The sequence below is a fragment of the Rana temporaria genome, chromosome 10 (assembly GCF_905171775.1).
Source record: "Rana temporaria chromosome 10, aRanTem1.1, whole genome shotgun sequence".
NCBI classification, from domain to species: domain Eukaryota; kingdom Metazoa; phylum Chordata; class Amphibia; order Anura; family Ranidae; genus Rana; species Rana temporaria.
The window spans coordinates 9,025,635-9,097,723 of NC_053498.1; the positions used below are offsets into that span (position 1 = coordinate 9,025,635).

Genomic DNA, 72,089 nt, shown 5'->3' on the forward strand with positions numbered 1-72,089 from the left:
CCTAGGGTGACCACATTTCCAAACTGCCATTCAGGGACACCGCCCCCCCCCCCCCCCATTTTTTTGCAGATTTTTGGGGCTGGGGCGTATGAAATCAGCGGGCCCATGTGCGAGATCAAAAGTGGGCCCTAGGCATCAAGAAAAACAACTGAGTGGTCGGGGCACAGAGTAGTCAGAGGGGCAGTGAGATGGATAGAGGCACACCTCCCAACTTTCTGAGATGGGAATGAAGGACACCTATTAGCAAAAATATGTAGGAGAATTATAAACAAAGAAAAACTGGTTAAACCCACAGGTGCTTTTTTACCACTACTATTCTTTTATATTGGCTCCTTGAGGGACACACAAGGAGGAAAGAGGAACAGAGGGGCAGAGGGACAATGCTCTAAATGAGGGACAGTTCCTCCAAATCAGGAACAGCACAGGAGGGGGGGATGAAGAACAGCACAGGTGGGACCAGAGGACAGCACAGGAGGGGGGGACTGATGAACTGCAGGGGTGGGGGACTGAAGAACAGCACAGGTGGGGGACTGGGGAACAGCACAGGTGGGGGACTGGAGAACAGCACAGGTGGGGGACTGAAGAACAGCACAGGTGGGGGACTGGAGAACAGCACAGGTGGGGGACTGAAGAACAGCACAGGTGGGGGACTGAAGAACAGCACAGGTGGGGGACTGGAGAACAGCACAGGTGGGGGACTGGGGAACAGCACAGGTGGGGGACTGAAGAACAGCACAGGTGGGGGACTGGAGAACAGCACAGGTGGGGGACTGGAGAACAGCACAGGAGGGGGGACTGGAGAACAGCACAGGAGGGGGGACTGGAGAACAGCACAGGTGGGACCAGAGGACAGCACAGGAGGGGGGGACTGATGAACTGCACAGGGTGGGGGACTGGAGAACAGCACAGGTGGGGGACTGGAGAACAGCACCGGTGGGGGACTGGAGAACAGCACAGGAGGGGGACTGGAGAACAGCACAGGTGGGGGACTGGAGAACAGCACAGGTGGGGGACTGGAGAACAGCACAGGTGGGGGACTGGAGAACAGCACAGGTGGGGGACTGGAGAACAGCACAGGTGGGGGACTGGAGAACAGCACAGGTGGGGGACTGGAGAACAGCACAGGTGGGGGACTGGAGAACAGCACAGGTGGGGGACTGGAGGACAGCACAGGTGGGGGACTGGAGAACAGCACAGGTGGGGGACTGGAGAACAGCACAGGTGGGGGACTGGAGAACAGCACAGGTGGGGGACTGGAGAACAGCACAGGTGGGGGACTGGAGAACAGCACAGGTGGGGGACTGGAGAACAGCACAGGTGGGGGACTGGAGAACAGCACAGGTTGGACCAGAGGACAGCACAGGAGGGGGGACTGATGAACTGCACGGGGTGGGGGACTGGAGAACAGCACAGGGTGGGACTGAAGAACAGCACAGGGTGGGAGCAGAGGACAGCACAGGAGGGGGGACTGAAGAACAGCACAGGGTGGGAGCAGAGGACAGCACAGGAGGGGGGGACTGAAGAACAGCACAGGGTGGGAGCAGAGGACAGCACAGGAGGGGGGACTGAAGAACAGCACAGGGTGGGAGCAGAGGACAGCACAGGAGGGGGGGACTGAAGAACAGCACAGGGTGGGAGCAGAGGACAGCACAGGAGGGGGGGACTGAAGAACAGCACAGGGTGGGAGCAGAGGACAGCACAGGAGGGGGGACTGAAGAACAGCACAGGTGGGACCAGAGGACAGCACAGGAGGGGGGGGGACTGAAGAACAGCACAGGTTGGGACCAGAGCACAGCAGGGGGTTGGAGAATGGGGGGTGAGGTGGGAGAGAGCAGAGAAGTTACTGGGGAAGATCAGCCAGGAGAGTGTTGAGGGACCTGTGGGCAGCAGAAGGAAACTGGATAAGAGGGGCAGCATATAGAGAAACTGATGCCCCCCATGTTCTTCTTGCAGCCACTGAATGCCCGCTTTTCCTCCTTTACCTCCTGCAGGCATTCAGTGGCTGCAAGAAGAACATGGGGGGCATCAGTTCCTCTATATGCCGCCCCTCCTATCCAGGTTTAGAGGGAAGCTGCATGGACCATCCTGGAGTATGAGGCTGGGTTGCAATGGCGCCCCCTGTAGTTACACCGCTGCAGCGGAGTAACTAAAACATTTCTGGCAGTTTGAAGGAGCAATGAATGGAATGCTGGCAGGATTCTGAGGTTGTGATAGTCGCTGATGAGCCACTCCTGAGAGGATTGCTTGATATACAGAGGGGGTAACAAGACTAGTAGGTGAAGAGGTGGCAGAACATGAAAGACTGAGGGTGAAGGAGGAGAGGGGGGGCAGTGAGAGGCAAACAAGTAGTGGGAGAGAAGAGACATTGAGCAGCTGGACAGGACTGGGTGTGAGGAGATATCATGTGTGCAGGGATGCAGGAAACATCTTCAGCTCTGAGGAGTTCATGCTGGGACCTGTAGTTCTTCACTTTTGGGGGGGAGTCACATCCCCAAAAGTGAAGGATTACAAGTCCCAGCATGAACCCTGCCCTGATATCTAAGGATGTTTCCTCCTTCCATCCAGGGTGTGATGTGTAATCTGTCCTCTCCTGCCGACCCTTATCTGCCTTATCTTACTCAGCCTGGAGCAAGCCTCTGCGTGTCCTGTGCAGACACCCACTCCAGTGTCTTACTGAACTCTGACTGCTGGGGGAGAGCTGACAGGATTATTACACCGATGGATCTGCTGGTCAGTGCTTTGCAATGTTACTTGCCTTAGTTTCTACACTGCAGTCTGTCTCACAGTCCGATGTTTCTTCTGGCTGCCTCTGCCTGGCTGGACTCCAGAACATACACGAGGAGGTGGGTGGAGCTTAACAGAAGGCGCGGAGGAGGAAGTTAAACTCTCCTCCGCTGTGATAGGTCTCTGCATCTCTCCTGCTCTGACGTCACTGGTTGCTACACGCCAAGCGGGAGGCAGCCAGGTAGCAACCAGTTTGGGCACTGAGCCAGTGGTGAATAGGGGTCTCACTCTCTGTCAGCTAGGGGTCCACCACAGGCTGAGACAGAGAGGATGTATACAAAGGCTATTTTAGGGGGCATTAGATCTGCCCAGGCCAATTCCGGGACTCTGTATTGTCCCGTAATGAGTGTGTCCGGGACACGGGACACAAGCATTAATTAAGGGACAGTCCCGGGCAATCCGGGACACGTGGTCACCCTAGTTAGGCCACAAACCAGGCTATTGGGCCCGACAGCAGAGCTCTATCCAGCAGCATCCCCCTAGGCCTCAGCTCAAGGAAAGGGAGCGAGCGCATGGCCTGTCTAAAATATGTATACACTCCCCCAGCATGCACCAGTGGCATAATCCTCCTACTGGATTGGCTGGAGGAAATATAAACATTCATAACTTAGTTTTGTTTGTGAAATCTCATACTATGACCACTGTCACCAGTGACACCTACTGGTGACAGTGATAAATAACAAGCCAATTTAAGCTTAGGGAAAAAACTATTGAAAAACTATACAAATAGTCTGAGCTAACTACAGCCCAGCCAAGAACGAAACAGACATAGTAGCCCCTGTTTAGGACAAGGGGGGTTACAGGCAGAGATAAAAAACCTAATCCTTCCCCCAATCAAACAAAATTGGCAAAAAAGCGAGTGTGAACAAGCCCTTAGGGTGACGGTGAGAAGCCACAGGTCTCTAGGGTGCCCACATGTCCCGGATTGCCCGGGACTGTCCCGCAATTGACATGTCTGTCCTGGGTCCCGGGCACCTTCATTCTGGGACAATACAGTGTCCCGGAATGAAATAGAGGACACAGCCACCCCCTACTAACTACATTTCCAGAACTGGTTGCTAGGGCCAGCTCTGCCTGGCATCTTGCAACCAGTGACAATTTACTCTCAGACAGTGAGGCCGGGAGCGAGGCCTGCGCCTAGTGCAGCACTGCTGTCCCCACCCACCTCAGAACCTCCTCCTTCTCCGGCACCCAGCGGCAAGCAGCAGTGACTGGTGTGATCTTTACTCTCCAGATAGTGACTCCACTCCTTTCCTTCTATGAATGCGGCTCATGCAGAGGGAGTGACAGCAGCACTGCATCTGGTGGCAGGCTATGGGTGGCAAGCGGCACTGCACCTGGTAGCAAGTGGCACATTCACCTGACAAATAACCCGCCGCCAAATTCCCCATCAACCCCGAGATTACATTAACCCCCCGCCCCCCCATCTTTTTGGGGGGAAAGGTGAGAGAGGGGGTGTGTCCCTGAATGGCACTTTGGGATATGGTAGCACAGAAGTAGCAGGGCTTTGGAATGTGATATGTAAGCAAGATGGGGTCAGAGGGGACCTGTGGTGGGGTATGGCCCAGCCGATGAATCAAGAAGTTTGGAAAGCAATGCAGAAAGAATGGAAGGATTGGGGGGTGATCTAAGAAGATATAGTCACATAGAGGTCCAGAGGTTTGCAACTTGAGGCAGATAGGATGAAAGGATTGGGGGGTAGAGTTGCCACCTGTCCAGGATTCACCTGGACAGTTCGGGTTTGGAACCATGTGTCTGGGTTTAAGTATGCCTGAAACCTGGACACAGTATTCAGACAAAAATGTGGCTCAGATCAGGGCCGGATAGGAGGGTGAGGGGGGCACTATGCACGCCACATTACTATTCTCTTTGGAGTGCCCCAAGATGTTTCAGGTCTGTTACAATCCTATAGTGTATGCTAAAAAAAAAAAAATGTTTAGTTGTGCGCTTCTAAAGTGTTCGGGGTTGGCTTGAAGAAAAAGTGGCAACCCTATTGGGGGTGATCTAAGAAGATATAGTCACATAGAGGTCCAGAGGCAGGGAAGGGCTGGGCCAGGGGGCAGGGTGGCAATTGCCTCCCAGGCCGCCCTGACTTATGTTCAAAATGGCCGGCAGCCGCTGCCCGCTACCATTTTTTTTATTCTGGTCTAGGAAGTTGTGCCGGGGGCATGGCCACGGCGGCTGACCGCTAGCTGTTGCATTCCGGGAGTTGTAGTCCACGCTCAAGCTCCCGGTGGGTGGAAAACAGAGCAGCGCAGAGGAAACTACAACTCCCGGAGACTGGATTTTTGGAAGCAGGCAGAGTCAGGGTGTCCCAGGACGCAGGGCTGGGTGCTGGCTCCAACTTGACCCCGGGGCCAGGAGCATTACCCCCCAGGAGGCTGTGGCATGCAAGGACCTGCTGAGATCACTGGGGTGAGATCCTGAAACCCATAGCTGACCCCCCACCCCCCCCATACACCCCATGTAACCTGCCCCAGTGATCGATCAGGCTGCATTGATGGGCACTGGAGTTGGCTGCATTGAAAAACCAGATGGGCCATAGATGGTGAGCTGATTTGGCGGTTCAATGGCCACTTGACTGAACTTGCCCCCCAGGCCTAAGGCTGCCAGCCCTCCCCTGTCCAGATGTTTGGTAAGTGATGCAGATGTTGGGTGGACAAGGCCTGGGTAGCACCAGGCTGGGGCTGGACGTCCTGTAGGCAGGTCACAGGTTTGAGCAGTCGCTGGCAAGGTCACATTCATTGTCCCTGCAGAGGCTTCTGGCAGCAGTCTCTCTCGGAAAACTGTCTTCAAGCCTTCCTGAGCACAGCCGGTGACTGTGGACTGCAGTGCTCAGCAACCGCAGCGCCTGGGAATCAGACACAACCCTAAGCTCGTAGCCGGCATACGGCAATGCCAAGCCAGGGACAACAGCAAGTCCCAAGAACAATCCGCCTTGTTTCACGGGGCCGTGCAAAGGACGGGGATGACGTACAAAGAGCAACAACCCCGATCAGTACACGGACATTCTTTCTTTTTATTTCAGATTTTTTATTTATTTTTGTACCTTCCATGTAATCCAGAATTGGCCAAAACCCTGAAAGACGATACTTAGAAAATAACCGCAGATAGCCCTGAAAATAGATAGCGACAAGTATTTTCTGATTCTGCAAAGACAATTTGATAAGGATTGAGTAGCCAGCAGCAATGTGTAGACCCAGCATTATATAATGCGATATAATTATCATAGGCACAGTGCTGCAAATGTGAACCTTCCTGGTGTGTTAGCAGTGGATTCACGCCTTCCCGCATACACTTTCATGCATTTATTTAAATTTTTAAATAATCATGCATTTTTATGTGCTGCCTTATAGTTATTATTATACAGAATTTATATACCACAAACAGTTTGCACAGCACTTTACAATGTGAATCATCAGAAGGCTTTTATAACATGTTCTGCTGCATCAAAAAAGATGAGCAATACATCTCACAGATGTGAACGAGCTCTTTCTAAAACAATGGCCAACATATGCCTCTCTGCAATTTGGTGGGGAACGGGGGGATTTGGTGGTGGTGGGGATATAGAGGGATTGGTGGTGGTGGGGGATGGGGGGATTGGTGGCGGTGGTGGGGGATGGGGGGATTTGGTGGTGGTGGGGTATAGAGGGATTGGTGGTGGTGGGGGATGGGGGGATTGGTGGTGGTGGTGGTGGGGGATGGGGGGATTTGGTGATAGTGGTGGGGGATGGGGGACTTGGTGGTGGGGGACGGGGGATTGGTTGTGGTGGTAGGGGATGGGGGAGGATTTGGTGGTGGTGGGGTACAGAGGGATTGGTGATGGTGGGTGATGGGGGATTGGTGGTGGTGGGGAACGGGGGGATTGGCGGTGGTGGGGGACTTGGTGATAGTGGTGGGGGACTTGGTGGTGGGGGACAGGGGGATTGGTTGTGGTGGGGGATGGGGGGATTTGGTGGTGGGGTATAGAGGGATTGGTGGTGGTGGGGGATGGGGGGATTGGTGGTGGTGGTGGGGAACGGGGGGGATTTGGTGGTGGTGGGGTATAGAGGGATTGGTGGTGGGGGATGGGGGGATTGGTGGCGGTGGTGGGGGATGGGGGGATTTGGTGATAGTGGTAGGGGACGGGGGACTTGGTGGTGGGGGACGGGGGGATTGGTTGTGGTGGTAGGGGACGGGGGGAGGATTTGGTGGTGGTGGGGTACAGAGGGATTGGTGATGGGGGATTGGCGGCGGTGGTGGGGAACTGGGGGATTGGCGGTGGTGGGGACGGGGGGACTTGGTGATAGTGGTGGGGGACATGGTGGTGGGGGACGGGGGATTGGTTGTGGTGGTGGTGGGGGACGGGGAGATTTGGTGGTGGTGGGGTATAGAGGGATTGGTGGTGGTGGGGGATGGGGGGATTGGTGGTGGGGGACGGGGGAATTTGGTGGTGGTGGTGGGGTATAGAGGGATTGGTAATGGTGGGTGATGGGGGATTGGCGGCGGTGGTGGGGAACGGGGGGGATTGGCGGTGGTGGGGACGGGGGACTTGGTGATAGTAATGGGGGACTTGGTGGTGGGGGACGGGGGGATTGGTTGTGGTGGTGGTGGGGGACGGGGAGATTTGGTGGTGGTGGGGTATAGAGGGATTGGTGGTGGTGGGGGATGGGGGGATTGGTGGTGGGGGACGGGGGGATTTGGTGGTGGTGGTGGGGTATAGAGGGATTTGGTGTTGGTGGGGGATGAGGGGATTGGTGGTGGTGTTGGTGGGGGATGGGGGGATTTGGTGGTGGTGGTGAGGGATGAGGAGGATTTGGTATTGGTGGGGGATGAGGGGATTGGTGGTGGTGGTGGGGAACGGGGGGATTGGCGGTAGTGGGGGACGGAGGCACTTGGTGATAGTGGTGGGGGACGGGGGGGGACTTGGTGGTGGTGGGGTTTTGAGGACGTTATGTGAATGGTGGCGGGTGCTGCGGTCTTTAATATTTGAAGTCATTGTCCTTGAGCAAGTATGCAAATCCAGAAGAGAAGTCAGATGTCCTTATCTGGGTCCGTGGTCAGAAACTCAAAGAATTGGCATGATGGCCAGGCAAGCAGCATTTTCAGAAGGAGGCCAGGCAGTTACGCAGCCTCCTTAGTTCTCACATGACAGGTTTCCTGTAAAGGGCACTTTCAGGAAGGCACATTTCATCATGTGTGACAAGTGATCAGTCCCCGGGGGTCAGACAAGGAGGAAACCATTGATCTGTGCAATGATCTGACCGTTCTCCTCCATCTCTCCTCTCTGCAGTCAATGCGATAATATTATAACTGGAGACCACAGCCCACCGCCCCAGAGACATCAGTGCGCAGTGCTGGGACTTGTGGTTATAGCCTGCCAGCTTCCGGGACTGGCAGGCTATACACCTTAGCACAGAGGGCCTTTGCCCACTGATCCATCTGAAATGTTGTGGGGTCAAGGATCTGAAAGTAATACGATTGTACATGCAGATTGTAGCGTGTGTGGCCAACCTAAAGGACATCCTACATCGGAGGATCCGTATGTTAGAAGTTTAATGTGCAACAGTCAGCTAGCTATTGAATGACGGAGGATCAGTAAATATGATACAGGATGAGAATATGGGTCAGTGTGTGAGGAGCAAAGCAAGTATCAGTGAGTAAGTGATAGAGCTAGTTTGTGGATGTGGATCAGTGAGTAAGATACCACATGAGTATATGCAATGATAAATTACAGGATAATAATATTGACTGGAGAGTAAGAGAACAAGAACATAAATGACTTTATAAGAAAGAGAATGTGGCTTGGTAGTTAAGTGAGAATATGGACTACTATCTCATACACATTTTGCAGCTTAATTGTGCGATATGACATCATAATGTGGATCAGTGAAAAAGACAGAGGGTACATTTGGATCAGTGAGTACGTTAAAGGGCTAGTCTGAGGGTCGGAGAGTAATATACTAAATGTGACTGGGGATTAATAAACAGGATGCCAAGGGAGGACATGGATTTTTTTAAATACATGCTGGTAGCATGGCTTGGTGTGTAGGAGAACACGAATAGGGATCTTTTTGCAAGAGGCAAAAGTTAAGTGAAAATGTGAGCAATTGGATCTCTAAGACACATGTAACTTACCCTTAAGATATTGTATTGGAATGTGGGTCAGTGAAAAAGACAGAGGGAACATATGGATCAGTGAATACGTTATAAGGCCAGCCTGGGGATCAGTGAGTAAGACAATTAGGTAGATTCACGTAGGTTGGCCTAAAATTAGGACGGCCTAGCCTAGTCTTTTTAGGCTACACCGCCGTAAATTATTTAGGCTAGTAGTGATTCTCAAACCACTTACCTGCTAATTTTCGGCGGCGTAGCCTAAAACAAGCGGGCGTAAGCGCGCCTAATTCAAATGACTGGGAGGGGGGCGTGTTGTATGGAAATGAGGCTTGACCTCACGTTTTTTGACGTTTTTTGTCACTGCGCATGCGCCGGGTGACTACATTTCCCAGTGCGCATTGCGGCTAAGTAGGCCGTACGGGCCTATTGATTTCGAAGCGTACGTAAACGACGTAAATCCCGATTCGCAGATGACTTGCTCAAAAGACGTAAAAAATTCGAACCTCGCAGCGGGAACGGCGGCCATACTTAACATTGTTATTCCACCTCATAGGTGGAATAACTTTAGGCGGCCTAACGCGTACGGAAACAACGTTGATCGACTGCGGCGGGCTCGCGTTCGTTCGGGGATTGGCGTAAATTCATTTACATAATCTAGGCCGGCCGCAATGTAAGCGCCACCTAGCGGTAAGCCAAAACATTGCAATCTAAGATAGGACGGCGCAAGCCACCCTATCTTAGATATGTTTAAGTGTATCTCTGTTAGAGAATACACTTAAACATAGGTCGGTGCAGATTCAGTTAGGTCGGCTTATCTGTAGATAAGCCGGCCTAACTCTTTGTGAATCTACCTAAATAAGTCTGAATGTGGATCAGTGAATAAGATGCCAACAGAGGACATTTTTTTTTTAAATACAAGTTGATAGTATTGCCTGGGGGGGTAAGAGAACAAAACAGGCATCACTGTGCAGGAGACAGAATAACAATGTGGCTTAGTGGTTAAGTTAAAAATTAGCAATTGAATATCTAAGACACACTGTAGCTTAATTGTAACATATTGAATCGAAATGTGGGGCAGTGAAAAAGACAGATAGTACATATAGATCAGTGATTAAGTTATAATGCTAGCCAGGGGTTTGGTGAGTAATATTACTAAGTGTGAATCTTGATCAGTGATTCCAAAAGCAAAGGGGGGCATTGATTTTTAAAATACAATTTGACAGCGTGGTTTGGTGGGTAAAAAAAAAAAAAACATTAACAAAATTAGGACATTTATTTTATTTTTTAAAGATAAGCTGATAGTATTGCTTAAGGGGTAAGAGAACAAAAACAGGGATCGCTATGCAAGAGGCAGAATACCAATGTGACTTGGTGGTTAAGGTCAAATATGAGAAACTGGATTGTCTAAGACATACTGTAGCTTATTTGTAAGATATGGGATCAAAATGTGGGTCAGTGAAAAAAAAAACAGGGTACATATGGATCAGTGAGTAAGTCAAGATGGTGGCCAAGGGGTTAGTATGTAACATACTAAGCTAAATGTGGATCAGTGAATATGATTCCAAAAGAGGACATGAGTTTTTCAAATTCAAGGGGTCTTCAAAAAGATTCCGCAATTGTTTATATTTAATAAAAAAGTAAAAAAAAAAAGTGCAGACACTTTTTGAAGAACCCTCATACAAGTTGATATCATGGCCTGGTGGGAAAAAGAACAGGGATTGCTTAGTAACATACAGAATAGCAACATGGCATGTCTGAGAGTCCGTGAGTAGGAATAGGATACTAGGTGTAAATGTGGATCAATGAACAAAATGCCAAAAGGGAACATAGATGTTTTTGGAAAATACAAGTTGATGGTATTTCTTGGGGCGTGGGAGGGGGTTGTTAGGGATAGCCTAAGGACCAGTGAGTAAGATGGTAAGTTTGAATGTGGATCAGTGAATAAGATGCCAAAAGAGGACATTTATTTTATTTTTTAAATATAAGCTGATAGTATTGGGGGGGGGGGGGTAAAAGAACAAAAAACAGGGACCATTGTGCAGGAGGCAGAATACCAATGTGACTTAGTGGTTAAGGCTAAATATGAGCAATTGGATGTCTAAGACACGCTGTGGCTTAATTGTAAGATATGGGATCAAAATGAGGGTCAGTGAAAAAGAAAGATGGTACATAAGGATCAGTGAGTAAGTTAAGGAGCTAGCCAGGGGATTGGTAAGTAATATACAAAGCTGAATGTGGATCAGTGAATATGATTCCATAAGAGGACATGGGTTTTTCCAATACAGGGAGACTTCAAAAAGTGGTCACACTTTTTTATACTTAATAGAGTTAAAAAAGTGTGAACACTTTTCGAAGAACCCTGGTACAAGTTGATATTGTGGCCTGGTGGGTAAAAGAACATTAACATGGATTGCTTAGCAACAGACAGAATAGCAATCTGGTATGCCTGAGAGTCAGTGAGTAGGAATAGGATACTTGGTGTAAATGTGGATCAATAAATAAAATGCCAAAAGGGAATATAGATTTTGTTTGAAAATACAAGTTGGCTTGGGGGGGGGGGGGGGGTGGGAGGATTTGTTTGGGATAGCCTAAGGGCCAGTGAGTAAGATGGTAAGTTTGAATGCGGATCAGTGAATAAGATGCCAAAAGAGGACATTTATTTTATTTTTAAAATATAAGCTGATAGTATTGCTTGGGGACAAAGAGAACTTAAACAGGGACCACTGTGCAAGAGGCAACATACCAATGTGACTTAGTGGTTAAGGCAAAATATGAGCAACTAGGGGCCAGATTCACGTAGGAGGGCGTATCTTTGTGCGGGCGTAGTGTATCCTATTTACGCTACGCCGCTGCAACTTTGACAGCCATGTACCGTATTCACAAAGCACTTGCTCCATAAGTTGCGGCGGCGTACCGTAAATTGGCTGGTGTAAGCCCGCATAATTCAAAGTAGGCTGGTCTGGGGCGTGTTGTATTGAAATGAATCGTGACCCCACGTAAATGACGCGCCTAACGAACGGCGCATGCGCGCGCATGCTCAGTATCACGTCGAATTTTCTCCCTAAGATACGTCAGCTCAATGCTTAGTCGACGTGAACGTAACCTACGCCAATCCCCATTGAGGGACGACTTACGCAAACGACGTAAAATACGACGCTGTTTCCGACGTTTCCGACGTCCATACCTAACATGACTTACCCCTGCTTTATGAGGGGTAAAGTTACGCCGGACATACGCCTTACATAAACGGCGTAGCTAAATCCGACGGGCGCAAGTACGTTTCTGAATCGGCGTATCTACCTCATTTGCATATTTGACACGAAAATATACGGAAGCGCCCCTAGCGGGCAGCGTAAATATGCACCCAAGATACGACGGCGTATCTGATTCTTTGAATCAGGCGCCAAGATACGACGCCTCACATTCAGACTTACGACGGCGTATCTGGAGATACGCCGTCGTAAGTTGTTTGTGAATCCGGGCCCTGATGTCTAAGACAAGTTGTAGCTTAATTGTAAGATATAGGATTGAAATGCAGGTGCGTTTGAAAAAGAGACAGTAAATATGGATCAGTATGGGAACATAGATTTTTCTTTTTTATATACAAGTTAATAGCATGGCCTGGTGGGTAAGAGAAGAGCAACGCGGATTACTTTGCAAGAAACAGAATAACAATGTGACTTTGTGAATAATGCCTAGTACACACGATAGGATTTATCCGCGGATACGGTCCTCCGGACCGTTTCCGCGGATAAATCCTCTGAGGATTTTTATCCGATGGAGTGTACACACCATCGGATCGAAATCCGTGCCGAATTCCCATCGCGATGACGTGTCGCGCCGTCGCCGCGATGATGACGCGGCGACGTGCGCGACGCTGTCATATAAGGAATTCCACGCATGCGTCGAATCATTACGACGCATGCGAGGGATGGGTTCGGACGGATCGATCCGGTGAGTCTGTACAGACCACCGGATCGATCCGCTGGAGCCGATTCCAGCGGATAGATTTCTTAGCATGCTAAGAAATTTTTATTCGCTGGAAATCGGTCGGCCCAAAATATATCCGCGGATAAATATCCGCTGGATCGTACACACCACAGGATCTATCGATCCTCTCGTGTGTACGGGGCCTTAGATGGGTGATGATCTTTGGATGTCTTAGACACGGAATGTGGATCAGTGGGTTAGGCACAGGACAAGAGCTGATGAAAACATGGACTGGTGAGTAAGACACAGCAATTGAGTTCAAGAGAAGGACAGAGGATAATTGAGTGGATCATAACAGGAAACTGTGAGCTGCATATGTTAATTAATATTCCGGTTCATTATGGAAAAGATGATTAAGGTTTGTGTCATAATTATTTGAACTGTCCCCAGAGAGGGAGGGGGATGGGAGCGCGTTCATTATGGAGAAAGAAAAGTGTGCGCACAGTGAAATATAGAGGTGGAAATCATTTGGCTTTTAGAGAATTGTTTGGCTGCATTTGTGGCCGCGGCTTTTTTCATTTTCTCTGAGACATTTTACTTATTTTGTGTCTGGAAATGTAACCACCATCTGGCTGATGAGTAGCGGTCCTGTATATACCGCGGAAATAAGTTACAAAGTATCAAATCCGAGATTCTTCCGTTTTGATCATCACTAAGGATGAGCTTCAGATCTACGTTGAACATGAGTTGGTATTGAACCCAGTTTGTTTGCAGTTCGGCAAACATATGAACAAATTGGCCACGCCCCCGGCCAACCCCCCCTCACCCCCCACCGTCTGGTGTTTGTAGCACTATTGGGGTAAAATGACAAATCCACACTGGGGTTTGTTTGTAGACAAACTACCCTGGGTGACATGCTGGGTGATGTCCCTAAAAAAAATTGTCATAACCATATTTGGTCAATGACGTCACTCTGCTTTCCCAGCTGGCTACAGTTTCCGACTGAGGTTCCGGTAGCGACGGATAAAGATTTTCTGAATTAATGATTGTCATTGAATTTACATTGGAGATATTATTTTTATTTTTTTCTAAAAGAGAACTGTCTTCATGGTGTGGGTGAGCTTATTTATTTTATTTTTTATTTTTTGTGAATGAGTAGCAGGGGGTACGATGTACACATTCTGATCCAGGATGTAGGGGATGAGGCCTTTGCACCAATCAAAATTTGGACAAAGTGCCTTGTAGTATTTAATGCATGTGGCCTGGAATTTTTCAGGATGGGGGCCATGCCTGGATAATAATCTTTGGAATATTTAGGGGGATCCCATCCCATTTTTTTTATGTGGGGGATGAGGCCTTTGCACCAGTCAACATAATGATAAGATGCCTTGAGTGCCCTCCCAGTGTTGAGTGCATGTGGCCTGGTATTTTTCAGAATGGGGGGGCCACCCAAGCTACATGGCTAGTTAAGGGCCTTTGGAATATTTAGGGGGATCCCACCCCATGTTTTTTAATGTGGGGATAAGGCCTTTGCACAAATAAACATAGGGATTAGGTGCCTTTCCAGGATGGCCTCACAGTGTTGAATTCATGAGGCCTGGTATTTTTCAGGACGTGGGCCACCCAAGCTACATGTCTAGTTAAGGGCCTTTGGAAAATGTTATAGGGGATTCCGCCATATTTATTTTATGTGGGGGATGAGGCCTTTGCACCAGTCAACATAATGATAAGATGCATTGAGTGGTCTCCCACTGTTGAGTGCATGTGGCCTGGTAATTTTCAGGATGGGGGCCACCCAAGCTACATGCCTAGTTAGGGGCCATTGGAATATTTAGGGGGATTCCACCCCATATTTTATGTGGGGATAAGGCCTTTGCACAAATTAACATAGGGACTAGGTGCCTTGCCAGCCTCCCAGTGGCCAGGATGGCCTCACAGTGTTGAATGCATGTGGCCTGGTATTTTTTAAGGAAACCAATAGGACCGCGCGGCGTACTTTGACGCAATGCACACTGGGATATGTAGGCGGACGGCGCATGCGCCGTTCGTAAAATACGTCAATCACGTAAGGTCACCCCCCATTAGCATAAAACCCGCTTCCTCAGCCGAATTTGAATTATGCGCGCTTACGCCCGATTTATGCTACGCCGCCGTAACTTAGCAGGCAAGTACTTTGTGAATCATGTACTTGCCTCGCTAACTTACGTCGGCGTAGTGTAAATGCCATACGCTTACACCGCCGCAACTATGCGCCCGCCTACCTGAATCCACCTATTTGTTTATAAATAATAGACCCCTAAGTATTTGTGAATATAAAGCAGACCCTGCAATGGCCCTGTCTTTTATTATTTATTTATTTTTATTAAATAATCACCTTAAGTTAAGGGTGGAGCTTATACAAAAGGATAATATCGGTCAGGAAATGGTGATATCTAAATACGGCCCTGATAACATCCTCAGCTTCGAAGGGGTTAAGTAGCTGCAGCAGCTTCCGGGGCAAAAAGCCAGATATTGATAATTGTTAGAGAATTCACAAAAAAAGACGAGAGAGCGAATCGTGAAAATAAACAAAGCAGCCGAAGCAGGGAGCTCGCTTGGTAAAAATTATAATCAGGGTAGACGGCGGAACCTGCTGTGCGGAGATCAGACGGAGGGGGCGGATTAATGAAAAGCCCGGGGACCTGGAGGAGAGCGGATCGCCCGATAGTCCCGCGTAGGGCTGGAAGGGGACGCAGCTGAAAAGTGGCAATCCAAGGAAACCTCTCATTATCCCTGCGCTGGTCTCTAATTATCATGGGGCTGCAACAAAGGAAAAGCTTTTTCATCTGTAAAACATTTTTCTTCATATCAAGCAAAGTTAACCACTTAAGACCCGGACCTTTAGGCAGGTAAAGGACCCGGACATTTTTTTTTGCGATTCGGCACTGCGTCGCTTTAACTGACAATTGCGCGGTCGTGCGACGTGGCTCCCAAACAAAATTAGCGTCCTTTTTTTCCCACAAATAGAGCTTTCTTTTGGTGGTATTTGATCACCTCTGCGGTTTTTATTTTTTGCGCTATAAACAAAAATAGAGCGACAATTTTGAAAAAAGTGCAATATTTTTTACTTTTTGCTGTAATAAATATCCCCCAAAAACATAAACATTTTTTTTTCCTCAGTTTAGGCCGATACGTATTCTTCTACCTATTTTTGGTAAAAAAAAAATCGCAATAAGCGTTTATCGATTGTTTTGCGCACAATTTATAGCGTTTACAAAATAGGGGATAGTTTTATTGCATTTTTATTAATTATTTATTTTTTTTTACTACTAATGGCGGCGATTCTTTTCGTGACTGCGACATTATGGCGGACACGTCGGACAATTTTGACACATTTTTGGGACCATTGTCATTTTCACAGCAAAAAATGCATTGGGCCAGATTCAAGAAGCAATTGCGCCCGTGTAACCATAGGTTACACGGCGCAATTGCTTACTTGCTCCGGCGTAGCGAATGCTCCTGATTCAGGAACATCGCTACGCCGACTGCAGACTAAAATCTGCGCGGCATAAGGCTCTTATGCCACGCAGATTTTAGGCTGCATTCTAGCGAAAACCGCTAGGGGGCGCTCCCATTGTGATCTGTGTATAGTATGCAAATTGCATATTAACACTGATTCACAAACTTGCGCTGGCCCTGCGTACGCAAATTACGTAATTTGTGTACGTCGGGTTTCGCGCAACATTACACATCCTAATAGCAGGCGCAGCCAATGCTATAGGATGGCCACGTTCCCGCGTCGCGACGTTCAAATTTTACGTCGTTTGCGTAAGTGGATCGTGAATGGCGCTGGACGCCATTCACGTTCACTTTGAAGCAAATGATGTCCTTGCGACGTCATTTGCCGCAATGCACGTCGGGAAAGTTTCCCGACGGAGCATGCGCTCTACGCTTGGCGCGGGAGCGCGCCTAATTTAAATGATTCCCGCCCCCGGTCACTACCGTCAGTGTATGTAGGTCAGTGTATGTAGGTCAGGCAGGTCAATGTATGTAGGTCAGGTGGGTCAGTGTACGTAGGTCAGTGTACGTAGGTCAGTGTATGTAGGTCAGGTAGGTCAGTGTATTTAGGTCAGATAGGTCAGTGTACGTAGGTCAGTGTACGTAGGTCAGTGTATTTAGGTCAGATAGGTCAGTGTACGTAGGTCAGATAGGTCAGTGTACGTAGGTCAGATAGGTCAGTGTATGTAGGTCAGGTAGGTCAGTGTATGTAGGTCAGTGTACGTAGGTCAGTGTACGTAGGTCAGTGTATGTAGGTCAGTGTTTGTAGGTCAGTGTACGTAGGTCAGTGTATGTAGGTCAGTGTACGTAGGTCAGTGTATATAGGTCAGTGTATGTAGGTCAGTGTACGTAGGTCAGTGTATATAGGTCAGTGTATGTAGGTCAGTGTACGTAGGTCAGTGTATGTAGGTCAGTGTATGTAGATCAGTGTATGTAGGTCAGTGTACGTAGGTCAGTGTACGTAGGTCAGTGTACGTAGGTCAGTGTATGTAGGTCAGTGTACGTAGGTCAGTGTATATAGGTCAGTGTATGTAGGTCAGTGTATGTAGGTCAGTGTACGTAGGTCAGTGTACGTAGGTCAGTGTATGTAGGTCAGTGTATGTAGGTCAGTGTACGTAGGTCAGTGTACGTAGGTCAGTGTACGTAGGTCAGTGTATGTAGGTCAGTGTACGTAGGTCAGGTAGGTCAGTGTATTTAGGTCTGATAGGTCAGTGTATATAGGTCAGGCAGGTCAGTGTATATAGGTCAGGCAGGTCAGTGTATATAGGTCAGTGTATGTAGGTCAGTGTACGTAGGTCAGTGTATGTAGGTCAGTGTACGTAGGTCAGTGTATGTAGGTCAGTGTACGTAGGTCAGCGTATGTAGGTCAGTGTACGTAGGTCAGTGTACGTAGGTCAGTGTATGTAGGTCAGTGTATTTAGGTCTGATAGGTCAGTGTATATAGGTCAGGCAGGTCAGTGTATATAGGTCAGGCAGGTCAGTGTATGTATGTCAGGCAGGTGAGTTTCTTGGTCAGCATTGATGGGCACTGGTAAGCCACACAACCCCACCGCCCAGACAAGAAAAAAGCCTGCACCACATACACCACCTACCCCACCCCCCAGACGCTCTCCATCCAATCTGACAAATGTCCCTCTCTAGGGCCCAGATTCACAAAGATTTACGACGGCGTATCTCTAGATACGCCGTCGTAAGTCCGAATGGCTGCCGTCGTATCTATGCGCTTGATTCATAGAATCAGTTACGCATAGATTTGGCCAAGATACGAGCGGCGTAAGTCTCCTACGCCGTCGTATCTTGGGTTGCAATAATTGCGCTGGCCGCTAGGTGGCGCTTCCTTGATTTCCGCGTCGAATATGTAAATGAGCAAGTTACGCCGATTCACGAACGTACGTACGCCCGTCGCAATTAGTTACGCCGTTTACATAAGACATACCCCGACGTAAAGATAAAGCATGTCTCCAGGTGGCGAAGCATGGACGTCGGAACAAGCGTATCTTTTTACGTCGTTTGTGTAAGTTGTACGCGAATAGGGCTACGTGTAAATTACGTTCACTTCACAGGCATTGAGCCGACGTATCTTTGGGTGTAAATACGACGTGATACTGAGCATGCGCCGTTCGTTCGGCCATGCATCTACACGGGGTCAAGCCTTAATTTAAATACAACACGCCCCCTACCAGCCTACTTTGAATTACGCGCGCGTACGCCGGCCCATTTACGCTACGCCGCCGTAACTTAGGACGCAAGTGCTTTGTGAATACAGCACTTGCCTCTCTAAGTTGCGGCGGCATAGCGTAAATACGATACGCTACGCCCGCACAACGTAGAGCGGCCGTACGTAAAATCTAGGGGCCACATTCACAAAGAGATACGACAGTGTATTATCTCCAGATACACCATCGTATCTCTGACTTACACTGGTCCTATCTATGCGCCTGATTCATAGAATCAGTTACGCATAGATAGGGCTAGATCCGACAGTGTTACACTGTCGGATCTTTTTTTAAATTTAAAAATGGCGCCGGGGGCGTTCCCGCTGATTTACGATACATAATATTTAAATCAGCGCGATACGCAAATTCACGAAGGTACGCGGACCCGTCGCAGTGTTCTTACGTCTTTCTGTAGCGGTTTTCCGTCGTATACTTACCCCTTCTTTTATCAGGCGCAGCCAATGTTAAGTATAGCCGGCGTTCCCGCACCGAATTTGAATTTTCCTACGTCGTTTGCGTACGCCGATTCACGAACACGTGCGTCGCAAGTCCCGCTCACGTCGCAACCACTGACGTCCTAGTGACGTCAGTGGGAGCAATGCACGCCGGGAAATTCTACGGACGACGCATGCGCATTTAAATCAGCGCGGGAACGCGCCTGATTTAAATATGACACTCCCCTAGCCGCGGAATTTGAATTCCGCTGGGGGATTTAGGATCCGCCGTCGCAAGTTTGGAGGTAAGTGGTTTGTGAATTAGCCACTTGCCTCCTAAACTTGCGGGAGCGGATCTTAATTCACGTAGATCGAGCGGATCTATAGATCCGCTGAGCTACGTGAATCTGGCCCTAGGCCTAGATGTGCAGAGCTGGGACATCCCCAAAAAGACTTGCAGATGTAATTGCAGGGAACGGCGGTTCTACAAAGTTTTGACTCAGGGGGGGGCGCCATACAAATGTACCCCCCACACTTTTCACATATTTATTTGTAAAAATATTTAAAAACCATTTATAATTTTCCTTCCAATTCCACAGTACGAATACTTTTTGAAGGCTATGTACTTCGAGGGGCACTGCATGGTGGATAGAGGAGAACAGGCTGCAGTGCCTTGAGTTCTGTCCTTTCACATGGATACACTTCTTGTTTACTACTCCTTTAAACTTCCTTCCGTTACCAGTGAATATCTTGTTTGTTGTTTCTAATTATACCCGCCCGCGGCGGCAATGTGGTCTGGCTAGCAGAATTTTTAGTGATAGAGCTGGACTCTGTGGGCAGAAGGACATTCTGACATAACATCCATACCACACGTGGGCAAATGTGTCTCCGGAATGCCATAAATCCCCGGTGACAGAATGACGTCGCAAGTTGAACTTGCCTCCAAGCTGTCCCCCTTCCCGCAGAGCCCCCGTCTTAGCCACCCTCTCGTATTTTGCGCTAATTAAAATGTGTTTTCTGATTTTTTCTTACAGAGCTCCACTTCTTCCTGACGGACCAACTCCCCCCGCCCTGCCCCTCGAGGACCTGAATGATATACCCTCCACCTTCCGAAGAAGAGCTTTGGGCAGGGCGAGCGGGGGGCGCCTTCCAACTAAATCTAAAATTAGCCCCCCTGCGAAACGGTCATCTGGGGATCGAGTGACACCTTCTAGAAGAGGAACACGAGAAGGAGGGGGGGGGCGGGGGCCAGGACCAGACGGGGAAAGAGAACAGAAAACACAGGAGGACTTGGAGGGATTCTACGCTTTGCAACCCCCAATAATAAGAAGAGGACGTGGATATGTAACAAATATAGGAACCCAACGAGCCGTGATAGGATCAAAAATTATAAACTCGTAAAACAGAACATTTTAAAGAAGGGGGGATTCCTAAGCCCCCCAGGTCTCGACTAACGGGTTCCAATTTCCGCAAAGGACTTTATTAATGGCCCAAGTCATGGACTACTGGCTGGTGTTGTTACTTTGCCTTATGGCAGGTAAGTGACTTTCTTGTGCTGTTTTATGACTATAGTGGCAATGTTAGGCCAAAACACCTGTGAGAGATTGAGAGATGCCCCCCGTCTTAACCCCTTCACTTGTTTATGATATTGGCACAGTAGGTTGATGTTAGAGTTTAACCTCCAAATGCAATGAGAATGCAATCCTATCTTTTGAGAATGTAAACCACGACCATGGTGGTGACAGCTTTCCTCTTGTCATGTTCAGTGTTGTTGACGGCATCATGGATGACATTCTCGAGGAAAGCCTGAAAGCCTTGGCTACTCTGTGGGTCTCCTTGGAGATGAGTCCAAAAAATGCACTTGACACCCCCAGTGTGGGCCAAAGTTTGATGGTGGGTTTCATGATACCCAGGATGTCAGGGGAGGGCTGGCAGCTTTAGGCCTGGGGGGCAAGTTCAGTCAAGTGGCCATTGAACCGCCAAATCAGCTCACCATCTATGACCCATCTGGTTTTTCAATGCAGCCTCACCAGTGCAGCCAACTCTAGTGCCCATCAATGCAGCCTGATCGATCACTGGGGCAGGTTACATGGGGTGTATGGGGGGAATGGGGGGTCAGCTATGGGTTTCAGGATCTCACCCCAGTGATCTCAGCAGGTCCTTGCATGCCACAGCCTCCTGGGGGGGGGGGGGCGGTAATGCTCCTGGCCATGGGGTCAAGTTGCAGCCAGCACCCAGCCCTGCGTCTCGACTCCCTGGGACACCCTGCCTCTGCCTGCTTCCAAAAATCCAGTCTTCGGGAGTTGGAGTTTCCTCTGCGCTGCTCTGTTTTCCACCCACCGGGAGCTTGAGCGTAGACTACAACTCCCGGAATGCAACAGCTAGCGGTCGGCCGCCGTGGCCATGCCCCCGGCCCAACTCCCTAGACCAGAATTAAAAAAATGGTAGCGGGCAGCGGCTGCCGGCCATTTTGAACATAAGTCAGGGCGGCCTGACCTGACTTGCCACCCTGCCCCCTGGCCCAGCCATCCCCTGAAGGATGTTGTTCCAGAGCAGTGGTTCTCAACCTCAGTCCTCAAGTACCCCCAACGGGCCACGTTTTAAGGTTTTTCTTTACTTTGCACAGCTTCTTTAAATCAATATCAACGACATGGTATTGATAAGAGCTTTATCTAAGGGAAGTTCCCAAAACATGGCCCGTTGGGGGTACTTGAGGACTAAGGTTGAGAACCTCTGTTCCAGGGCACCTTCTTGTTGCGCTTAGCACCTCCTTTCCCCAGTGCCTTCCCTCCTTTACTGCAGCCAGACATTTTGGATTTCTTCAGGCAAACTGATATTGGCACAGTGGTATAACCCAAAATGGGAAATCCAAAATGTTTGAGTTATCAACGGCCTAATACCCCGTACACACGATCGTTTTTCCCGTCAGAAAAAGTCAGACGAGAGTTTTGGTCTTGAATCCCCGACCGTGTGTATGCTCCATCTGACTTTTTCCAACGGAAAATCTGCCCGGAAAAAGAGAGAGAGCAGGTTCTCTATTTTACCGTCGGGAAAAAAATACGATCAGAATTTCTGATCGCGTGTACAAATCCCAACGCGCTAAATTCTGACGCATGTTCAGAAACAAATCGACGCATGCTCAGAGGCATAGAACTTAATTTTCTCGGCTCGTCGTAGTCTTTTACGTCACCGCGTTCTTGGCAGTCAAAAGTTCACCGAACTTTTGTGTGACCATGTGTATGCAAGGCAGGCTTGAGCAGAATTCCGTCGGAAAAACCATGCAAGTTTTTTCTAACAGGAATTCCGCTACGTACGGGGAATAAGAGGGAATATCCTCGCACTTTATAGAGATCTCTGACTTCCTGCTGTATTCAGGATTCCCAAAACTCGGCCATATTCAGCAAGCAGGCTTTGATTTTAGTTTGGCTCTTTTAGTTTGGCTCTTCTCCTGGAGAATAGATGCCCCCGTCTTAAGTCCTTTACTTGCTCATGATATTGGCACAGTGGTCCAATCCAAAATGGGAAATCCCAAATTGGGAAAACCAAAATCCCAAATTTCCCCCAATTTTGAGTTGACATTTACTCTTACTTCCTCTGATGTACATGATTACCAAAACTCGGCCACACTCAACAAGCAGGCTTTGACTTTGCCTTGAAATGTAGCTCTTCTCCTGAATAAAAGATGCCCCCCCTTCTTAATTCCTTTACTCGCTCATGATATTGGCACAGTGGTCCAATCCAAATTGGGAAATACACAATTTTGAGTTGACATCTCCTCTTACTTCACGCTGTGTCCAGGATTATCAATATCCGGCCACAGTCAACAGGCAGGCTTTGACTTACTCAGCAAGCAGGCTTTGATTTAAGTTTGGCCCTTCTCCTGAAGAAGAGATGGCCCTGTCTTAATTCCTTTACTTGCTCATGATATTTGCACAGTGGTCCAATCCAAATTGGGAAATCCCCAATTTTGAGTAGACATCTCCTCTTACTTCCTGTGATTTACATGATTACCAAAACTCGGCCACACTCAACAAGCAGGCTTTGACTTTTCCTTGAAGTGAAGCTCTTCTCCTGGAGAAGAGATGCCCTCTTCTTAAGGCCTTCGCTCCCACATGATATTGGCACAGTGGTCCAAACCAAACTGAGTGTCATGGATATGCAACAAAGTCTGCCTGCTTACCTGATCTCCATGTGTTCATTAGAGGCCTGACCCTCCTTCTGACTGTCTCTTATCACCTTCCTCCCTGTATGGCTCCACCCTAGGCCATCCCAGGAAGCCTATATTAACCATTGCACTGCTAGTCTGCTTCGCTGTTCAACAGTGTTGTTTGCTAAGTTCCTGTCGGCAGTGTGCTACGATCATCTTCCTGTGACTATTCCTGTTTGCCTGTGCCCCTGACCATTTGCCTGTTCCTCGGTTACCCCTGTCTGCCTGTTGCCCTGACCTCGGCCTACCCATCACCACCGTTTGTCCTGCTGGCTGCTTCCCCTCTCTCCCTGCAGAGTGTGACCTAGGGGATCCCGGGGGTCGCGACCTGGATCCAGTTGTGGCCAAGGCCATTCTCACCACTAGAGGCTCTGGTGAACACAAAACTGGGTCTTAGACTCCGCGCCCTGGGTGATCTTGGGTTCCCGCTTTCTCTCTGCTAGCAGCAGTCGGCTATAGGGTTCACTACCCCGTGGTGCATCCCTGACCCCAACAGGGTGCACTTGTCACCTGGCTACGGGTGACCTGACACTGAGAAATCCCAAATTTTGATTAAAAACCATCTATCTTCACCTGACCCAAAAACCTAATCCCTAATTTGAACAACATGTTTAATGGAAAACCATAACCTGACTGTAATACTAACTGTGAGATGGGCTAAATTAATTCTCCGACATGCTGGAAAATACAATCTGTCAGTTTGGTCCCTTTTTCCTCACACAAGTTGAATGCAGCTACTAGTTGCCTCAAATAAGAGATCTAGTTGTGGACCAATAAGACTAAACAACTCTGAACTTGCATTCATAGGACTGAGCAGAATTGATCTTTGGTGGACCACCAAACCTGTCATAGATCTGAACTTTATTACCATTACTGCTCTAAAAAAAATTGTCTTTTAGAGGGTCTATCATATATTATTTGCTCCTGGATCTTCGTAAGTGTGGTCCAGGCTTACCAGAAATTGCCCACTTTCAGCAAGCAGGCTTTGACTTGTTCTGGAGGTGCCCTAGGGTTCAACAGAACATTGGTTGGGAATATCCTTTCTCAATATTTTTCCCCAACTGGAACCCCTAAAATAGTTTTTAGGTCCTGAGGAATCCCCCTTACACTGGTGGTTAGTGGGAAGAATACAACTTCTTACGGTGGTATTCAGAATGCAACCCTTTCTGAAAACGTAGACATAACGTAGACATCACTGTTGTCACGCTGGCTCTGTCAATTGGCATTGGCCTTGGAACTGCAGTGGGCAAAATAATTATTTGATCCCCTGCAGGTTTTGTAAGTTTGCCCATTTACAAAGAAATGATCAGTCTATTATTTTTTTCATAGGTGAATCTTATATGATAGAGACAGAATATCGACCATATGGCCGGGGAGAAATCGCATCCCAAGCTGGCCCATTTTACTCATTGAATCCAATGTTAAACCCAAATTTTTATGGGTGAATCTGGCGGTGACTTTGGGGACCCGGTGCCGGCCATAGGTCCCCTGGACCCCAAACTTGGCACAGCACCCCCTGGGCACTGTCCCTACAGCCCCCCGGTGTCGGTGTATTTTTAGGACTTATGGCCTCAGAGATCGGGCGGGGTTATATTTACCGGGGTACCAAAAATAGAAAAATTGGTTAAACAATTACATGCAGGGTGTCATTTTGTTGAAAATCGTTGGGGGGCATCGAATGAGACCCCCCCCAGAGCTTTCTGTGAACCAGTCCCGAGCTATACCGGTTCAAAGTGCGGTTTTATGGTTACTGGAACCTTCTGGTTGGGGTACCGGGCACAAACTCGGTGTGGGAGTACCCCTAGATTTCCCCTACAGCCAGGGGCGGACTGACCATTCAGTCACTCGGGCACTGCCCGAGGGCCCCATGCCACTAGGGGGCCCCATCAGGGTTGCCAGGCTCAGGGGCCCCATAGTCTTCTATTGCCCGGGGGCCCCATGAGTTGTCAGTCCACCCCTGGGCCCAATGACACTAATGATGGGGCACAATTCCTCTCACTGACACCAAAGGTGAGGTTTGGAGATGAGGTTTGGTACTAGACCAATGGCTATACTTAAAAACAAAGCTGGCTTGGTTTGAGAATAGAAGAAATAAAAGAAAACAAATGCAGCCACCACATCAAAGAATTGATAATCTGCAATATAATAAAATGTTTTCTTTGGCTTTAATTCCAAATAAACAGATACAATAAATAACGTTGGTCCAATGACATTGGAAGGTTCCCCCGATCGTACGATTAAGACGTCGATCCATGGATCCTTTTCTCTCATTCTGGAGGTTTTCAAGTGTAACAACAATTGCCGGTTCCTTTCCGTTCTCCCCCCCGGCTGGCGCAGGGAATTAGACATGCTGATGCGGCAAGATTCCCTTGAAAGAGAATACAGGAGATTTGACAGCGGATGGAGGGGGGGGGGGGGAGGGGGGAGGGCGGCCATTACTGGCTGGTGGAGAGGAGGGAGAGGAGAGGGGGGGAGGGAGACAAAAAACGTGCCGCTGACGCATCGCTTTACACATGCAGCTGGTACGCGCTTCCGCACGATGGAGTGCGACGGATGACGGAAATGCAGACCAGCCGGAACCGGGGGGGGGGGGGGGGCGCAATGACAGTCCCATAATAAGGACAATGGGCTGTCACCCAACCAATTTATTACTTTTTAGCGCTTATTCATACCATTGGAATGATACCCCATCGCACCTTTCCAATGGGCGTGCATCGCGGTGCGCTTCCAAAAAATGGTGCAGGAACCATCACTGGGTCTCTATGCTTCTCTATGCAATGTAATGATACCCCATCGCACACTTTCCAATGGGCGTGCATTGTGGTACGCTTCCTAAATATGGTGTGTGTATCATCACTGGGTCTCTGTGCTTCTTCACCTCAATGGACGTGCACAGTAGCGGCTGGTGGCCTAATTTTTTTTGGGGTCGGTCTGGTCTCCCGCACCCCCCCTGGTCGATCGATCAGCCCCCACACTTACCCCAGCTAGTTTGCGGGCTTCCTCCTGGCGGCGGGCCTCTGCGACCCCACCTTCCTCAGCTTTGCGGCGGGCCAATAGGATCTTTTCTCCTCTCAGTCAATCAGCTCTCACCACCTGCTTCCTGAGCCGTGATTGGCCCCCGCACTTACCTTATCTAGGTTTCAGGCTTCCGCTGGGGCGGCGGGCCTCTGTGTTCCCACCTTCCTTGGCTTTACGGCGGTGCAGCTTCCCCTGCTTCTCCTCCCGCCCCCTCCAATAGGATCACTTCTTCTCTCAGTCAATCAGCTCTCACCACCTGCTTCCTGAGCCGTGATTGGCCCCCGCACTTACCTTATCTAGGTTTCAGGCTTCCACTGGGGCGGGGGGCCTCTGCGTTCCCACCTTCCTCCGCTTCATGGCAGTGCAGCTTCTCCTGCTTCTCCTCCCACCCCCTCCAATAGGATCACTTCTTCTCTCAGTCAATCAGCTCTCACCACCTGCTTCCTGAGCCGTGATTGGCCCCCGCATGTACCTTATCTAGGTTTCAGGCTTCCACTGGGGCGGCGGGGCCTCTGCGATCCCACCTTCCTCGGCTTCACGGCGGTGCAGCTTCCCCTGCTTCTCCTCCCGCCCCCTCCAATAGGATCCCTTCTTCTCTCAGTCAATCAGCTCTCACCACCTGCTTCCTGAGCCGTGATTGGCCCCCGCACTTACCTTATCTAGGTTTCAGGCTTCCACTGGGGCGGCGGGCCTCTGCGATCCCACCTTCCTCGGCTTCACGGCGGTGCGGCTTCCCCTGCTTCTCCTCCCTCCCTCTCCAATAGAATCACTTCTTCTCTCAGTCAATCAGCTCTCACCACCTGCTTCCTGAGCCGTGATTGGCCCCCGCACTTACCTTATCTAGGTTTCAGGCTTCCACTGGGGGCGGCTGGCCTCTGCGTTCCCACGTTCCTTGGCTTCACGGCGGTGCGGCTTCCTCTGCTTCTCCTCCCTCCCTCTCCAATAGAATCACTTCTCCTCTCGGCCAGTCAGGTCTCAGGACCCGCTTCCTGACCCGGGATTGGCCCAGAGGAGAATCAGGACGACAATAGCAAATATTAATTCGCCATTGTCACACAACTGGGTGAGCTTGGGGCGGAGTTCTCTGCGCCCCGAGCCCACCCTTTTTTTAAGCCAATTAGAGCTTCGGGTTCTAATCACATGCTTCTAAAAAAAAAACTCCCATTGGAATCCATGCGTCCAGTGCCCCGCATGTAGATTAGGGGCCGGATGCATGGATTAGGGGGGGTGGCACCCCATATGGACGGGTCGTCGCTGGACCTTCATTGTGGTACGCTACCAAAAAATGGTGGACTTTTTTGCTTGCAGCAGGTTACATTTTCAGTGCCATAGACTTCAATGGAAACACAAATATACTAAAATAGATTCCTCAATAGCCACAAAGGATAAAAATCCACTTTTTGTGCAGGAAACCCAGATCTTACCTGGTAAAAGTAGCAATGACATCATCATCACTGTGCTGTATAGAGCTGTGGGAGGGGCCCAGCAGGCTCCAGCCACTACAAAAAAAAGTCAGGAGGGGCGGAGACAAGACCAGTCTTCCTGCACAAGAGAGAGAGCAGAACTGTGGGAGGGGCACAGCAGGCTCCACCCACTACAAGTAGAAAACTACAGGAGGGGGCGGAGGTCAGACCAGTACCCCTGCACAAGGAGAGAGAGAGCAGAGCTGTGGGAGGCGCCCAGCAGGCTCCACCCACTACAAGTAGAAAACTACAGGAGGGGGCGGAGACCAAACCAGTCTCTGCACAAGGAGAGAGAGCAGAGCTGTGGGAGGGGCCCAGCAGGCTCCACCCACTACCAATAGAAAACTACAGTAGGGGTGGAGACCAGACCAGTCCCCTGCACAAGGAGAGGGAGCAGAGCTTTGGGAGGGGCCCTGCAGGCTCCACCCACTACAAGTAGAAAACTACAGGAGGGGGCAGAGACCAGACCAGTCTCTGCACAAGGAGAGAAAACAGAGCTGTGGGAGGGGCTCAGTAGACTCCACCCACCACCAATAAAAAAAACTACCATAGGGGTGAAGACCAGACCAGTCCCCTGCACAAGGAGAAGAAGCAGAGCTTTGGGAAGGGGCCCTGCAGCCTCCACCCACTAATAGTATAAAACTACAGGAGGGGGCGGAGACCAGACACTGGATTACTGAATGGATTTAGATGATATTTGCTTATCCGGGAGTTTAGCCTCAATGACTGTAATTGGCTCATCACATAAAGTTACAGCCTGGATACAATGTATATATTTAAAGTGTCTCAATCAGAACAATTCCCCCCCGACGCGTTTCATTAAAGACGTCTTTGTGCTCTTGAACTGTATTGTGAAAACAACACATCCCTTTGCTTATGTGGAGTTGATAATTACGGAGGTTAATACACGGCAAGCGGCGCATAAACCTCAAATTAATTAGCCGGCTTTGAAGGCGCAAACAAAGCTTGGCGGGCAAATGTCACCTCTGACGCGCCACACTGTACGGAGATAAAAAGGCGCTCAGTCTTCCATAGTAAGTGCTTTATTGCTGGGGATTAAATTGATGGGATTAGAGAGTGAAGATCGGCAAATGGCTCGTCAGGCAGGAAGCTGCTCTGCGTTTTCTATTTTTGCCCATCCAGTCCTGAGATTTGCTCAGCTCTGCCAGGCCACGTCTTGATCTTTTTCTGTCGCAGTTTCACTTTCACTTACAGGTCTTCTCCCCACTCTGTGACCGGGCAGTGAAAAGAGTGAAGCAGCGGACTAATGGCTGAGCTTGTCTCCGTCACTCTCCTCTCTAGACAGGTGCGATTCGTTTCGTTCCGAAATCGAAATTCTGACTCTTTTTTTTTTGGAAATCCGGATGTACCAATAGTAACAGATTTTTCCGAATCCGAAATAATGAAACGAAATTTCGGACTAAATTTGAATCCAATTTTATTCAAATTCAAATGGTTCACAAACCGAATTTCGGAAAAGAATAAAAAAATAAAGGAATAGAATAGTAAAGAATAGAATAAAACAGAACTAAATAGAAAATAAAAAAACCGAAGGAAATAAATAAATAGAAAATAAAAGAAAAGAATAGACTAGAAAAGAAAAGAGTAAAACAGAACAAAAAATAGATTAGAAAAAAAAGAACAGAATAAGATAACAATGGAAAAAACAGGAATAGAATAGATTAAAAGAAGAATAAAACAGAATTTAACCATCTTATGAAATTCGAATTTCAAATAGAATAAATTTGAATAGAAAAAAAAGAATAGAATAGAAAAATAACTAAAACAATAGCATCATAGCCCGGGTGAAGGTTTCGCTTTAATGCGTTTCCTTGTCCTCCGTCGCACATGGCGGTGCGCCGGACCCTCCCACCCCCACCGGTCAATCACTAATGCTTATTCCTGGAACCCTCATAAAGACATCTTTCTATTCCTGAATGTTTATCTTCCCATGGGAGATCAGAATCCAATGCTCCCTCCAGCCAATCACACGCAAGCCCTTCTGTCCTGAGGTGGGGGGGGGCGGAGTCGCGGGATAAAAACTGACGGAGTCAAGAAATAATATCACAAGTGTCATATCACCGCCTGGTAGATATAAAAAAGAAGACCTGACATTTATATTGACAAGGCTCTGACTTCTCTAGAGAGATCTTTATTTATAGACATGTGACTGAAATCTTCAAATCTCATTGGCTATAACTGAAAATAACTGTCATCTTTTTTTTTATCTTTATCCTTGTGTGATAGCTTTGTGAATTGTGACAAAAACCATGTCACGTTGTTGCCACTCATTTGTGCAATCGCAACGCAAACAGAACATATATATATAAAATTATGGAGAGGACGCAACACGTCAGGCGGGCGGTACGTTGTGACGTCATCACACTGGGTGGGGCTTATGCTCCTTATGCACAGATGAGTTGTTGCCACTCATTTGTGCAATCACAACACAAATAGAACATTCATATAAAATTACGGAGAGGACGCAACACGTCAGGCGGCCGGTACTTTGTGACGTCATCACACTGAGCGGAGCTTATGTCCCATCTTGGATTTTGCTGGATGGTTCGGTAAAACATGGCGTCACCCTTACCAACCCACTCCCACTCTCCCCCGTTTTGGGAAAACATGGTGTCACCCCTACCCCCGTTCAGTAAAACATGGTATCGCCCCTACCCAGCCCCCCAGTTCAGTAAAACATGGTATCACCCCTACCCAGCCCCCCAGTTCAGCAAAACATGGTGTCACCCCTACCCAGCCCCCCCAGTTCAGTAAAACATGGTGTCACCCCCTACCCCTGTTCAGTAAAACATGGTATAACCCCTACCCAGCCCCCCCCGTTCAGTAAAACATGGTATCACCCCTACCCAGCCCCCCCAGTTCAGTAAAACATGGTATCACCCCTACCCAGCCCCCCGGTTCAGTAAAACATGGTGTCACCCCTACCCCCGTTCAGTAAAACATGGTATTACCCCTACCCAGCCCCCCCCCCCCAGTTCAGAAAAACATGGTATCACCCCTACCCCTATTCAGTAAAACATGGTATCACCGCTACCCAGCCCCCCCAGTTCAGTAAAACATGGTGACACCCCCTACCCCCATTCAGTAAAACATGGTATCACTCCTACCCAGCCCCCCCCCCCCTCCGTTCAGTAAAACATGATATCACCCCTACCGAGCCCCCCCAGTACAGTAAAACATGGTATCACCCCTACCCAGCACCCCCGTTCAGTAAAACATGGTATCACCCCTACTCAGCCCCCCAGTTCAGTAAGACATGGTATCACCCCTACCCAGCCCCCCAGTTCAGTAAGACATGGTATCATCACCCCTACCCAGCCCCCCAGCTCAGTAAAACATGGTATCACCCCTACCCAGCCCCCCCCCAGTTCAGTAAAACATGGCATCACCCCTACCCCCCCCTGGTTTGGTAAAACAAGATGTCACCCCCTCTGGCCGGTTTCACCCGCATAGCAACACCACTGCTGACTTAATCCTTTGCTCTTGCAGGCTCCCCTCTTCCCTAAGACGCTCCATTGGTTGCAGGCCCTGTGATGTCATCAAGTACAATGCAGGGCTGGCACTACAATGGCAGGGGCAAGGCAGGGCTGGTACTACCCTCTATGGTAGACCCCGCTCACTACTCTGGGGATCTGTAGAGGCTCCCTAGACACCCCCACTGCCTGCTCTTTACTGCAGGGTTCCCAACCCTAACTATGACGAGTCGCGGGTAACTACACCGGCCACCCCTGTACCCCTACCCTACAACTGTTTTAACACACACTACAAAGGCATGGTCCACTACTGTCACCACCAGGAAACCTGTCCCCAAGAAATGCCATGAGGCCATCACTGGAGTGTGCATGTAGACAGGAGGTGGCTGCAAAGAGGATGCAGGAGATCAGCGGCACTGAGGTGTAACAAAGACAAGACCGATTCTTTATTATGTACAAAGCTTTAGCAAACTGACTGCGGCTGCAAGGTGCTGCCATGGAGGAGTTAAGATTCTAAGCCGTTCCATTAGGGGATGTCTTCCTCGACTTGTGAATTCTCAGCAAAACTTCCATTAAAAGGTTGAGAAGGGCCGCTTGAGCCCGAGGGGCCCTCAGACGCTGCCTCAGCACACAGCTTCCTCCCATTACACGCTTTAGTGCTGAACATCCGCTTTTTCCCCCAAACGGTAAAGAAGTCTGCACACCGGATATATAATATATACTCAAGACGCAATAATAGAGGCGCAAACACCAAACATGGAGACTCCATTTAAAGGTCCCAAAACCTACCGATATTTGATTGTGTAAAGCTGGCACACCGAGAGAGTGTTAAGGGTTATAACTGTAATGTTTTACAAAGCTTACAGTACGAAATATGGAAATGACCAGCCAAGTCAGCCACCCCAGGACATATCTTCACCACCAAGTAGCCAATATGGGCACCATGTGTAAGTTCCACATCCAGAGAAATAACAAGATGTACAGATTATTGATTACAGCAATATAAAGCCGAGGGGTCTTCTACTGAGTGCCTGGGATATTCTAGTGAGAGATCCAGCTCTTCTACGGAGTGCCCGGGGTCTTCAATTGAGTGCCCGGGGTATTCTATTGAGTGCCCAGGGTCTTCAATTGATTGCCTGGGGTATTCTATTGAGTGCCCAGGGTCTTCAATTGAGTGCCTGGGGCATTCTATTGAGTACCCAGGGTCTTCAATTGAGTGCCCGGTGTATTCTATTGAGTGCCCGGGGTATTCTATTGAGTGCCCGGGGTATTCTATTGAGTGCCTGGGGTATTCTATTGAGAGATCCAGGTCTTCTACTGAGTGCCCAGGTCTTCCATTGAGTTTTCTGGGTCTTCTACTGAGTGCCCGCGGTCTTCTGCTGAGTGTGCAGATCTTCTACTGAGTGCTCCAGGTCTTCCACTGAGTGTACCAAGTCTTCTACTGAGTTCCTGGAGTCTTCTACTGAGTGCCCGGGTCTTCCATTGAGTTCCATAGGTCTTCTACTAAGAGCCACAGGTCTTCTACTCGGTGTGTGGATCTTCCACTGAGTGGTCCAGGTCTTCTACTAAGAGGAACAGGTCTTCTACTGAGTGCCCAGGTCTTCCATTGAGTTCCTTGGGTCTTCTACTAAAAGCCACAGGTCTTCCACTGAGTGCCTGGGGTCTTCTACTGAGTGTGTGGATCTTCTAATGCTCCAGGCCTTCCACTGAGTGCCTGGGGTCTTCTGCTTAACGTCCCAAGTCTTCTACTGAGTTCCCCTGAGTCTTCCATTGAGTGTCTTGGGGTCTTCTACTGAGTGTGTGAATTTTCTATTGAGTGCTTCAGGTCTTCCACTGAGTTCCCGGTGTCTTCTACTGAATGCCCGGGTCTTCCATTGAGTTACTTGGGTCTTCTACTAAGAGCCACAGGTCTTCTATTGAATTCCCGGGTCTTCCATTGAGTTACTTGGGTCTTCTACTAAGAGCCACAGGTCTTCTACTGAATTCCCAGGTCTTCCATTGAGTTACTTGGGTCCTCTACTAAGAGCCACAGGTCTACTGAGTGCCTGGGACTTCCATTGAGTTCCTTGGGTCTTCTACTGAGAGCCACAGCTTTTCTACTGAGTGCCCAGGTCTTCTACTGAGTGTGGGGATCTTCTACTGAGTGTGGGGATCTTCTATTGAGTGCTTCAGGTCTTCTACAGAGTTTCCCCAATGTCTTCTACTGAGTGTCCGAGTCTTCCATTGAGTTCCTTGGGTCTTCTACTAAGAGCCACAGGTCTTCTACTGAGTGCATGGGGTCTTCTTCTACTGAGTGTGTGGATCTTCTACTAAGTCCCCTATGTCTTCTATGGAGTGCCCGGGTCTTCCATTGAGTTCCTTGGGTCTTCTACTATGAGCCACAGGTCTTCAACTGAGTGTGGGGGTCTTCTACTGAGTGCCCCATGTCTTCTACTGAGTGCCCGGGTCTTCCATTGAGTTCCTTGGGTCTTCTACTGAGTGTGGGGATCTTCTACTGAGTGTTCCATGTCTTCTACTAAGTGACCAAGTCTAGCATTGAGTTCCGTGGGTCTTCTACTAAGAGTCACAGGTCTTCTACTAAGAGTCACAGGTCTTCTACTAAGTCCCCGGGGTCTTCTACTGAGTGCCCGGGTCTTCAAAAGAGTTCCTTGGGTCTTCTACTGAGTGTGGGGATCTTCTACTGAGTGCCCCATGTCTTCTACTAAGTGACCGAGTCTTGCATTGAGTTCCTTGGGTCTTAGGGTTAGGTCTTCTACTAAGTGCCACAGGTCTTCTACTGAGTGCCTGGGACATCCATTGAGTTCCTTGGGTCTTCTACTGAGAGCCACAGCTTTTCTACTGAGTGCCCGGGTCTTCTACTGAGTGTGGGGATCTTCTACTGAGTGTGGGGATCTTCGACTGAGTGCTTCAGGTCTTCTACAGAGTTTCCCCAATGTCTTCTACTGAGTGTCCGAGTCTTCCATTGAGTTCCTTGGGTCTTCTACTAAGAGCCACAGGTCTTCTACTGAATGTCCGGGGTCTTCTTCTACTGAGTGTGTTCTACTAAGTCCCCTATGTCTTCTATGGAGTGCCCGGGTCTTCCATTGAGTTCCTTGGGTCTTCTACTACGAGCCACAGGTCTTCTACTGAGTGCCCCATGTCTTCTACTGAATGCCCGGGTCTTCCATTGAGTTCCTTGGGGGTCTTCTACTGAGTGTGGGGATCTGAGTGCCCCATGTCTTCTACTAAGTGACCAAGTCTTGCTTTGAGTTCCTTGGGTCTTCTACTAAGAGCCACAGGTCTTCTACTAAGAGCCACAGGTCTTCTACTAAGTTCCGGGGTCTTCTACTGAGTGTCTGAATCTTCCATTGAGTTCCTTGGGTCTTCTTCTTAATGCCCCATGTCTTATACAGAGTGCCCGTGTCTTCCATTGAGTTCCTTGGGTCTTTTACTACGAGCCACAGGCCTTCAACTGAGTGTGGGGGTCTTCTACTGAGTGCACCATGTCTTCTACTGAATACCCGGGTCTTCCATTGAGTTCCTTGGGTCTTCTACTGAGTGCCCCATGTCTTCTACTAAGTGACCGAGTCTTGCTTTGAGTTCCTTGGGTCTTCTACTAAGAGCCACAGGTCTTCTACTAAGTCCCCGGGGTCTTCTACTGAGTGTCTGAATCTTTCATTGAGTTCCTTGGGTCTTCTACTGCGTGCCCCATGTCTTCTACAGAGTGCCCGGGTCTTCCATTGAGTTCCTTGGGTCTTTTACTACGAGTCACAGGTCTTCAACTGAGTGTGGGGGTCTTCTACTGAGTGCCCCAATGTCTTCTACTGAATGCCCGGGTCTTCCATTGAGTTCCTTGGGTCTTCTACTGAGTGTGGGGATCTTCTACTGAGTGCCCCATGTCTTCTACTAAGTGACCGAGTCTTGCATTGAGTTCCTTGGGTCTTCTACTAAGAGTCACAGGTCTTCTACTAAGAGTCACAGGTCTTCTACTAAGTCCCCGGGGTCTTCTACTGAGTGTCTGAATCTTCCATTGAGTTCCTTGGGTCTTCTTCTTAATGCCCCATGTCTTATTCAGAGTGCCCGGGTCTTCCATTGAGTTCCTTGGGTCTTTTACTACGAGCCACAGGCCTTCAACTGAGTGTGGGGGTCTTCTACTGAATGCCCGGGTCTTCCATTGAGTTCCTTGGGTCTTCTACTAAGAGCCAAAGGTCTTCTACTAAGTTCCCGGGGTCTTCTACTGAGTTTGTGGATCTGCTACTTTTCACAGATTTATTTGTAAAAAAAATGTTGAAACCCATTTCTCATTTTCCTTCCACTTCACAACAATCATGGGCCCCTTGTGTTGGTCCCTCACATAAAATCCCAATCCCGCGTTTTTGGTTGTACGATGACAAAACGTGGAACCTTCCAAGGGGGTATGAATACTTTTTCCAGGCCCTGTAGACGTTGTCCTTGTCCGTAGACTCGAAGCTCTGATCTTGCTGTAAAGCACAGGATGACTCCACACTGTTTAATTATTTAGGATCCGGGAGGGGGGAGGATGTAGCGGAGCAGTAAACAATCTATGGAAGGCACCGCGAAACGCATGCAAGGTTTGCAGGAAACGGCGCCTTCCCCACAAGCTTTTCAGGCTATCCGGGATTATAAACCTCCGACATCGGCAGATCTGTCGTCTGTGTGGATTCTGTGTTACTCTTTACTGATTGTCTAAAATTCGTATATTTTTTTCCTTTGGGTGATTCCTGAACAGAGGTGGCGCCATCCTTCTGGAGAGAAAAGCAGATTAAACTGGTTGTAAACCTCAGACATGAAATAGGAACAAAGCACATCCCTCTATAGTGGGTACTTGTCTCAATCCAGAGCACTAAGTATCCTTTTTGTCTGCTGCCTCCTTCCTCTGCCATCAGCATATATTAACTCTGACAAGTTTTCCTGACACCAAGAGGTGAAAAGGTGACAGGGGAGGTATCTCCTGCACACAGCCTGTGATTGATAGTCTCGGCTCTGTTCCTGTGTGCTGTGTGAAGGTGACTGGGGAGGTATCTCCTGCACACAGCCTGTGATTGATAGCCTCGGCTCTGTTCCTGTGTGCTGTGAGAAGGTGACAGGGGAGGGATCCCAAGCACACAGCCCATGATTGTCAGCCTCGGCTCTGTTCTTGTGTGAATGTGACAGGGGAGGGATCTCCAGCACACAGCCTGTGATTGACAGCCTTGGCTCTGTTCCTGTGTGCAGGTGACAGGGGAGGGATCCCAAGCACACAGCCCATGATTGTCAGCCTCGGCTCTGTTCCTGTGTGCTGTGTGAAGGTAGCAGGGGAGGAATCTTCAGCACACAGCCTGTGATTGACAGCCTCGGCTCTGTTCCTGTGTGCTGTGAGAAGGTGACAAGGGAGGGATCTTCAGCACACAGCCTGTGATTGACAGTCTCGGCACTGTTCCTGTGTGCTGTGTGAAGGTGACTGGGGAGGGATTTCCAGCACACGACCTGTGATTGACAGCCTTGGCTCTGTTCCTGTGTGAAGGTGACAGGGGAAGGAAAACTCCAGCACACAGCCTGTGATTGACAGCCTCGGCTCTGTTCCTGTGTGCTGTGTGAAGGTGACGGGGAGCGATCCCCAGCGCACAGCCCTTGACTGACAGCCTCGGCTCTGTTCTTGTGTGCTGTGTGAAGGCTCACCTCCCTGCCCCTGCTTTCTGAAAGCTCAGACAAGCTGTATAAATTCTGCACTTTGAAGGGTTTCAGAGAAAAGAGAGCTGCAGATAAACAGGTACAAATTATGTAGGAGGATTTTTTTATTTATTTTTTATTTCTGTGTATCACCTGAGGCCGGTCACTTGTAGGTAAGGGTTGACAACCACTCAGGGGGTGTATTGTGATCTCTGTGAGAGAAAATAAATCTCCAGAAGTGTGACATTGTTACATTATGTATTATGTTGCACTTACCATGAAGAAATATCTCTGATGACAGGTCCTCTTTACCTGTGATAGTGGGCACAATATAGAAGCTGCATGTTGTGAACCTGTACTTGCTGCTCTTTGTAACCCCTCCCTATCTGTCTCTTGTCCTCTAGCGCCCTCCTGCTGGTCAGGCTGTGTAGAGGTAGAATCGGAAACAGAAGCCGTGGTAGGCCATGAATTTAAGATCCGGTGTATCTCCTGCAAGAAGAGAGGCGAGACAGTCGCCAAAACCTTCACCGAATGGTTCTTCAAAGGGGAGGGCATGGAAAGGTTTGACGAGGTGAGCTCATGCCGGATAAAGTGTATATGCTTGAGGATTTTTATTTTTTTATCTGAAATATATATATATATATTTACAAAATAAATGAAGAAAAACTGTTTAATTATTTAATAATAATAATAATAATAATAATAATAATAATAATAATAATAATTAATAAGGGGTTAAAATATATGCCTGGGATTTTTTTCTTTTTTTATCTGAAAAAAATATATTTACTAAATAAATTAAGAAAAACTGTTTAATTATTTATTTAATAATACTAATAATAATAATAATAATAATAATAATAATAATAATAATTATTATTATTAAGGGGTTAAAAATATGCTTGGGATTTTTATTTTTAATCTGAAAAAAATATATATTTACAAAATAAATGAGGAAAAACTGTTTAATTATTTAATAATAATAATAATAATAATAATAATAATAATAATAATAATAATAATTAATAAGGGGTTAAATATATGCCTGGGTTTTTTTTTTTATCTGAAAAAAATACATTTACAAAATAAATGAAGAAAAACTGTTTAATTATTTAATAATAATAATAATAATAATAATAATAATAATAATAGAAAATTAATAAGGGGTTAAAATATATGCCTGGGATTTTTATTTTTTTTATCTGAGAAAAATATATTTATAAAATAAATTAAGAAAAACTGTTTAATTATTTAATAAAAATAATAATAATTATTAAGGGGTTAAAATATATGCCTGGGATTTTTTTTATTTTTTTATCTGAAAAAAATATATTTACAAAATAAATGAAGAAAAACTGTTTAATTATTTATAATTAATAATAATAATAATAATAATAATAATAATAATAATTAAGGGGTTAAAATATATGCTTGGGATTTTTTTTTTATCTGAAAGAAATATATTTTACAAAATAAATGAAGAAAAACTGTTTAATTATTTATAATTAATAATAATAATAATAATAGATTCAAAGAGATTTGCTCTTTTTTTGCGAAGGCACAGGGCAACGATTTTGCCCTGCGCCCCCGCAAATTTGCACCGCTGCCCTCGATTCACGGAGCAGTAGCTCCGTAAATTGCGAGGGCGCGCCGGCAAAATTGCCCGGCGTAAGCGCGCGCAATGTAAATGATCCCGCCGGGGGCGGGAATCATTTAAATTAGGCACGCTCCCGCGCCGAGCGTAGAGCGCATGCTCCGTCGGGAAACTTTCCCGACGTGCATTGCGGCAAATGACGTCGCAAGGACGTCATTTGCTTCAAAGTGATCGTGAATGGCGTCCAGCGCCATTCACGAATCACTTACGCAAACGACGTAAAATTTGAATGTCGCGACGCGGGAAGGGCGGGTATACTTTAGCATTGGCTGCCCCTACTATTAGAAGGGGCAGCCTTACGCTAAAGACGCCGTACGGAAACTCCGTAACTTGCGTACGCAGGGCCCGCGCAACGTTGTGAATCGGTGTTAGTATGCAATTTTCATACTATACACAGATCACAATGGGAGCGCCCCCTAGCGGTCAACGCAAGAATGCAGCCTAAAATACGCGTGGCATAAGAGCCTTATGCCACGCAGATTTTAGGCTGCAGTCGGCGTTACGATGTTCCTGAATCAGGAGCATTCGTAACGCCGGAGCAAGTCAGCAATTGCGCTGCGTAACCTACGGTTACGCAGGGGCAATTGCTTACTGAATCTGGGATAATAATAATAATAATAATAATAATAATAATTATTATTAAGGGGTTAAAATATATGCTTGGGATTTTTTTTTTTTAAATCTGAAAAAAATATATTTACAAAATAAATGAAGAAAAACTGTTTAATTATTTAATAAAGGGTTAAAATATATGCCTGTGATTTTTTTTTATATGATTTCAAATATATAATTAAAAAAAGTAACAAAAAAAAGTCAGTTTATGTCACGTGATTGAGAAGTCCATCCGACCACCACCCCCCAAGCCATAAGACACTGTGAGTGGGCAGGCATTAAAAAATATATATATATATATATATATATATATATATATATATATATATATATATATAAAAATATATTAAAAAAATATAAATATATATATTAAAAAAAAACTATTTAATTATTTACTCAGGGGGTAATAAGCCTGGGAAAATGTTTTAAAAATATTTTTAAAAATATATTTAAAAAGGTTACATTTATGTCACCTGATTGAGAAGTTCATCCTCAACCCCACCACCCAGGAAATGAGGGGGGGGGGTCTTTTGAACTTGCTGCATTGTGAGAATCTCGCAGTGTGCGGTGAAATCAGAGGAGTCGGTACAACTGTACAAGACTGAAGGCCGGAGTGCCGCTTTAAGGAAAGGTCTGGGAATTATCAGTGCGGAGATGAGGAGCTCCGACACTTTTCTCCGTAGCCGACAGCCATACAGAACTTCAAAGGTATTCTGGCAGCTCTGCGCTCCTCGCAAACCCTGACAGATCATCGCATGCGAGACGCATAAATATTCCAACACTTATTTTTCACTTTTTTTTATTATGTGATAATAAGTCTATTAATAACATTTGCTGCTATCGAGGGGGAAGAAGATGTCATTACTGCCGAGAAATTCCCAGCAAATTTGTCCTTTTTATTCTTGTCAAATAATAGAGAGGATAGAGAGAGATTTCCCCTCACTTCCTGTCCCAGTGACACCAGGAGAATAAATGAGAAGGTATGGGTGTCACTGGGGCAGGAGGATTTAAAAAAAAAAATATATTTTTTGCAGTGTTTGTCCCCATTGTGGAGATATCCCCCTTACTTCCTGTCCTTGTAACACCAGGACAGGAAATAAGAGGGTATGGGTGTCATCGAGACAGAAAAGCAGAGCGAGTAAAAACAAAAGCCTCACTCTGATTTAAAACAATGATTTGTCCACATCACAGAGATTTTGCATCACTTCCTGTCCCAGTGACACCAGCACAGGAAATGAGGGGGTATGGGTGTCACCAGGACAGAAAAGCACAGCGAGTAAAATAAGCCTCGCTCTGATTTAAATCAATAATTTGTCCCCCATCAGAGCGATTTCCCATCACTTCCTGTCCCAGTGACCCCAGAACAGGAAATAAGAGGGTATGGGTGTCACCAGGGCAGGAAGACACAGCAAATAAAATAAGTCTCACTCTGATTTAAAACAATGATTTGTCCACATCGGAGAGATTTCCCCTCACTTCCTGTTCCTGTGTCACTGGTGCAGGAAGGCACGGCGAGTAAAATAAGCTTCACTCTGATTATAAAAGATGATTCTGTTGCAGTGTTTGTCCCCATTGGAGAGATGTCTCAACATTTCCTGTCCTTGTGACTCCAGAACAGGAAATGGGAAGGTATGGGTTTGAGGGGGGCAGAGAGACACAGCAAATAAAATAAAAAAAAAAGCCTTGCTTTGATTTAAAAAAAAAAAAAAAAAGAAAAAATGTCCCCATCGGAGAGATTTTCCCTTTTTTCCTGTTCTGTCTGACCCCCTTCACCTGGATAGAAAGAGAGGAAATGTTCTCTCATTTCCTGCACTGTCTGACCCCTTTCATCTGATAGAAAGAGGAGATTTGTCTTCACTTCCTGTTCTGACACCCTTCACCTGGATAGAAAGAGAGGAGATTTTCTCTCATTTCCTGACTGTCACCTGGATAGAAAAAGGGAAGATTTTTCTCACTTCCTGTTCTGTCTGACCCTTTTCATCTGATAGAGAGAGAGGAGAGTTGTCTTCACTTCCTGTTTTGATACCCTTTAACTGGATAGAAAGAGAAGAGACTTTCTCTCATTCCCTGTCTGTCTGACCCTTTTCATCTGATAGAGAGAAAGGAGAGTTGTCTTCACTTCCTGTTTTGAGACCCTTTAACTGGATAGAAAGAGAAGAGACTTTCTCTCATTCCATGTCTGTCTGACCCTTTTCATCTGATAGAGAGAGAGAGAGAGAGAGAGAGAGAGAGAGAGAGAGAGAGAGAGAGAGAGAGAGAGAGAGAGAGAGAGAGAGGAGATTTGTCTTCACTTCCTGTTCTGACACCCTTCACCTGGATAAAAAAGAGAAAATATTTTCTCTTATTTCCTGTCTGTCACCTGGATAGAAAGAGGGAAGATTTTCTCTCATTTCCTGTTCTGACTGACATCTGTCACATGGGCAGAGACACTTCCTGTTCTGTCAGCTTTCACCTGGTTAGAAAGTGGGGAGATTTTTCTTTACTTCTTGTTCCGATGCCCTTCACCTGTTAGAAAGTGGGGAGATTTTTCTTTACTTCCTGTTCCGATGCCCTTCACCTGGTTAGAAAGTGGGGAGATTTTTCTTTACTTCCTGTCCTGATGCCCTTCACCTGGATAGAAAGTGGAGAGATTTTTCTTTACTTCCTGTTCCGATGCCCTTCACCTGGTTAGAAAGTGGGGAGATTTTTCTTTACTTCCTGTCCTGATGCCCTTCACCTGGATAGAAAGTGGAGAGATTTTTCTTTACTTCCTGTTCTGATGCCCTTCACCTGGTTAGAAAGTGGGGAGATTTTTCTTCACTTCCTGTTCTGTCAGCTTTCAACTGGTTAGAAAGTGGGGAGATTTTTCTTTACTTCCTGTTCTGACACCCTTCACTTGGATAGAAAGTGGGGAGATTTCTCCTCACTTCCTGTTCTGATGCCCTTCACTTGGATAGAAAGTGGGGAGATTTCTCCTCACTTCCTGTTCCATCTGACACTCCTTCCTGACAGATAACGATGACTGTTACCTCCGGGGGGGAAATGTGTAATGATTTTTTTGTCTTCTCATGGGGCAGATCCTCATCTACCAATGGCCGAGACAGCACATCCTGGACCAGCGCTTCGAAGGACGGCTAAAATGGAACGGGAGCGCCCACTCGGAAGACCTCCAGGACATGTCGGTCGTCATCACCAACGTCACCCACGAACACCAGGGGGAGTACATGTGCCGAGTCAACCGCACGCTGACCTTCGACAGTCACGACTACAACACCAACGTCACCAAATTCATCCAGGTGGTGGTGGTGGACAAAGGTGAGCCGTGAGGGGAGACCAATCCTCGGAGAGGACATTATGGGGGGTCCAGCTAGATGCCATAACCCTGGTGTTTATTTTCAGCAGGTGATTCTTTTTCTGCTAAAAGTGGTCTGAGTCCCATATTAGCCTCTGGATCACTTTTAGAAGTGGCCCCTCCCACTGCTTTCCGTTGGTTCTCAGGCTTACCTGGCTCATCGTCAAGCCTGAGAACTGATCCGACGGTGGTGGCGGCGGCCGCTGGCCATAGAGATGGGCAGATGAAAGGTGGAATCCACTCAGTCATCTCTATGACCTAGGAGGCCCAGAGCGACGTCATGCCGTCACTCCAGTCCATGAATGATGTAAATAAGGCCATTTTTGGGGTCGCCCCGCCTCTCACTGCTTTTCGTTGGTTCTCAGGCTTACCTGGCTCACCTAGGAGGCCCTGAGTGACGTCATGCCGTCACTGCTTTTTGTTGGTTCTCGGGCTTACCTTGCTCATCGGCAAGCCTGAGAACCAATCCGACGGTGGTGGTGGCGGCTGGCCATAGAGATGAGCAGAGGAAAGATGGCCTCCGCTCATCTCTATGATCTAGGAGGCTCGGAGCGATGTCATGCCATCACTCCGGTCCATGGATGATGTAAACAGGGCCATTTTTGTGGTCACCCTCCTCCCAGTGCTTTTCGTTGGTTCTCCGGCTTACCCCGCTCATCAGCAAGCCTGAGAACCGATCCGACTGTGGTGGTGGCAGCTGGCCACAGGGATGAGCAGAGAAAAGATGAACTCCGCTCATCTCTATGACCTAGGAGGCCCGGAGCGACGTCATGCCGTCACTGCTTCTTGTTTGTTCTCGGGCTTACCTGGCTCATCGGCAAGCCTGAGAACCGATTTGATGGTGTTGGTGGCGGCTGGCCATAGAGATGAGCAGAGAAAAGATGGCCTCCGCTCATTTCTATGACCTAGGAGGCCTGGAGCGACATCATGCCATCACTTTGGGTCCATGGATGATCTAAACAAGGCCATTTTTGGGGTCGCCCCCCCCCCCACTATTTTTTTGCTGGTTCTCGGGCTTACCTGGCTCATCGGCAAGCCTAAGAACCGATCCAACGGTGGTGGTGGAGGCTGACCATAGAGATGAGTCACTGCTTCTTGTTTGTTCTCGGGCTTACCTGGCTCATCGACAAGCCTGAGAACCAATTTGATGGTGGTGGTGGTGGCGGCTGGCCATAGAGATGAGCAGATGAAAGATGGCCTCCGCTCATCTCTATGACCTAGGAGGCCCGGAGCGACGTCATGCCTTCTCTTCCGGTCTATGGATGATGTAAACAAGGCCATTTTTGGGGTCGCCCCGCCTCTCACTGCTTTTCGTTGGTTCTTGGGCTTACCTGGCTCATCGGCAAGCCTGAGAACCGATCTGACGGTGGTGGCGGTGGCTGACCATAGAGATGAGCAGAGGAAAGATGGCCTGCGCTCATCTCTATGACCTAGGAGGCCCGGAGCAACGTTATGCCATCACTGCTTTTCGTTGGTTCTCGGGCTTACCTGGCTCATCGGCAAGCCTGAGAACTAATCTGATGGTGGTGGTGGTGGCAGCTGGCCAAAGAGATGAGCAGAGGAAATATGGCCTCCACTCATTTCTATATACCTAGGAGGCCCGGAGCGACGTCATGCCATCAAGTCCGGTCCATGGATGATGTAAACAAGGCGTTTTTTGGGGTCGCCCCACCTCCCACTGCTTTTTGTTGGTTCTCGGGCCTACCTGGCTCATCAGCAAACCTGAGAACCAATCCGACGGTGGTGGTGGGGGCGGCTGGCCATAGAGATGAGCAGAAGAAAGATGGCCTCCGCTCATCTCTATGACCTAGGAGGCCTGGAGCAATGTCATGTCGTCATGTCACCTGAGAACCGATCTGATGGTGGTGGCGGCTGACCATAGAGATGAGCAGAAGAAAGATGGCCTCCGCTCATCTCTATGACATAGGAGGCCCGGAGCATCGTCATGACGTCACTTCCGATCCATGGATGATGTAAACAAGGCCATTTTTGGGGTCGCCCCCCCCTCCCACTGATTTTCATTGATTCTCGGGCCTACCTGGCTCATCGGCAAACCTGAGAACCAATCTGACGGTGGTGGCGGCGGCTGACCATAGAGATGAGCAGAAGAAAGATGGCCTCCGCTCATCTATATGACCTAGGAGGCCCGGAGCAACATCATGTCGTCACTTCCGATCCATGGATGATGTAAACAAGGCCATTTTTGGGGGTCGCCCCCCCCCCCCTTCCTACTGATTTTCGTTGATTCTTGGGCCTACCTGGCTCATCGGCAAACCTGAGAACCAATCTGACGGTGGTGGCGGTGGCTAGCCATAGAGATGAGCAGAAGAAAGATGGCCTCCGCTCATCTCTATGACCTAGGAGGCCCGGAGCAACGTCATTCCGTCACTGCTTTTCGTTGGTTCTCGGGCTTACCTGGCTCATCGGCAAGCCTGAGAACTGATCTGACGGTGGTGGTGGCAGCTGGCCATAGAGATGAGCAGAGGAAAGATGGCCTCCACTCATCTCTATATACCTAGGAGGCCCGGAGTGACGTCATGCCATCACGTCCGGTCCATGGACGATGTAAACAAGGCCGTTTTTTGGGTCGCCCCGCCTCCCACTGCTTTTCATTGGTTCTTGGGCCTACCTGGCTCATCAGCAAACCTGAGAACCGATCCGACGGTGGTGGTGGCGGCTGGCCATAGAGATGAGCAGATGAAAGATGGCCTCCGCTCATCTTTATGACCTAGGAGGCCCGGAGTGACGTCATGCCATCACTTCCGGTCCATGGATGATATAAACAAGGCTATTTTTGGGGTCGCTGGTTCTCTGGCTTACCTGGCTCATCAGCAAGCCTTAGAACCGATCCGACGGTGGTGGCGGCGGCTGGCCATAGAGATGAGCAGAAGAAATATGGCCTCCGCTCATCTCTATGACCTAGGAGGCCCAGAGCAACGTCATTCCGTCACTGCTTTTCGTTGGTTCTCGGGCTTACCTGGCTCATCGGCAAGCCTGAGAACTGATCTGACAGTGGTGGTGGCAGCTGGCCATAGAGATGAGCAGAGGAAAGATGGCCTCCACTCATCTCTATATACCTAGGAGGCCCGGAGCGACGTCATGCCATCACCTCCGGTCCATGGATGATGTAAACAAGGCCGTTTTTGGGGTCGCCCCGCCTCCCACTGCTTTTCATTGGTTCTCGGGCCTACCTGGCTCATCAGCAAATCTAAGAACCAATCCGACGGTGGTGGTGGCGGCGGCGGCTGGCCATAGAGATGAGCAGAAGAAAGATGGCCTCCGCTCATCTCTATGACCTAGGAGGCCCGGAGTGACATCATGCCATCACTTCCGGTCCATGGATGATATTAACAAGGCCATTTTTGGGGTCGCTGGTTCTCTGGCTTACCTGGCTCAACGGCAAACCTAAGAACTGATCCGACGGTGGTGGCGGCGGCGGCTGGCCATAGAGATGAGCAGAAGAAAGATGGCCTCTGCTCATCTCTATGACCTAGGAGGCCCAGAGCGACATTGTGCCCTCACTGCTTTTCGTTGGTTCTCGGGCTTACCTGGCTCATCTGCAAGCCTAAGAACCGATTCGACAGTGGTGGCGGCGGTGGCTGGCCATAGAGATGAGCAGAGGAAAGATAGCCTCCGCTCATCTCTATGAGCTAGGGGTGACGTCATGACGTCACTTCCGGTCCACAGATGATGTAAACAAGGCCATTTTTTTTTTTATCTGATGCTTTCCATTGTAGAGAAGAAAGGGGGTCTTATTGACCTCAGATCTCTCCATAAAGAGGACCTGTCATGTATTATTGTTGTCACAAGAGGTGTTTACATTTCTGGTGACAGCAAAAAAAAGTGATAATAAAAAATAAAAATAAAGAATCAGTTTAAAAAAGATATATATATACTAAAGTAAATCAAAAATGTTTTTTTAGGCCACACCCACATATGAAAACAGTGTTCGCACCACACATGTGAGGTATCGCCGCGATCGTTAGAGCGAGAGCAATAATTCTAGCCCTAGACCTACTCTGTAAAACTCTAAACTGGTCACCTGTAAAAAAAAAAAATGAATAGCGTCACCTATGTAGGTTCTAAGTCATTTTCTAGGAAAAAATACAATGTTTATCATTCTCCTGGTGCTGGATCCAAAAATTTCTAAAGAGCGTCTATATTTTTTTCCCCCCCAATCAGCCAACAGAGACACGGCCTCCATCGTGTCGGAGATCATGATGTACGTCCTCATCGTGGTGCTGACAATATGGCTCGTGGTGGAAATGATATATTGTTACCGCAAGATCGCCGCAGCCGGGGAGGAGGCAGTATTGGAAAATGCGTGAGTATACCCTAAAAAAAAACCCCAACAATAAAGGTGATGAGAAATGGTTGAAAGGAAGGCAAGACAGCTGCCAAAAGACTTGTATTTTGGTCCATCCAGTCCTAATTGCAGCAAAACACAGCCAGGCGACTCGCATTTCCAGGAGTTCAGCTAAGGAGTCTGACCGTCCCGTGTAATTCCCTGCTTTCCCATAGAAGTGCCATTAGGGACATTTAAATTAATGCACATATGCTGAACATTCTGTGTATATTTATTCCTATGTTTTTCACTTATCTATCCAGCCTTGTGTAGTAATGTCTCTGGGATGGATCAATGCAGAGACTCTATATATATATATATACTGTATATACAGCACAGTCCACTGTCCCCAGGACCTGATACCAGTTTGTATCTGGAGCCACCTAGTGGATTAAAGCAATATTGCCTTGGCCTGTAATACATTTATGTACAGATTTCATCTTGCACTGACAGGACAGTTGTATGCCTTCATTTAGATACAGTGTAACATTTTTAATGTTTTTTTTTAATTTAATGTCATTTTTGTTTCTTTCTTTTTTTTTGAGCAGATCAGACTACTTAGCAATAACATCGGAGAGTAAAGACAACTGTCTGGGGGTGCAAGCACAGGAATAGCTGAACCGCAAAGACTCAGGGCATCCCGGTAAGGGCTGTAAGTGTTGAAGTCACTAAGCCAGAGGCTCACCCTTTCCTTTCCTTTTCCCTCTCTCTCTTTTCCTTTCCTTTTCCCTCTCTCTCTTTTCCTTTCCTTTTCCCTCTCTCTCTTTTCCTTTCCTTTTCCCTCTCTCTCTTTTCCTTTCCTTTTCCCTCTCTCTCTTTTCCTTTCCTTTTCCCTCTCTCTCTTTTCCTTTCCTTTCCCTCTCTCTTTTCCTTTCCTTTCATCCTCTCTTTCTTTTCCTTTCCTTATCTCTCTCTCTCTCTCTCTCTCTCTCTCTCTCTCTCTCTTTTCCTCCTTTCTCTCTTTTCCTTTCCTTTTCTCTCTCTTTCTTTTCCTTTCCTATCTTCACTTCTCTCTCTTTTCCTTTCATCCTCTCTTTCTTTTCCTTTGCTTTCATCCTCTCTTTCTTTTCCTTTCCTTATCTCTCTCTCTCTCTCTCTCTCTCTCTCTCTCTCTCTCTTTTCCTCCTTTCTCTCTTTTCCTTTCCTTCTCTCTTTCTTTTCCTTTCCTATCTTTGCTTCTCTCTCCTTTCCTTTTCTTCCCTTCTCTCTCCTTTCTTTTCATCCTCTCTTTCTTTTCCTTTCCTTTCACCCCCCCCCTCTCTCTTTTCCTTTCCTCTCCTTCTCTCTCTCTTTTCCTTTCCTTTTATTTTCTCTTTCTTTCCTTTCATTTCCCTTCCTTCCCTTCTTCTCTCTCTTTTCCTTTCCTTCTCTCTCTTTTCCTATCCTTGTCTCTCTCTCTTTTTTCCTTTCCTTGTCTCTCTCTCTCTCTCTTTTCCTTTCCTTCTCTCTCTCTTTTCCTTTCCTTCTCTCTCTTTTCTTTTCCTTCTGTCTCTCGCTTTTCTTTTCACTCTCTCTCTTTTCCTTTCCTACCTTCGCTTCTCTCTCTTTTCCTTTTCTTCCCTTCTCTCTCTCTCTTTCCCTTTTTCCTCCCTTCTCTCTCTTTTCCTTTTCTTCCCTTCTCCCGCTCTCTCCTTTCTTTTCATTTCCTTATCTCTCTTTTCCTTTCCTTATCTCTCTTTTCCTTTCCTTATCTCTCTCTCTCTCTCTTCCTTCCCTTTTCCTTTCCTTATCTCTCTTTCGTTTCCTTTTCTTCTCTCTCTCTCTCTCTCTCTCTCTCTCTCTCTCTCTCTCTGTCTCTCTCTTTTCCATTCTGTATCTCTCTCTTTTCCTCTCTTTTCATATCCTTCCTTTGCTTCTCTCTCTTTTTTCTATTCATTTCCTTTCCCTTAATTTTCTCACGCTTTTCATTCTCTCTTTTCCTTTTCTTTCCTTACATTCTATTATTTTTGTCATTGCCTTTCCTCTCTCTTTTCCTTTCCTTTCCATTCACTTCCTTTTCTTTATTAGTTTTTAATCTCCTAGCCTTTCCTTCACTTCTCTCTCTTTTTCTTTCCTCTCCCTCTCTCATTTCCTTTCTTTTTCTTTTATTTCCGTGTTTCCTTTCCATCACCTCTCTCTCCTCTCCCTTCCTTTATTTTCTTTTCATTCCCTTTACGTCTATCTCTTTATTTCCTTTTTCTTCCTGGAACAGTGACCAGTTCTCTTGATAAGCCTCCTCCTCTGCCAGTCCTGAGAGCAGTCATGGTGTAGAGCGCTGAGCTCACTCAGGGCTTCCTATTCAGGACAGTGAGGAGTTGTTGGGAAGGTAGATGCCAGCAGGGCTACCAAGAGAACCTGAATGACCCTGAATGACAATGAATGGACGTGAATGACCCTGAATGGACATGAATGAACGCGAATGACCCTGAATGAATGTGAATGACCCTGAATGAACGTAAATGACCCTGAATGGACGTGAATGACCCTGAATGGACGTGAATGAACGCAAATGACCCTGAATGAGCGTAAATGACCCTGAATGAACATAAATGCCCTGAATGAACGCGAATGATCCTGAATGAACGTGAATGACCCTGAATGAACGTAAATGACCCTGAATGAACATGAATGACCCTGAATGAATGTAAATGACCCTGAATGAATGTAAATGACCCTGAATGAGCGTAAATGCCCTGAATGAACGTGAATGATCCTGAATGACCCTGAATAAACATGAATGACCCTGGATGACCCTGAATGAACGTGAATGACTCTGAATGAACCTGAATGACCCTAAATGAACGTGAATGACCCTGAATGAACATGGATGACCCTGAATGAACATGAATGACCCTGAATGAACGTTAATGACCCTGGATGACCCTGAATGAACGTGAATGACCCTGGATGACCCTGAATGAACGTGAATGACTCTGAATGACCCTAAATGAAAGTGAATGACCCTGAATGAACGTAAATGACTCTGAATGAACGTGAATGAACCTGAAGGACCCTGAATGAACGTGAATAACCCTGAATGAACATGAATGACCCTGAATGAATGTAAATGACCCTGAATGAATGTAAATGACCCTGAATGAGCGTAAATGCCCTGAATGAACGTGAATGATCCTGAATGACCCTGAATAAACATGAATGACCCTGGATGACCCTGAATGAACGTGAATGACTCTGAATGAACCTGAATGACCCTAAATGAACGTGAATGACCCTGAATGAACATGGATGACCCTGAATGAACATGAATGACCCTGAATGAACGTTAATGACCCTGGATGACCCTGAATGAACGTGAATGACCCTGGATGACCCTGAATGAACGTGAATGACTCTGAATGACCCTAAATGAAAGTGAATGACCCTGAATGAACGTAAATGACTCTGAATGAACGTGAATGAACCTGAAGGACCCTGAATGAACGTGAATAACCCTGAATGGACGTGAATGACCCTGAATGGACCTGAATGACCCTGAATGAACATGAATGACCCTGAATGAACGTGAATGACCCTGAATGGACGTGAATGACCCTGAATGAACCTGAATGACCCTGAATGAACGTGAATGACCCTGAATGGACGTGAATGACCCTGAATGAACGTGAATGAACATGAATGACCCTGGATGGGTAAATTGACACTTTAAACGAAGTGGAGAACTCCTTTAAGTTCCGTTTTGTTTCATCGCCAGCTGGAGGAACGGATTACCCCGGAGGCCTCGCGACACGGACCGGCTCCGACCGAAAACTGTAACGGGTCACAGACAAGGCCGAGCCCGGCAACCAACCCTTTCACTCCCTGGAGCCTAACACACCATTTTTACTCTTCTTATGTCTGACTAGAACTGCTGCCCCATCCGACCCGCCTGAGTCACCATGATATGCAGTCATCTTCAGCTCCCCCCCCACCCAACCCCCCAGGAATCTTGGGGGTGAAGATCTGATGCTTCCAAGAAAGAACGCCTTGTTTCCAAAAAAGACGCCGATTGCTTCCTTTTTATTTCCCCGATGCGTTTCCATGAGGGTCACCCATGGGGTCACCTACCTCCTGAAATGCGTCATCCATCAGCGGGCATGAAGCAGTTTATGAGGCTTCTCAACGTGCTTTGACCCAGGATGCCCACCACAGACAGAGCCACCTCCACCCTGAACTGAGGACGTATGGAGGCCACCATTGCCAACCTCTACTTCTGAAAATACTAGTTACCTGGCTGTCATGCTAATCCTAAAGCTTCAGGGTTGTTTTTTGTTGTAGGACTTCAGTTTGGGGGGGGGGGGTTCCCTTTATGGGGAGTTAGTGGGGTCCTTGTAGGGTGCCTAGGCTGCTCAACTCTGGCAGGTACCCGGCAGGGGGCTGGTTCCTCAGGCAGGACATTTCATTCTAAGCCCTGAAGAAGGGGAGGCGGCATAATTCCCCAGAAGTGTGTTGGTTTTATCTATTTAACCTCTTACAAAATAAAAAGTCTGGAACCAAATTCTCAACGCGCCCCACGGGGGGCACCCAGCTAACTTCCTGCCATGGGATCACCACCTTACCAGGTACACGTCGATTTTGCCCAGCTGCTCCAGTTTTGACAAGTCTTCTGTGAATGGGGAAAATACCCGGAGGAGCATACTTATTACCTAGTATACTCAGCACCATCTAGTGGCCATGATGCAGTATTTATCCCCATTCACACTAAATAACATTTGATCTAAAGAGAAAAAAAAAGCCTAAGAACATTCGATTTTGCCCATGCACAGCTGCTCCAGTTTTGACAAATCCTCTGTCAATGGGGAAAATACCCCACTAGATGGAGCCGAGGAGCACACTTAAAATACTCAACGCCACCTAGTGGCAGTAATGGAGTATTTCTCCCCGTTCACACTAAATAACATTCAAGCTGCAGAGGAAAAAAAGCCTGAGAACGTTCGATTTGCCCATGCACAGCTGCTCCAGTTTTGACAAATCCTCTGTGAATAGGGAAAATACTCCATTATGGCCACTAGGTGGAGCTGAGGATCATACTTATTATTTAGAATACTCAGCGCCATGAAGTGGCTGTAATGCAGTATTTCTCCCTATTCGCGCTAAATAACATTTGAGAAATACTCCATTATGGCCACTAGATGTAGCGGAGGAGCCTACTTACTATTTAGAATACTCAGCGCCATGAAGTGGCTGTAATGGAGTATTTCTCCCTATTCACGCTGAATAACATTTGAGAAATTCCCCATTATGACCACTAGATGGAGCTGAGGAGCATACTTATTAACGAGAAAAATAGCGCCATCTAGTGGCCATAATAGGGTATTTCTAAAAAAAAAAAAAAGCTTGAGAACATTAAATTTTGCCCATGCTCCAGTTTTTAAAAATCCTCTGTGAATGGGGAAAATACCCCATTATGGCCACTAGGTGGAGCTGAGGAGCATACTTATTACTTCGAATACCCAGCGCCATCAAGTGGCTGTAATAGGGTATTTCTCAAAAAAAAAAGCCTGAGAACATTCAATTTTGCCCATGCACAGCTGCTCCACATATGCTCTGTGAATGGGTATTTCTCCCTATTCACGCTAAATAACATTTGAGAAATACCCCATTATGGCCACTAGATGGAGCTGAGGAGCATACTTATTAACGAGAAAAATAGCGCCGTCTTGTGGCCATAATAGGGTATTTCTAAAAAAAAAAAAAAAAACTTCGAACATTACATTTTGCCCATGCTCCAGTTTTTAAAAATCCTCTTTGAATGGGGAAAATACCCCATTATGATCACTAGATGGAGCTGAAGAGCACACTTGTCACCTAGGATAGGCAGCGCCATCAAGTGGCTGTAGAAAGGTATTTCTCAAAAAGAAAAAGCCTGAGAACATGCAATTTTTCCCATGCACAGCTGCTCCATTTTAGACAAATCCTCTGGCATTATGGCCACTAGGTGGAGCTGAGGAGCATACTTATTACTTAGAATACCCAGCGCCATCAAGTGGCTGTAATAGGGTATTTCTCCAAAAAAAAAAAAGCCTGAGAACATTCAATTTTGCCCATGCACAGCTGCTCCACATATCCTCTGTGAATGGGGATTTCTCCCTATTCACGCTAAATAACATTTGAGAAATACCCCATTATGGCCACTAGATGGAGCTGAGGATCATGCTTATTAACTAGGATACTTTGCACCATCTAGTGGCCATAATAGGGTATTTCTTAAAACAAAAAAAAAAGCCTGAGAACATTCAATTCTGCCCATGCACAGCTGCTCCAATTTTGACAAATCCTCTGTGAATGGGGGAAAATACCCCATTATGGCCACTAGGTGGAGCTGAGGAGCCTACTTATTACTTAGAATACCCAGCGCCATCAAGTGGCTGTAATAGGGTATTTCTCAAGAAAAAAAAAAGCCTGAGAACATTCAATTTTGCCCATGCACAGCTGCTCCACATATCCTCTGTGAATGGGGATTTCTCCCTATTCACGCTAAGTAACATTTGAGAAATACCCCATTATGGCCACTAGATGGAGCTGAGGATCATGGGCCAGATTCACAAAGAGTTACGCCGGCGTATCAGTAGATACGCCGACGTAACTCAGAATCTAAGCCCGTCGTATGTTTAAGTGTATTCTCAAACTGAGATACACTTAAACATGCCTAAAATACGACGGCCTGCGCCGTCGTACCTTAGGGTGCATTATTTACGCTGGCCGCTAGGTGGCGCTTCCATTGAGGTCGGCGTAAAATATGCAAATGAGTCGTTACGCCGATTCACGAACGTACGCTTGCCCGTCGCAGTAAAGAAACGCCGTTTCCGTAAGAGATACGCCGCGTAAAGATAAACATGCCCCCTAGGTGGCGTATCCAATGTTAAGTATTGTCGTCATTCCCGCGTCGCAATTTGAAAATTTTACGTCGTTTGCGTAACTCGTCCGTGAATGGGGCAGGACGTCATTTACGTCCACGTCAAAACCAATGATGTCCTTGCGACGTCATTTAAAGCAATGCACGCCGAGATATTTTAGGGACGGCGCATGCGCAGTTCGTTCGGCGCGGGGACGCGCTTCATTTAAATGAAACACGCCCCCTACCCGCCGAATTTGAATTCCGCCGGGTGATTTACGCTACGCCGCCGCAACTTTACAGGCAAGTGGTTTGTGAATAAAGCACTTGCCTGATAAACTTGCGGCGGCGTAACGTAAATCAAATACGTTACACCTGCCCACAAATACGCCCATCTACGTGAATCTGGCCCCATGCTTATAAACTAGGATACTTCGCACCATCTAGTGGCCATAATAGGGTATTTATCCAAAAAAAATAAAAAAAAGCATGAGAACATTCAATTTTGCCCATGCACAGCTGCTCCAGTTTTTCCAAATCCTCTGTGAATGGAGAAAATACCCAATCATGACCATTAGATGGAGCTGAAGAGCATACTTGTTACCAGCGCCATCTAGTGGCCAGAATACATTATTTCTCCCCATTCACGCTAGATGGAGCCGAGGAGCATATTTATTACCTAGGATACTTAGCGCCATCTAGTGGTCGTAATGCAGCGTTTGCTAAATAACATTCTAGCTACAGAGAAAAAAAAAAAAAAAGCCTGAGAACATTCAATTCTGCCCATGCACAGCTGCTCCACATATCCTCTGTGAATGGGGATTTCTCCCTATTCACGCTAAATAACATTTGATAAATACCCCATTATGGCCACTAGATGGAGCTGAGGATCATGCTTATTAACTAGGATACTTCGCACCATCTAGTGGCCATAATAGGGTATTTCTCAAAAAAAAAAAAAAAAGCCTGAGAACATTCGATTCTGCCCCGATCGCAAAGAGAGATTTTACACGCGGTTTCGAAAAAGGACGAAGAGATATTCAGATTTTATATAGATACACCCTTTAGTTTAAAGAAATGTATATTTTAATAAGTCGAATTGTAGCAAATGATTTACTGTTATGCAAAAAAAACTGTCGTCCCAGAGCCTTTAGCGTCTTGAAGCGCAAGTCTCAGAATGACCCGGGTCGCCCAACTTTTTTTTTTTGATTTATCAGGCATGCTCAGAAGATGTTTGCATGTCGCTATCCACAGATATATCTGCTTTTTGTTTTTTTTTATTATTTCCCGCTGCGTAATGCACTTAGGCGTAGTACTTACCTTACCGGGCCAGGGGTCTGTAATCACAGTATTGTAACGAAACGCCGAGGCCGTCCGGCGCCCCAATCCACGTCCTAAAGCTTTAATCAAACGGTCGTGTCGGCGGGCAGGCAATGCGGGGGGGGGGGGAAGGGTGGCGAGGGAAACGCCGTCCAATCCCGCGCTTCCTCGGTCGCCTTCGGCCAACATGGCAGACGTTGTGAATGTTTAAACTCCGGGAAAAGAGTCCGGCCGCGGCGACCCGACTCCGGGAATCGTGGAGCTCGGGGGGGAGGGGTAGGGGGGTGGGGAGGGGGTGGGGTGGGTCGAACGGGGGGGGGTTAAAGGACTTTTTAACAAAGCATGTTATTTATTTTGTAATACAGAAAATAAAACGGAATCTAATTAGAATTATATTATGTATGAACGATGAAGGAAGATTCGAAAAAAGGACGACGCTCTCTGTGAGGCTTGCTTCAGGATGCCGTGCGTTTCGCTTGCGGCCTTTTTTTTTTACGAGCGGTAAACTACCCGGAAAAGCAAAGCACAGGTTACATTTTTCAGGTCCTGCATTATTGGAGTGCCGGCTGTAGCTTTTAGCAAAAGCTTCAATCTTTTAGCGGCCCGCTTAAAGCTACAGCCGGCTCTTTTATTAGCCTCCTTACTCACCCTCGTAGCTGAAGGATGTTTAAGGGGCTCTGATTAAGCTGCTCAGGACTTACCTGTTTGTTTAGGGGGGGTCACTAAAAGCTCTCTCATCACTGATTGGCTGCAATTTATTGTAAGGGAATGTACGCACATGCGCAGAGCTTTGCGTCCATTCCTGCCGTTGAGCTGCACTTATAAAGCCGTCTGCCAGCTTCCGGCGTTTCTGATCAGAGCCCAATCGCACTTTTGCACTTTAGGGATGCTTTATGTACATGAACCGCAAAGGGTACGTTACCTGAAATCCTTGTACTGTATATACCCCAAGGTACTAGGCTGTCCCCTGGGGGCCCTTTATCAGCAGGCTGTTTCTGCAGTATATTTGGGAACTCTGCTGCCCCCTGGGGGCCATTTAAGAGTAAGCAGCAGTTTTGCAGTATATCTGAGAACTCTGCTGCCCCCTAGGGACCCTTTATCAGTAAGCTGTTTTGCAGTATATCTGAGAACTCTGCTGCCCCCTGGGGACCCTTTATCAGTAAGCAGTTTTGTAGTATATCTGAATTCGATGCTGCCCCCTGGGGACCCTTTATCAGTAAGCCTTTTCTGCAATATATCTGGGAACTCTGCTGCTTCCTGGGGGCCCTTTATCAGTAAGCAGCAGTTTTGCAGTAGATCTGAGAACTGTGCTGCCCCCTAAAGACCTTTTATCAGTAAGCAATTTCTGTAGTATATCTGCTGCCCGCTGGGGACCCTTTATCAGTAAGCCCTTTCTCTAGTATATCTGGGAACTCTGCTGCCCCCTGGGGACCCTTTATCATTAAGCCTTTTCTGTATTAAATCTGGGAACTCTGCTGCCCCCTGGGGGCCCTTTAAGAGTAAGCAGCAGTTTTGCAGTAGATCTGAGAACTGTGCTGCCCGCTAAAGACCTTTTATCAGTAAGCAATTTCTGCAGGATATCTGAAAGCTATGCTGCCCACTGGGGACTCTTTATTAGTAAGCCATTTCTTCAGTATATCTGGGCACTCTGCTGCCCCCTGTGTGCCCTTTATCAGTAAGCAGCAATTTTGCAGTATATTTGGGAACTCTGCTGCCCCCTAAAGACCTTAAATTAGTAAGGTGTTTCCACATTATATCTGAGAACTCTGCTGCCCCCTGGGGGCCCTTTATCAGTAAGCCCTTTTTGCAGTATGTCTGGGAACTCTGCTGCCCCCTGGGGGCCCTTTAAGGGTAAGCAGCAGTTTTGCAGTAGATCTGGGCACCCCTTGGGGGCCCTCTAAGAGTAAGCAGCAGTTTTGCAGTAGATCTGGGCACTCTGCTGCCCCCTGGGGGCCCCTTATCAGTAAGCAACAATTTTGCAGTATATTTGGGAACTCTGCTGCCCCCTAAAGACCTTTAATTAGTAAGTTGTTTCCACATTATACCCGAGAACTCTGCTGCCCCCTGGGGGCCCTTTATCAGTAAGCCCTTGCTGCAGTATATCTGGGAACTCTGCTGCCCCCTGGGGGCCCTTTAAGGGTAAGCAGCAGTTTTGCAGTAGATCTGGGCACTCTGCTGCCCCCTGGGGGCCCGCTAAGAGTAAGCAGCAGTTTTGTAGTAGATCTGGGCACTCTGCTGCCCCCTGGGGGCCCTCTAAGAGTAAGCAGCAGTTTTGCAGTAGATCTGGGCACTCTGCTGCCCCCTGGGGGCCCTCTAAGAGTAAGCAGCAGTTTTATAGTAGATCTGGGCACTCTGCTGCCCCCTGGGGGGCCTTTATCAGTAAGCAGCAGTTTTGCAGTAGATTTGTGAATTCTGCTGCCCCCTAAAGACCTTTTATTAGTAAGTTGTTTCCACATTATATCTGAGAACTCTGCTGTCCACGAAGGACCTTTTATCAGTAAGAAATGTCTGCAGTATATCTGAAACTGATGCTGCTCCCTGGGGGACCCTTTATCAATAAGCAGCAGTTTTGCAGTATATTTGGGAACTCTGCTGCCCCCTGGGGGCCCTTTATCAATAAGCAGCAGTTTTGCAGTATATTTGGGAACTCTGCTGCCCCCTGGGGGCCCTTTAGGAGTAAGAAGCAGTTTTGCAGTAGATCTCAAAACTCTGCTGCCCCCTAAGGACCTTTTATTAGTATGCAGTTTTGCAGCATATCCGGGAACTCTGCTGCCCCCTGGAGACCCTTTATCAGTAAAGCAGCTTTGCAGTCAATCTGCTGCCCCCTTCTGGCGAGTCTGATGTATTACACCCTTTCTTCCAGGCCTCAGAGAGAACGTCACGCTCCTGACAGATTTTTTCCTCAGTAGTATATAATTTAGTAGGGCTACTGCGTAGCCGCCAAACCAAGTACGATGCATGCCGAAGTTTACCGTACCAACGGGGCTCACGGGCCTTTTGCCGAAAAAAAGCAAGCTTCTACCGTTTTCTTGTGCCTGCTTGTTAACCCCTTCCAGGTTTTTCGCGCACTTGCAAATTCCGCACTGGGCAGGAAGGTGTTAAACACGAGCGTCTGTCTGTCCCGTCTGTCTCTCTTATTACTCGCTGTCACTTCTGCGCAGAATTCCCTGCTGTACAATGCAATGGAAAGATTATTTTTTTGTCATTTCCATCTTCTTCCTCTGTTTTCTCTCGGTTGGGTTTTTTATACACATTTGCAAAATTTTTATGTTGTTTTGATGAGCTGAGGATTTTGCTGGCTGTGTGGCAATTTTATTTCTTTATTTTTTTTTTTTTTCTTTTTCTTTTTTAAATAAAATATTCTATTTATTTGATTGGAAAATAATAAAGAATTCTAACAATGCCAACGTCTTGATATGTCCCTGTAACCTTTTCCATTGTGTTTTCAGCCGGTCCGGATCTCGGGGGGGATTGCGGAAGTCGCCCAATCATTGGCTTTTGTTTTGCTGTTCCATATTTTCATGGTGATACACATTTGAAGGATCTTAGGGGCTCAGGCTTCTTAACCATGATATACACACTCAGGCCCGGACTAGGACAAAAAAATAGGCTGATGATGGGATGTGGGGTTCCAGGACCTTGTACCTCTGGGCCCCTTTACACTACACAGCACCCTGCACCCCTGGGCCCCTTTACACTGCACAGCACCCTGCACCCCTGGGCCCCTTTACATTGCACAGCACCCTGCACCCCTGGGCCCCTTTACATTGCACAGCACCCTGCACCCCTTTACATTGCACAGCACCCTGCACCCCTGGGCCCCTTTACATTGCACAGCACCCTGGGCCCCTTTACATTGCACAGCACCCTGCACCCCTTTACATTGCACAGCACCCTGCACCCCTGGGCCCCTTTACATTGCACAGCACCCTGCACCCCTGGGCCCCTTTACATTGCACAGCACCCTGCACCCCTGGGCCCCTTTACATTGCACAGCACCCTGCACCCCTGGGCCCCTTTACATTGCACAGCACCCTGCACCTCTGGGCCCCTTTACATTGCACAGCACCCTGCACCTCTGGGCCCCTTTACATTGCACAGCACCCTGCACCTCTGGGCCCCTTTACATTGCACAGCACCCTGCACCTCTGTATCCCTTTACATTGCACAGCACCCTGCACCTCTGTATCCCTTTACATTACATAGAACCCTGCACCTCTGGGCCCCTTTACATTACACAGCACCCTGCACCCCTTTACATTACCCTGCACCTCTGGGCCTCTTTACATTGCACAGCACCTCTGGACTCCTTTACATTACACAGCACCTTGCACCTCTGGACCCCTTTACATTACACAGCACCCTGCGCCTCTGGACCCCTTTACATTACACAGCACCTCTGGACTCCTTTACATTACACAGCACCTTGCACCTCTGGACCCCTTTACATTACACAGCACCCTGCGCCTCTGGACCCCTTTACATTACACAGCACCCTGCACCTCTGGACCCCTTTACATTACACAGCACCTCTGGACCCCTTTACATTACACAGCACCCTGCACCTCGGCACCCCCTTTACATTACACAGCACCCTGCACCTCTGGACCCCTTTACATTACACAGCACCCTGCACCTCTGGGCCCCTTTACATTACACAGCACCTTGCACCTCTGGGCCCCTTTACATTACACAGCACCCTGCACCTCTGGGCCCCTTTACAGCACCCTGCACCCCTTTACATTACACAGCACCCTGCACCTCTGGACCCCTTTACATTACACAGCACCCTGCACCTCTGGGCCCCTTTACATTACACAGCACCCTGCACCTCTGGACCCCTTTACATTACACAGCACAACACAGTTTGTTACACAGACATCTACCTAACAGTTCTGGACCCCCTGCATGTTACACAGACCTCCCTACAGTGCAGACCCCCTCCTTACAGTGCAGACCCCCCCCCCCCTACATTGCAGAGACGTGACCTGTGGCCCGCGGGCCGCCGCGGCCCACCGGGCATATGCCCAGTATGCCCCATGGCCAGTCTGGGCCTGTACACACTGAGCATTTATGATGCAATAACAAAGCTTGGCATGAGTTTCAAGACGCTTCCTTTAAGGAATTAAAATGTATCGAAAATCAGAGAACACAAATCTGATATATTGCAGCTCACCAATCCTTCCATGTGGTGGTACCATGTCCACCTTTCAAGCTATTTCCCTTTATTTTCACCTGGTGATCCTGCCAGTAACACACTTCCTATGCCAGGGTGACAACGCTCGATGCACCTAAGGAGAAGCAGGAACAGGACTACAAAACAGCCCCCTCTTCTTATAGTCATAATAAATGGTGGAGGGGCTTTGTAGTCCATTGAGTTAACTGTTAAGTCCTTGTACTGTATCTATTGAGCAGGAAAAGGACTACAAAACAGATCCCTCTCCTTATAGTCGTAATACAGAGTGGGGGAGCTCTGTAGTCTGCAGGGCGAACTGTAAATTCATTATACTTTAGCTATGGAGGAGCAGCAGGAACAGGACTACAAAACAGCCTCCGCCACTTATAACCATAATAAAGGATGGAGGAGCCTTGTAGTCCATTGAGTTAACTGCTAAGTCCTTGTACTGTATCTATTGAGGAGTAGGAACAGAACTATAAAACAGCTCCCTATCTTTATAGCCATAATAAAGGGTGGAGGGGTTCTGTAGTCCGCAGAGATAACTGTATCAATGTACTGTATCTCTTAAGGAGCAGGACTACAAAACAGCCTCCTCCCCTTATAGCCATAATAAAGGGTGGAGGAGATCTGTAGTCCAAGCCAACTGTGATCTCCTTGTACTACATCTATGGAGAAGCAGGTGCAGGACTACAAAAGAGCTCCCTCTCCTTATAGCCATAATACAGGGTGGGAGGAGCTCTGCAGTCTGCAGAGAAAACTGAACTCACTGTGCTGTATCTGTGGAGGAACATGGCTGCAAAACAGCCTCCTCTCCTTATTGACATAATAAAGGGTGGAGGGATCCTGTAGTTCACAGAGACAATTGCCAGCTCATTATACTGTATCTATGGGGCAGCAGTAACAGGACCACAAAACAGGCATCTCTGAGTCTCACTGAACAATGAAAGGCTCAGGTATGAAATCGGGTCCCATTAATATCACCTGTGAATTCAGACACAGATTGGGGTTCATTCAGGGCTGGTGCTACCACTAGGCAAACTAGGCAGCTGCCTAGGGCGCCCGGCCACTGGTGTTCCTACTCTCATCTCTCTGCAGCAAGCAACTAAATCTCAGCATCAGCAGGCAGCCACAAAGTGTCAGAGGACTGTGTCCCAACTCCCGAATAAATGGAAACAAGGAAACATTCATTGATGGGCGCTGGTGAGGCTGCATTTGATGGGCGCTGGTGAGGCTGCATTTGATGGGCGCTGGTGAGGCTGCATTTGATGGGCGCTGGTGAGGCTGCATTTGATGGGCGCTTCATTAAAAAGGTGGGGTTTAAGTGGGCAGGGGGGGAAGGGGGTGGAGTCAGGGGTGAAGCAGCAAAATTAAGTTTCGCCTAGGGTGATATTAATGGGACCAGACCTCTAGGGTGTTTGTTTTCCAAGTAGAGAGACAGCTGGTTCATTAATTTGGCGCATATTGGGATTGTTCTCCTTCTAATTAGTCTACAGGTCAAATGTTATTTATTCATTAAAAAAAAGTGGCTCAGGTAAATACCACATTATGGCCAGGAACTGATGTGAATGTACAATATATAAAGTGCTGCATAAAATTGTCAGCGCTATATAAATACCTGAAATAAAATAACAGAGAGCAAAAAGAAAAGTGATAAAAGAACTTTATTGCAAGTTAAAGCAGGAATATACAAAAGATTTACAGTATATAAGAAGTCAATTAAAACAGTAATAATATACATGATTCATTTGATATAAAATATGGCAGAAGCTTATAAACGTTCATAACCATGTCGGTGACAAAGTGCAGAATTCAGATTGATACAAAAAGTGCTACAAAAGCTTATTTTTGCACAGGGGTAACACCGCAAGGGAGGGTTTGTATTTCCTTGGCGTTCAGCTTTAAAGTGTTTGTAAATGAATATAAGCCGGCTACCCGATGTATTCCAAAAATGTAAGCCTTTATTTGCTACATGTTAAAAAACACATAGTGGGTAAACTAACGCGTTTCGGCCATGGTAGCCAGGACTCTCCGTCCTCATTGGCTGAGACAGCGGTGGGGCGCTATCGTCTCCCGCTGCAGTCAAAGTCAGTCAGCCATTGAGGAGAGAGAGGGGGCGGGGCCGAACCACGGCTCAATGTCTGAATGGATACATGGGGGCACTTGGCAGTAGGGAGGGGCCAGAAGTGCCGGCGAGGGATCCGAGAAGAGGAGGATCGGGGCTGCTCTGTACAAAAACATTGCACGGAGCAGGTAAGTAGAACATGTTTGTTATTTATAAAAAAAAAAAAGACTTTAGTATCACTATAGGTCTATTATATCACTGAACTAATACGGGTATGTGGCCATATTAAGCCAATGAGATCAATGGCCATATTAAGCCAATGAGATCAATGGCCATATTAAGCCAATGAGATCAATGGCCATATTAAGCCAATGAGATCAATGGCCATATTAAGCCAATGAGATCAATGGCCATATTAAGCCAATGAGATCAATGGCCAATAGCCTAATACAGCCATGTGGCCATTATAAGTCAATGACATCATAGATCTAATATGGTCATGTGGCGGTATTAGGCCAATGATGTCACAAGCACTCCCAAGCTTATGCCTACTGGTAACCAATCTGAGGACAGGAGGCAAGGAAAGCCATAACATTTAAAGTGACCTATCAGCAGAGGACCACTTGTTAAAAAATAAAAGAGACTCTGGCCCAGATTCACAGAGAGCATGGCGCACAATATGCCGCCATAGAGCAAACACTGTACGCTACACCAACGCAGCGAGGCAAGCATTGCATTCAGCAAGCCAGTGCTTCCAACGCTGCGCCAGTGTGGCGTGGGTTTCGAAGGCGCACGTCGGCGTAGGTGGAAGTGGGCGTGAGCCCACGCAAATGATAGGCCGAGCGCCAGACAGGTACGTTTTACGAACTGCGCATGCGCCGTGGACGCATACACAGCACCCCCCCTTGCGCCTGCTCACAACCACGCCGGCACAGCTGCCTAAGCTACGTCGGCGTGAACATAACGTACGCCCAGCCAGACACACGTCCAACGCACAATACGCCGGATTGTGTTCCCTGGTGCAGACCTGTGCATGTCTGTTGCCGGGTTTGTATCTCCTTTAATGGGACATAACTTTACGCCGGACGTACAACTCGCGTAGCATGCGACGGGCACACGCACGTTCGTGAATCGGCGTATTTCCCTCATTTGCATGTTTGAATGGCTAATCAATGGGAGCGGCACCATGTGCCCAGCCCATATGTGCGCCCACCCTACGCCAGCGTGTGCAAGCTACGTCGGCGGGGTGTAGCCTGTTTTTAGGCGCATATTAGTTTGTGGGTCTGGTGCACACATACGCAGGCGCACATTTGCACTTACGTCGGCGTAACGTGCCATACGTCGGCGTAAGTGCTTTGTGAATCTGGGCCTCTATACTTACCTTTCTGGTGGCCCTCTTTCACCAGCAGCTATTAAAGTCAAATACCAGTTTCCCCCACTGCAAGTAATGGTTCCTTCCATCACTACAGGAGAGACAGTACAAGCTGGCAAACCAGTGTGCGGAGGGGGGATGAGGTATTTCACAAATCTTGAAATGCAGATATACTCAGCAGCAGCCAGCAAGCGAGCATAGAAGAGGTGGAGTTTTCATGAAAGGCCCACCAGAAATGTAAGTACCCCGGTTCCCAGAAAATAAGACCTAGCGATATTTTCCCCAGAGGACTGCAATATAAGCCCTACCCCCGAAAATAAGCCCTAGTTTAAAATGCTTGTAAAATCCTATAATCCCCTCTATTACAGTAGTATATAATGTACACTGTGTGTGTTTCTGTAATATAATTAACCACTTCTAGACCGCCGCATGTACATATACGTCGGCAGAATGGCACGTACAGGCACATTGGCGTACCTGTACGTCCTCTGCTAGACGTGGGTCCGGGGTCCGATCGGGACCCACCCCGCTACATGCGGCGGTCGGATTCCCTCGGGGAGCGATTCGGGATGAGGGCACGGCTATTCCTTTCTAGCCGCCCCATCGCGATCGCTCCCCGGAGCTGAAGAACGGGGAGAGCCGTATGTAAACACGGCTTCCCCGTGCTTCACTGTGGCGGCGTATCGATCGAGTGATCCCTTTTATAGGGAGACTCGATCGATGACGTCAGTCCTACAGCCACACCCCCCTACAGTTGTAAACACACACTAGGTGAACCCTAACTCCTACAGCGCCCCCTGTGGTTAACTCCCAAACTGCAACTGTCATTTTCACAATAAACAATGCAATTTAAATGCATTTTTTGCTGTGAAAATTACAATGGTCCCAAAAATGTGTCAAAATTGTCCGAAGTGTCCGCCATAATGTCGCAGTCACGAACGAAATCGCTGATCGCCGCCATTAGTAGTAAAAAAAATAATAATAATAATAAAACTATCCCCTATTTTGTAAACGCTATACATTTTGCGCAAACCAATCGATAAACGCTTATTGCGATTTTTTTTAACAAAAATAGGTAGAATACGTATCGGCCTAAACTGAGGAAAAAAAAAAAAAAATTATATATGTTTTTGGGGGATATTTATTACAGCAAAAAGTAAAAAATATTGCATTTTTTTCAAAATTGTCGCTCTATTTTTGTTTATAGCGCAAAAAATAAAAACCGCAGAGGTGATCAAATACCACCAAAAGAAAGCTCTATTTGTGGGGGAAAAAAAGGACGCCAATTTTGTTTGGGAGCCACGTCGCACGACCGCGCAATTGTCTGTTAAAGCGACGCAGTGCCGAATTGTAAAAACCCCTTGGGTCATTTAGCAGCATATTGGTCCGGTCCTTAAGTGGTTAAAGGGAAGAGAGCTCCGGTGGGTCACGGAAGCGCACAACGGTGCTGTAACGAAGGCATTTGGCACAATTATATTACAGAAACACACACATTGTACATTATATAATAATGCAATAGAGTGGATAATAGAATTTTACAAGCATTTTAACTCAGGTCACACCGGGGGATTCCTGACAGGCAGGGAGGGAGAGGGGGAGAGAAGACATAGCATTACATAGTAAGACCTACCCCGAAAATAAGCCCTACTGTGTCTTTTGTTGCCAAAATTATTCTAAGACCCGGGGCTTATTTTTAGGGAAACGCGGTACAGAGCGCCTCTTATTACAGGTATCCCGTTCCTTACAAATGACCCTCTGCTGACAGTGGTCACTGGGCAATAAAAGGAAAACTCTTCCAATCACATGCCCCGGTGACAAGTCTTAATGGGGGATTTCCGCTTAAATTTGCTGAGATTTATTCTAAACTCTTGTCATGTCCCTTGGACAGGAAAAACACTAGGAAAAAAATCTACCCAACGGTGACAATAGAAATTTTCCCACACACAACCTAAAACTATTTTTTCAGTAGTTATACTCACATACCGCATTACTTAAAACTTTTGTTTAATATAGTAAATGTTTTGTTTTTTTTTTTATACTCAGCTAATCACAAGGGGAGTAACAAGCCCCCCCAGTGACATAGCATTGGGCAGTTGACAGGTACTCTTTATGAAGACATCAGGGGTCTATTTGACCTCTAATGTCTCCCTTGCACTGCCCTCGGTCTGCTGTACCCGGCCGCAATACCGGCTTTAACCCCTTGGCTGCCAAGTAGCCATGAGCTTGTGTTTTTACCAAACCATGTGGCCATACGATGTCGTGAGCATCTGCGCCCCCCCCTTTTTTTATGTTAGGACAGGGAATCCCCCTCCCAACTACAGCCGATTGGTCCATGAATGACGGTGGATTTCTGGGTTCAGAACAAAACACAAGCTCATCCCTACCGCCTTCACGACATGGCAACCAAAGGGTTAAACCAAACCGGGTCACCAAATGTATAACAGCAGTTCTTGTTTTCTTGATCTAAGGGTGGGATTACACCTTCAAGGGTGTTAAAAAGAAAAAAAAAAGGCACTACAAAAAGCAATGGAAATGTACAGTATCAACAGCAACTAGTTGGAACCACCCAACTGCGTTAAAGCCTAAATTCAGGGACACTATGAACTGAGTCCAGGGAGGTGCATGATATCTCCCGAACTTATCTTGGTTACTTATAAGTGACAGATTAATGGCTGTGTCAGAGGAGCTGTGAGAGAGGAGAGAGAGAGACACAAAACAGCCATCTCCGTCCCTCCCCCTGCTGCCATTCAGAGAAGCCTTTGTATTTTGTGAATGAGTTCACATAATACAAAGGCTTCTGTGATTGGACAGGAGGATATGGTGGAGCAAGTATAGCAGTTGCACCGACTCTAATGTTGTAGATGCTTAGACCTGAAGCATCAGCTTTGGGCTCCCAGAAATACAGCAATGTCTTCTGGGGAGTGCAATAATATGATAAAACTGTCAGATGTAAATAAGCCCAGGAGGTGTCAGGCACCTCCTTGGATTTAACTCATAGTGTGCCTTTATTTTTTTCCCTGGAATTCAGCTATAACAATAGTAACTGCACATCTTGTTGAGGTTTCCTAAAGCTGAACTTCAGGCAGAATTGATGTCATCACGCATTTATTAAATACATAACTGAGCGCATTTTAAATCTCTTTGCGCTTGAGAGGGAGGGCCCTGTTTTTCCCGATCTTGTGATCGGCTGTCACAGTGGTTACAAGATTGGTAGCCTGTCCTACTACTTTCTGATCGTAAACATTGACCAGGAGAGGTCTGTGGAAGCGGTCACAGTACAGAACAGCAATGCCAGATGTCCACATATGTGTGGCAACACAGCATCACAGCCCACCGCCACATACAACCTTTATGCTAATTAGGTCAAAGAAAGCGCCAAATAAAAAAATCCTTAGGAGCCCAAAAACCTTTTATTGTTCATCTGGTTCCAACAAGCGGGGCGAAAGATGCCCAACATGTTTCAGGGCCACACAATCTCCCTTCATCGGGGCTGAATGAAATGGCAGAATGTTAAATAGATAGTAGGCCTTGGTCCAAGGCCTTGGCCACTTCTACTATGAACACCATCATGGATTGTTATCAACATACAGTGGAACCTTGGATTGCGAGTAACGCGAGTACCGAGCGTTTCGCAATACGATAACTGCATTTAAAAAAATTGTAACGCGGTTTGCAAGTGTTGTCTCGCAAAACGACCACGATTTAGGCCACAGCGGTGTGCAGTACTGCGTTTGGCCTGAGGTGGGGGGGGGGCACCGGAGCCAAGCAGAGCCGAACACCGCTGTTCGGAAATGCACGGAAAGGCCAGTAGACAGCTTGGCTGACCTCGGCAAATCTCGGGAACTAAGTCTTTCCGAGGTTTGCCAAAGTCAGCCGAAGTGTCCCTGGGCCTTTTCAGTCATTTCCGAGGCTCTCTGGCGCCCCCCGCCTCTGGTCGAATGCGGTATTGCATGCCATTAAAGTCAATGCAGAACAAATTATTTTTGTTTCCACTGACTTCATTGGAGAAACTCGCTTTGATATGCGAGTACTGTGGATTACGAGCATTCTCCTGGAACGGATTATGCTCGTAATCCGAGGTTCCACTGTACTCTGTCTGCATGAGAATCTTTGAGTCTATTTAACATTTTGGCATTTCACCCAGCCCTGATGAAGGGGGGGTGTGGCCCCCCGAAACAAGTTGCCCTGCTTGTTCTACTAGTTGAACAATAAAGACTTTGGACTTTTATTTGGTGCCCTCTTTGACCTATTAGACTTGGATTTCTAAACTCGGGTGAATGTCCTCTCCTGGGGGGTCCCAATCTTTGTGGCGAGTTGCCAAATACAGGCCACTTGGGGTCAAGTAACGACTTTATCCGCATTTTGATAACCTGTGAAAATCCCCGCCCAGCGCTCCTCTACCACTATGTGTACGGCCAATGAGGAGAAGTTATTTGACTCTAGCACAACTAAGCCCAAGTTGGCCATAGACACATTTTTGCCAAATCTAGCCGGTTCTTCCATCCATGCTGCACAACATGGAGGGGCAAATCTCCAGCTATTGTATTTTGACAGCCGGTGCCGCCAAAATACCAAAAGAAAATCTATATCTGATTGGATGGGAGGCGCCGTTCTACTGAAAAATTTCTGCCCCGCTATTCAATTTTTCAATTGCGGAATGTCAGACAGAAGTTGGCCCACTGGGCCACCCGCTGAGCAAAGTCAACTATATTGACAACTTCAGGGTCAACTTCTTGTAACCCCCTGTATAGTAGAACATACAATAGGCAGGGCAGCGCTAGCAGCCAATCAAGTATGCTGGGCACACGTGTTGACAAAAAACAAGTTGACAAAAAGGTTAGAGACTTCCATTGGGGGCCACACGATTCCCTTTCATCAGGGCTGGGTGTAGTGGCAGAAAGTTAAATGTAGGTGGAAAAGTTAGTGGCTGCTGTTCAATCACAGGCTAGAGGTGGTGACCCGTCATGTTTCACTGCAGCAGAGAGCAGACAGGTCACCAGCCAAGTTGTACTGCCTGGCAGAGCAGTGCAAACCTTAAGACTGTCTGGACAGAATTACACGTAAAGTAGTCCACTATCAACCACCATCCGACTGGAGTCAGACCACTTGGCCTTCAGGAGAAAGATTAAAACCCATCTCTTCTGAGGTCAAGGGGTTCCTTACCCATGAAATGGATACAGCGCCCAGAGGCGATTCAGTTTGCATGTGTTGGGCTTTACAAGTCTCTCTCTCTCTCTCTCACACATATATGCATTTCATCTGTGTATTTAGCGGTCTGCCTGGAGTTCAGCTTTAAGGTGGCCACTGACTTGAGATGATAGTTATCCAATCCAACACTTTAAAATCTCAAGTCTGTGGGTACTTACATATGGGACCAGCTAGAGACTATGAATTGAAATTGGCATCCAATCATACCTTTGCCATCTTAACCTTTTCTCTATACCCGGTCCCCTTCCCCACTGATCCAAATTGGTAACCCTGGCATGGTCATCTCATGGAGCTCCACTCCACACTGTACATCATCACTGCTCTTTGTAGTGCCCTTGAGTTGCCATGCATGGTCTGTTGAAGGCCCGGATTCAGGTATTGCCTGCGAAGGCGAGGCTGTGTAGGGGTTCATCAAGGCAATAGCAAGCCCTTCTGACCATCAGAGGAGCTTGTTATTGCCCACAAAAAACGTCAGTACCAAAAGGTTCCAATTCATCCGTTTCACCCCCCATTAAATGTGTGCCAAGTCTGTTGGTCAACTAGCTTGCACTGAAGTCTGCGGCAGGTTGGAGGTCAGTGAGGAAGGAAGAGAGGTCGCCAGGAGCCGCACGTCACACAAAACCATCATGTAAAGCGTGGAAGCAGCATCAGCCTAGACTCTTCCCCAGACAAGTTTCGCCCTCTAGGCTGAGGCCGAATTTCTCTTTTCCCATGCGTGTTTTGTATTTCTCTTCCTTCCTCATTGACTTCTATGGAGCGGAGACAAGGTTTTTAACTGCTTGCACTCCCAGCATATAAGGACCCAATAGAGCCTGAAGCAGCACCCTTAACTTCTTTGTATAGGGCTGGAGGTCAGGCCAATGCCAGGCTAGAGGTCAGGCCAATGCCTGGCTAGAGGTCAGGCCAATGCCTGGCTAGAGGTCAAGCCAATGCCTGGCTAGAGGTCAAGCCAATGCCTGGCTAGAGGTCAAGCCAATGCCTGGCTAGAGGTCAAGCCAATGCCTGGCTAGAGGTCAAGCCAATGCCTGGCTAGAGGTCAAGCCAATGCCTGGCTAGAGGTCAAGCCAATGCCTGGCTAGAGGTCAAGCCAATGCCTGGCTAGAGGTCAAGCCAATGCCTGGCTAGAGGTCAAGCCAATGCCTGGCTAGAGGTCAAGCCAATGCCAGGCTAGGGGTCAAGCCAATGCCAGGCTAGGGGTCAAGCCAATGCCAGGCTAGGGGTCAAGCCAATGCCAGGCTAGGGGTCAAGCCAATGCCAGGCTAGGGGTCAAGCCAATGCCTGGCTAGGGGTCAGGCCAATGCCTGGCTAGAGGTCAAGCCAATGCCAGGCTAGAGGTCAAGCCAATGCCAGGCTAGAGGTCAAGCCAATGCCAGGCTAGAGGTCAAGCCAATGCCAGGCTAGAGGTCAAGCCAATGCCAGGCTAGAGGTCAAGCCAATGCCAGGCTAGAGGTCAAGCCAATGCCAGGCTAGAGGTCAAGCCAATGCCAGGCTAGAGGTCAAGCCAATGCCTGGCTCCTCTGACCTGCCTTGAGCTTCCTCATCAACTCAGCTCAGGAGATCATTCATACATTTTCCAGATGCGCTGATCTTTTAATGGATCCCATTCAACCGATCTAAAGGAGATCTATAGATCTACACATCCAAAAAGGCATCAAAGTCCAATTTTTTTACCATTGTGCCGCAAAACACCTTTGGTTACATGGTAACATTTGTTGGGTGAACAATCCAAAAAGGATGAAAATGTGTATGAAAGACACCTTATTTTCTGCGGAGAAAAGAAAGATTCAAGGTCATTCCAAAATGTCCCAACAGGGGACAATCTGTGCGCAACTGCAACTCTCATATGTAGATGACCCCTACTCAGCCTGTTTTTGGCAACCAATACATAAATGTGATCCTCATCAGACCCTGCATGGCTACTCTTAAGAAATAAGCTTGACTGTCGTAATCTAGGAAACACTATGATGCCGCGTACACACGATCGGAAATTTCCGACAAGAAAAGTTCGACGCAAGCTTTTGGTCGGAAATTCAGACCATGTCTAGGCTCCATCCGACTTTTTCTGTTGGAATTTCCGACAGCAAAAAATTGAGATCTGGTTCTCAATTTTCCCGACGGGAAAAGTTCTAGTCGAAAATTCCGATCGCCTGTATGCAATTCCGACGCACAAAAAAAAACACGCACGCTCTGAATTAATTCGACGCATGCTCGGAATCATTCAACTTTTCTTTTCTCGGCCCGACGTAGTGTTGTACGTCACCGCATTCTTCACGGTCGGAATTTGGTGTGACCGTGTGTATGCCACAGAAGTTTGAGCCAATATTCAGTCGGAAAAAAAATCCACGGTTTTCTTGTCGGAATTTCCGATCGTGTGTACGCGGCATTAGAGTTACATTTTCAAGGTCTTGTCCTCCAAGACCTTGAGTGTTCTGATTATTAAGGCTGCATTCACACCTGAGCATTTTGTCGCCTGAAGCGCGACGCTCAAAAACGCTAGAGGGAAAAAAATACATTATTCCCTATGGAGATGGTTCACATCACCACTCCAAAACGCCTGACGCCGAACGCCTGAAGCTCAAACAAGTTCCGGACCCTTTTTTGTCACGCGAATCGGGCGGTTTTGAGCGTTTCTATTTCCCATAGAAAGTAATGGAAATGCTCGATTCAAGCTACTAGCGCGACAACGAGCGTTTGCTATGGGCGTTTTGTCGCTTTAAATCAATAGAACATTTCACCCAGGCAGAAGATAAAAAAATCTACCAACATAGCAACAAGTGATGAAAAGATGATCATTTTTCTTATTGGCTAAAATAAAAAACATCAAAGTACAAAAACGTCGGACGACGCTGTATGCAAACGCGCAAATAAGCATGAATACGCGCAACAAAACGCCGGAAAAAAAACGACCGAACGACCTACGCTCAGGTGTGAATGCAGCCTAAGGGTCTACCCACAAGGGTATCTGCTATAGGGTTAATTCCCCAAAAATATATTATAATTTGTTCGATTCCTATGAGAAAAAAAAAAACGGAAAAGTTTACCATACAGGTGAAGCTTGCATACTATTTTTATAGCAGCATTAGTCTATTTTTTTGTAAGCAAGCACAAACGAGGAAGAATTACACAAGCACCTAAACCAGTGGTCTCCAAACTGCAGCCTGGGGGCCAGATGTGGCCCTTTGTTTGATTTTATCCAACACTATTTTATTTACTGGCACCAACGAAGGGGGCACAGTTTCTCCCAATGAGACCTACGATGGGGCACAATTCATCCCAATGACGCAAACAATGGGGCCCAATGACACCAATGTTGGGGTGCAATTCCAACCAATGACACCAACAATAGTTCACAATTCCTCTCACTGAG

At 47.5% G+C, this 72,089-nt stretch overlaps 1 protein-coding gene across 2 annotated transcripts; it reads left to right on the top strand.

Annotated features, from left to right (window-relative positions):
• Positions 1-20,032: 20,032 nt before the first annotated feature.
• On the top strand, positions 20,033-52,844 carry SCN1B (sodium voltage-gated channel beta subunit 1). 2 transcript variants are annotated; one of them, XM_040327162.1, is made up of 6 exons: positions 20,033-20,534; positions 37,233-37,399; positions 42,151-42,388; positions 46,608-46,749; positions 47,319-47,422; positions 50,462-52,844. In XM_040327162.1, exons 1-5 carry the CDS (start codon positions 20,483-20,485, stop codon positions 47,383-47,385), a joined length of 666 nt encoding a protein of 221 aa, XP_040183096.1. In that variant the 5' UTR covers positions 20,033-20,482; the 3' UTR covers positions 47,386-47,422; positions 50,462-52,844. The 2 variants fall into 2 exon arrangements, with proteins under 2 accessions (XP_040183096.1, XP_040183097.1); XM_040327163.1 differs by having other exon boundaries at positions 47,319-47,413.
• The last annotated feature ends 19,245 nt before the right edge of the window (positions 52,845-72,089 follow it).

Coding starts and splice junctions, on each gene's coding strand:
- SCN1B (XM_040327162.1), top strand. CDS start 20,483: ATGGCCCAAGTCATGGACTACTGGCTGGTGTTGTTACTTTGCCTTATG. Junction 37,400..42,150: donor GCATGGAAAGGTTTGACGAG/GTGAGCTCATGC, acceptor CTCATGGGGCAG/ATCCTCATCTACCAATGGCC. Junction 42,389..46,607: donor GGTGGTGGTGGTGGACAAAG/GTGAGCCGTGAG, acceptor CCCCCCAATCAG/CCAACAGAGACACGGCCTCC.